The sequence below is a fragment of the Moschus berezovskii genome, chromosome 28 (genome assembly GCF_049115385.1).
Source record: "Moschus berezovskii isolate FMDL1 chromosome 28, NW_MosBer_1.0, whole genome shotgun sequence".
NCBI lineage: Eukaryota > Metazoa > Chordata > Mammalia > Artiodactyla > Moschidae > Moschus > Moschus berezovskii.
The window spans coordinates 22,505,770-22,577,858 of NC_142487.1; the positions used below are offsets into that span (position 1 = coordinate 22,505,770).

A 72,089-nucleotide genomic window follows, 5' to 3' on the forward strand; every position below is an offset into this window, starting at 1 on the left:
CGGGAGTTGGTGATGGACAGGGAGGCCTGGCGTGCTGTGATTCATGAGGTCACGGAGAGTCGGACACGACTGAGCGACTGAACTGAACTGAACTGAACTGAACCTCTAGACTGCCAGGGAAGTTCCTATTAATTACTTTCTAGCATCAAGCATTCACTGAATACTTTTCATGTCTTGCCTCATTTGATACTTGAAAACTATGACACAGATATTGTTACTGCCTATTCACTAAAGCTGAAGCTCCAATACTTTGGCCATTTAATGTGAAGAGCTGACTCATTGGAAAAGACCCTGATGCTGAGAAAGATTGAAGGCAGGAGGAGAAGGGAATGACAGAGGATGAGATGGTTGGATGGCATCACTGACTCAATGGACTTGAATTTGAGCGAACTCTGGGAGACAGTGGAGGGCAGAGGAGCCTGGTGAGCTACTGTCAATGGTGTTGCAAAGAGTTGGTCATGACTTAGCGACTGAACAACGACAAATTTTACTGATAAATCCAGAGCTTTAGGACACCCAGAAGTGTGTAGACCAGGACAAAACCATACCTACACACATTACAGTGAAACTATCAAAATTCAAAGGTGAGGTGAGAATCTTAAAAGCAGTCAGAGGGGAAAATATGGCAAAACAACGACACTGAAGAGAGACTAAAACTAAGAGAATTGATCCCTCACAGAACCTCATAAAAGCAAACTCTGAAGGATGTACTTCAGGCAGAAGGAAAGTGATTCCACAGGGAAAGTTTGAGGTACAGAAGGAATAGGAAACAAAGAAAGTGGTAAACAGAGACGCAAATGTCAATAAATATTAATTGTGTAAAAGCAGTGACAGTGATATACAGTGAGATTAAGAAACACCTCAACAGAAGAGCATTAAAATACTGGGAAACCGTAGAACACATGCCAAAAGGAGGTGAAATGGAATTAATGGGTTCAGCATTCTTGCCTTTTCTTGCTGCTGCTGCTGCTAAGTCGCTTCAGTCATGTCCGACTCTGTGTGACCCCATAGACGGCAGCCGACTAGGCTCTGCCGTCCCTGGGATTCTCCAGGCAAGAACACTGGAGTGGGTTGCCATTTCCTTCTCCAATGTGTGAAAGTGAAAAGTGAAAGTGAAGTCGCTCAGTCGTGTCCGACCCTTAGCGACCCCATGGACTGCAGCCTACCAGGCTCCTCCATCCATGGGATTTTCTAGGCAAGAGTACTGGAGTGACTTGCCATTGCCTTCTCCGACAAAGAAGAGCAGGGAAATGGTTACTATAAAAATGAGAATACGGAACCATCACCCTGATACTAAAACCAGACAAAGATATCACAAAAAAGAGAATTACAGGTCAATATCACTGATGATACTGTCAATCATCAGTCAATCCTAAAAGTCAATCATAAAGGAGATCAGTCCTGAATATTGATTGGAAGAACTGATGCTGAAGCTGAAACTCCAATCCTTTGGCCACCTGATGTGAAGAACTGATTCACTGGAAAAGACCCTGATGCTGGGAAAGTTGGAAGGCAGGAGGAGAAGGGGGCAACAGAGGATGAGGTGGTTGGATGGCATCACCACCTTGATGGGCATGAGTTTGAGTAAGCTCCAGGAGTTGGTGATGGACAGGGAAGCCTAGCGTGCTGCAGTCCATGGGGTTGCAAAGAGTCAGATGTGACTGAGTGACTGAACTAAACTGAACTGATCACTGAGGAGCATAGATGCAAGAATATGTAGCAAACAAAATCCAACAATACATTAAAAGGATTATACACTAGTATCAAGTGGGATTATTCCCAGGGATGCAAAAATTATTCAATATTCACAAATTGATTAGTGTATGGTGTGTACTCAGTTGCATCTGGCTCTTTGTGACCCCATGAAATATAGCCTGCCAGGTTCCCCTGTTCATGGGATTTTACAGGCCAGAATACTGGAATGGGTTGCCATTTCCTTCTGCAGGGAATCTTCCCAACCCAGGGCTCAAGTCTGCGTCTTCTGCATCTCCTGCATTGACAGGCAGATTCTATATCACTGAGCCACCTGGGAAGTCCCAACAGTGTATACACCTCACCACTGGAGCAGTGAGTGGCGAGTGGCCAAGAGGAGGTACCCTACGTCCAACGTAAGAGAAATGCCAGTAAGATGGTAGGCACTGAGAGAGGGCATCAGAGGGCAGACAGACTGAAACCACAATCACAGAAGGCTAACCAATCTTATCACATGGACAACAACCTTGTCTAACTCGATGAAACTAAGCCATGCTGTGGAGGGCAACCCAAGATGGATGGGTAATGATGGAGAGTTCTGACAAAATGTGGTCCGCTGGAGAAGGGAATGGCAAACCACTCCAGTATTCTTGCCTTGAGAACCCCATGAACAGTACGAAAAGGCAAAAAGATAGGACACTGAAAGATGAACTTCCCAGGTCATTAGGTGCCCGATATGCTACTGGAGATCAGTGGAGAAATAACTCCAGAAACAATGAAGAGACAGAGCCAAAGCAAAAACAACACCCAGTTATGGATGTGACTGGTGATAGAAGCAAGGTCCAATGCTGTAAAGAGCAATATTGCGTAGGAACCAGGAATGTTAGGTCCATGAATCAAGGCAAATTGGAGGTGGTCAAACAGGAGATGGCAAGAGTGAACGTTGACATTTAAGGAATCAGCGAGCTAAAATGGACTGAAATAGGTGAATTTAACTCAGATGACCATCATATATACTACTGTGGGCAAGAATCCCTTAGAAGAAATGGAGAAGCCATCATGGTCAACAAAAGAGTCTGAAATGCAGTACTTGGAAGCAATCTTGAAAATGACAGAATGATCTCTGTTCGTTTCCAAGGGAAACCATTCAATATCATGGTAATCCAAATCTATGCCCCAACCAGTAATGCTGAAGAAGCCAAAGTTGAAAGGTTCTATGAAGACCTACAAGACCTTCTAGAACTAACACCCCAAAAAGATGTCCTTTTCATTCTAGGCAACTGGAATGCAAAAGTAGGAAGTCAAGAAACGCCTGGAGTAATAGGTAAATTTGGCCTTGGAGTACAGAATGAATCAGGGCAAAGGCTAATAGAGTTTTGCCAAGAGAACGCACTGGTCATAGCAAACACCCTCTTCCAACAACACAAGAGAAGACTCTACACATGACATCACCAGATGGTCAATACCAAAATCAGATTGATTATATTCTTTGCAGCCAAAGATGGAAAAGCTCTATACAGTCAGCAAAAATAAGACCAGGAGCTAACTGTGGCTCAGATCATGATCTCCTTATTGCCAAATTCAGACTTAAATGAAAGAAAGTAGGGAAAACCACAAGACCATTCAGGTATGACTTAAATCAAATCCCTTATGATTATACAGTAGAAGTGAGAGAGATTTAAGGGACTAGATCTGATAGACAGACTGCCTGATGAACTATGGATGGAGGTTCATGACATTGTACAGGAGACACAGATCAAGACCATCCCCAAGAAAAAGCAATGCAAAAAAGCAAAATGGCTGTCTGAGGAGGCCTTACAAATAGCTGTGAAAAGAAGAGAAGTGAAAAGCAAAGGAGGAAAGGAAAGATATACCCATTTGAATGCAGAGTTCCAAAGAATAGCAAGGACAGATAAGAAAGCCTTCCTCAGTGATCAATACAAAGAAATAGAGGAAAGCAACGGAATGGGAAAACTAGAGATATCTTCAAGAAAATAAGAGATACCAAGGGAATATTTCATGCAAAGATGGGCTCAATAAAGGACAGAAATGGTATGGACCTTACAGAAGCAGAAGATATTAAGAAGAGAGTGGAAGAATACACAGAAGATCTATACAAAAAAGATCTTCACAATCCAGATAATCACAATAGTGTGATCATTCACCTATAGCCAGACATCCTGGAATGTAAAGGAAGCATCACTACAAACAAAGCTATTGGAGGTGATGGAATTCCAGTTGAGCTATTTCAAATCCTGAAAGATGATGCTGTGAAAGTGCTGCACTCAATATGCCAGCAAATTTGGAAAACTCAGCAGTGGCCACAGGACTGAAAAAGGTCAGTCTTCATTCCAATCCCAAAGAAAGGCAATGTTAAAGAATGCTCAAACTACTGCACAATTGCACTCATCTCACACACTAGTAAAATAATGCTTAAAATTCTCCAAGCCAGGCTTTAGCAATACGTGAGCCATGAACTCCCAGATGTTCAAGCTGGATTTAGAAAAAGCAGAGGAACCAGAGATCAAATTGCCAACATCTGCTGGATCATGGAAAAAGCAAGAGAGTTCCAGAAAAACATCTATTTCTGCTTTATTGACTGTGCCAAAACCTTTGACTGTGTGGATCACAACAAACTGTGGAAAATTCTGAAAGAGATGGGAATACCAGACCACCTGACCTGCCTCTTGAGAAACCTCTATGCAGGTCAGGAAGCAACAGAACTGTACATGGAACAACAGACTGGTTCCAAATAGGAAAAGGAGTGCGTCAAGGTTGTATATTGTCACCCTGTTTATTTAACTTATATGCAGAGTACATCATGAGGAACGCTGGGCTGGAAGAAGCACAAGGTGGAATCAAGATTGCTGCGAGAAATATCAATAACCTCAGATATGCAGATGACACCACCCTTATGGCAGAAAGCAAAGAGAAACTAAAGAGCCTCTTGATGAAAGTGAAAGAGGAGAGTGAAAAAGTTGGCTTAAAGCTCAGCATTCAGAAAACTAAGATCATGGCATCCGATCCCATCACTTCATGACAAATAAATGGGGAAACAGTGGAAACCATGGCTGACTTTATTTTTTGGGGCTCCAAAATCACTGCAGATGGTGATTGCAGCCATGAGATTAAAAGATGCTTACTCCTTGGAAGGAAAGTTATGACCAACCTAGACACCATGTTAAAAAGCAGAGACATTACTTTGCCAACAAAGGTCCATCTAGTTAAGGCTATGGTATTTCCATTAGTCATGTATGGATGTGAGAGTTGGACTGTAAAGAAAGTTGAGCGCTGAAGTATGATCCTTTTGAACTGTGGTGTTGGAGAAGACTCTTGAGAGTCCCTTGGACTGCAAAGAGTTCTAACCAGTCCATTCTAAGGGAGATCAATCCTGGGTATTCATTGGAAGGACTGATTTTGAAGCTGAAATTCCAATACTTTGGCCACCTGATGCAAAGAGCTGACTCATTTGAAAAGACCCTGATGCTGGGAAAGATTGAAGGTGGGAGAAGGGGATGACAAAGGATGAGATGGTTGGATGGCATCACCGACTCAATGGACATGAGTTTGGGTGGACTCCAGGAGTTGGTGATGGACAGGGAGGTCTGGCATGCTGCTGTTCATGGGTCGCAAAGAGTTGGACATGACTGAGTGACTGAACTGAACTGAACTGAACAAACTGGAGAATAAAAATCATAGGATCATCTCAATAGATGTGGAAAAAGCTTTTGACAAAATTCAACATGCATTTATGATAAAAGCTCTCCACAGAGTGGGAATAGAGAAATTTCTTCAACATAATAAAGGCCATATATAACGAATACACAGGCTTCCGTAGTAGCTCAGTTGGTGAAGAATCTGCCTGCAGTGTAGGAGACCCGGGTTTGATCAGAGGAATCAGGGTCCCCGACTTCAAACTATACCAGAAGGGTGCAGTAATAAAAATGGTATTACACTGGCAAAAAATCCAGAAATATAGATCAGTGGAACAGGATAGAAAGTCATGCGCCTATGGACAACTAAACTATGACAAAGGAGGCAAGAATATACAATAGAGAAAAGACAGTTTCTTCAGCATGTGTTGCTGGGAAAACTGGACATCTGCATGTAAAAAATGAAACTAGAACATCTTTAACATCATACACAAGATTAAACTCAAAATGGATCAAAGACTTAAGTGTAAATTCGGACATATAAAACTCTTAGAGAAAAACAAAGGAACAGCACACTTTGACATTAATCACAGCAGTATCATTTCGATCTACCTCCTACAGTAATGAAAATGAAAATAAAAATAAACAAATGGGACCTAATTAAACTTAAAAGCTTCTGCACAAAAAAGGAAGTCATGAACAAAATGAAAAGACAACCCACGGAACGGGAGAAACTATTTGCAAACAAAGCAACCAACAAGGGATTAATCTTCAAAATATACAAACAGATCATGCAGCTCTATGTAAAAAAAAAAAAATGGACAGAAGGTATAAATAGACATCTCTCCAGAGAAGATATGCAGATGGCCAAAAAGCACATGAAAAGATGCCAAACATCAGTAATTTTTGGAGAAATGCAAATCAGAACTACAATGGGGTATCACTTCATACCAGTCAGAATGACCATTATCAAAGTCTACAAACAATAAGTAAATGCTACACTGTTGGTGAGAATGTAAACTGGTATAATCGCTGTAGAGAACGGTTTGGAGGTTCCTTGAAAAATTAAAAATAAAACTTCCATATGATCCAGCAATCCCACTCCTGGGCATATATCTGGAGAAACCATAATCTGAAGGGATACATGCACCCTAGTGTTTGTTGCAGCACTGTTTACCGTAGCTGAGACAGGGAAGCAACCTAAATGTCCATCAGCTGAGGAATGGGTGTAGAAAATGTAGTGTAGAGATATACAATGGAAAACTACTTAGCCATAAAAGTGAAATAATGCTATTTGCAGCAACATGGATAGACCTACTAGAGATTATCACAGTAAGTAAAATAAGTCAGTCAAAGAACAATACCATGTGATATTGCTTGTGTGTGAAATCTAAAAAAATGGTATAAATGAACTCATTTAGAAAACAGAAATAGAGTCACAGACGTAAAATATGAACTTCCGGTTTGTTGTTGTTGTTCAGTTGCTGAGTTGTGTCTGACTCTGCCACCTGATGGGCTGCAGCACGCCAGACTTCCCTGTCCTTCACTATCTCCCAGAGTTTGCTCAACTCATGTCCGTTGAGGCAGTGATATCATCCAACCATTTCATCCATTGTCATCCCCTTCTCCTGCTCTGAATTTTCCCCAGCATCAGGATCTTTTCCAGTGAATCGGCTCTTCACATCAGGTGGCCCTTTGGAGCTTCAGCTTCAGGATCAGTCCTTCCAGTGAATATTCAGGGTTGATTTCCTTTAGGATTGACTGGTTTGATCTCCTTGCTATCCAAGGGACTCTCAAGAGTCTTCTCCAGCACTGCAGTTTGAAAGCATCAGTTTTTTGGCACTCAGGCTTCTTTATGGTCCAACTCTCACATCTGTAGATGACTACCAGAAAAACCATGGCTTTGACTACATGAACCTTTATCGACACAGTGATGTCTCTGTTTTATAATGTACTGTCTAGGTTGGTGTGCAGCAGTCCTTGGGGTTGCAAAGAGTCAGAGACACCTGGGCAACTGAACAGCAATGATAGAAACAACAACTAGGTTTGTCATAACTTTTCCCCCAAGAGCAAGCATCTTTTAATGTCATGGCTGCAGTCATCATCCCCAGTAATTTTGGAGCCCAAGAAAATAGAATCTGTCACTGTTTCCACTTTTTCTCCATCCGTTTGCCATGAAGTGATGGGTCTGGATGCTGTGATCTTGGTTTTTTGAATGTCGAGTTTTAAGCCAGCTTTTTCACTCTCCTATTTCACGCTCATCAAGAGACTCTTTAGTTCCTCCTCACTTTCTGCCATTAAAGTGGTATCATTTGCATATTTGAGGTTGTTGATATTTCTCCTGGCAGTCTTGATTCCAGCGTGTGCTTCATCCTGCCCGGCATTTTGTGTGATGTACTCTGCACATAAGTTAAACAAGCAGAGTGACAATATACAGCCTTGATGGACTCCTTTCCCGATTTTGAACAAGTCTGTTGTTCCATGTCCAGTTCTAACTGGTGCTTTTTGTCCTGCATACAGGCTTCTCAGGAGGCTGGTAATGAAGTTAAGAACATGCAAAGAGAGAACGAGGAAGGTGTTCTTAAAATCCACACTTCTCAGTGTTGCTCATATACTGATTCTCTGAGCCACCTCCGGAGATACTTACACAACTGGGGTGGCAGGGAGCACCAGCAGTGGGCATTTTAGAAGCTCTCCAGGTGATTCTGATGTGAAGCCTGACTGAGACCCATGCTGGCTTACAGGACGGGTGCTATTAAAATACATTTTATGCTATCTCTTCAGTTGACAAATTAAGTTCCAGAGACATAGAAAAGTTGGTGTGTAAGTGTCACTCTTGGAGAAGGCGATGGCACCCCACTCCAGTACTCTCGCCTGGAAAATCCCGTGGATGGAGGAGCCTGGTGGGCTGCAGTCCATGGGGTCGCGAAGAGTCGGACACGACTGAGCGACTTCACTTTCACTTTTCACTTTCATGCATTGGAGAAGGAAATGGCAACCCACTCATGTTCTTGCCTGGAGAATCCCAGGGACAGGGGAGCCTGGTGGGCTGCCATCTATGGGGTCGCACAGAGTCAGACACGACGGAAGCGACTTAGCAGCAGCAGCAAGTGTCACTCTGATAGCTTCTTAGGCTAACAGGGTTTCTAGGACCATTTTCAGACCTCTATATCCCAGAGGCATTCATGCTCTTGATGTTTCCACCTGACCTCATATTACATTAAAATATAGTCACACCCCACATTCAGTGTAATTGATACAGAATTACATGAGTCCTGCTGTAGTTTGAATTGTTACTTTAAAAGATGTTAGGGTCATTTGGGGGCCAGGTCTCAGACATCACCTTAGGCCCTTGCGGTTTCTTGGCTTTGAGGGGTTACAGACCCAGAGCCCTTAGTATATTTCCTCCCTAAGAGTTCAGATGAAGAACAAACTGAATCTCGCCTACCTGCACTGCCTCCGTGCTGCACAGTGACTGCATCCTGAGTCTGAGTCTGCGCATGTCCCCAGCCCAGTCTCAGGTGTTGCGTGCATTCAGAGCCCCAAGCTATCCGGCTTAGCTGCTGGCAGCGTGGATGAAGATAATAACTTTGCCAGCTCACTTGAGCTCTTTGCCGCAAAGCTGGCCCAGCAGCTACTCACAGAGCATGACTGGGTGGGGACAGTAACTGTTTTTCATCAACTGCCAGTCAGTGATGACACCAGTCAGAGCTTCTACCATAACTGCTGTGAAGCGCTTCTCCCAGCAGCTGGCCCTGGTCGGTCAGTGAGGGCAGACCGCTGGCCAAGAAAGCCCCATCGGAGGGTACCTCCTGTCCAAGCCTGTACCTGAATATCAGTTAAATCTACTTTGAACCATGCAAATGTGCTGGAGAGCAATTTCCTAAAGAAGAACCTGCAAAGGTTAACAAGTATGTGAAAAGATACTCAAAATCATGTGTAAGCAGAGAGAAAGGTAAATTAAAATAATACAATAGCCCTTTATACTAGAGATTCCCAATCCTGACTACTTTAGAATCACCTGGAAAGATTTAAAACAAAGACAGAGACACCACCCAGGCCCTACCCTAAGAGATTTGAATCCACATGTTCTGGGTGGGGCTTGGACATTTTTGTTTTGTTTTGTTTTTGTATTATTTCAAAGTTTCCTGAGGTGTTTCTTTGGAATTAAAGGCCTATTGCACTGGCAGAAAGTACAAAGCTGGGGAAGTGCTGGCAGGGGTGGCAGAGATTCTAGAGAGAATCTGGCGCTGTTTGTTTGCATTGAGGGCTTGCACATCTGTCTCAGCAGTTCTGCTCCTGAGCGTATGCATACCAAAGAAAATTTTCCTCAGCTCCGTCTAGGGACTTGTACACGGTACTGATTGCGGCTTTCTTTGTAATGACCAGAAGCCGAAGAGGACCCGAGTACCCACCTGCGAGAGTGGCTGTCTCAGTGGGGTGGCTGCACAAACAGCAGGTAAATTGATGGGCCGAGTGCACCATCCCTGGGTCTTAAAAGCATAGCGAAAGCAGGGAGAATCTAAAACAACCATACGCATTTTGCCTAACCATTTACTGTATAAGATGGAGGAGAGTGAGATGGAGATGCAGAGATAGAGGTGAATAAAATGAGAGCCGTGAGAGGACCAGTGATGACGTGATATGAACTGATGAGTAAGACTGACCTGATCCTCCGCAGTTACCTTAGAAGAAGAGAAGGAAAAGAAGCCTGTGGGGACAGCACGAAGGAGTAAGGGGAGCAAAGGGACTGAGAAGGGAGCACACAAGGAGACAGGACCTCTGACAGTCTGTCTCAGGAGGTGTAGATGTATGGAGACAAGAAGTGGAGTGAGCATCCAAGTCAGAGTTCGTTTGTGCATAATTGAAAGCTCTGACCCAGTTCGGAGGAGTAATTTGGCTGCAAGGAAAGTCAAAGAAGCTGTGGCTTACGGGGAAGTTTCCATGGGGTGGTCTCTATCACTGAGAGCTGGGCCTGACTTGGCTAAAAGGTACGTGTAGGAGAGGAGGGTCATGAGGAACTGATGAGAGATGGGACCACTGGGCTTTGAAAGCCAGACAGGAGGAATCAGAGCTCAGTCATTTATGTAAATTAGATAACTAAAAATAATGTGCTGTGTAACACAGGAAACTCTACTCAATACTCTGAATCGGGAAAAGAATCTAAAAAGAGAGTGAATATATGTCCTGGGTCAGCCAAAAGTTTGTTCAGGTTTTTCATTAGATGTTATGGAAAAACCCAAATAAACTTTCGGACAATCCAATATATGTGTAACTTTTCTGTACACCTGCATCCGACACAACATTGTAAATTAGCTATATTCCAATACAATTTTTAAAAAAAGCATAAAAATATTACTCTAAAATATGAGGTAGCATATTGTGGTGATTAAAAGAATCGACTCTAAAATCAGATTGCTTAGGTATATATTTTGGCTTCACGGATTCCTAGTTGTATGGCCTCGACCACCTGTTGTAACCTCTGTGTGCCTCAAAAATGGTGCCTTGTCTGTAAAATCAAGAAAATGTCTGCTAGAATTATTCTAAGAATGAAATGAGCTAATGTTCATAAAGTGCATAGAATATTTGCGTAGGATTCCTGAAGTATTATTTAGGTGTTTGTTAAATAAATACAAATAAATGACTCTCTTTTCCTAGGTTTGGGAGACAGATACCTTTTCTTCCTATTTAAGGAATGGTACCTAAGGGCTTCCTTGATGGTAAGATGTCAGTCTGTAATCATCATGCGATAGGGATGGCTTTGTGGTCTGCATTTTGGATCCAGGTCCCGGAAGGCACTGACAACCTGAGTATCCAAACCTGTGGGGATTCTTAGGTCCTGGATTTTGATCTCTCCACAGCTGCTCCCTTAATCTCCAGAACAAGCCTTTTTTGTGTGGCTTACCTGAATCTTATGGCAAGTGCACTGACCTGGAGAAAGTGTGAAGCTCCAGCCATTGAGACAGAAGGCATCTCTCACCAGTGGGGCCTGGACTGGGAGGCGCTGGATGGCCTGGCCCTTGGGTGGCGTGGACTTGGAGCTAGGCAATACCTGCACAGGGGCTGATGCCCAGCAAAGGGAAGGCCTAACCTGGGGTCATTCAGCACTGAGCCTAGTGGGGAATACTTTCTCTCTAATTTTAACTGTATTAATTTTCACATGTCATTTAAATTGTTATTATCAAAAAGGAAAGAGAGGAAAAAATCCTCCATTATATTTTATGGCCTTGTGGAGGTCAAGTGTTTATACATTTATCTTTGTTTAACTTCCCAGTTTCTTAGCTAAGAGATAATGGTGGGGAAAAAAACATTTCTGCATCAATCTTTTCTTTGAGGAGCTCAAATGTTAGAAAGAGAGATGGGAAAGAAAGTGACGTTGCTCAGTCATGTCCGACTCTTTGCGACCCCATGGACTGTAGCCTACCAGGCTCCTCTGTCCATGGGATTTTCCAGGCAAGGGTACTGGAGTGGGCTGCTATTTCCTTCTCCAAGGAGATGGGAAGAGAGATGGAAGGACAGTTACAAATCTCTTATTTGAGAGTCACTTAGAGGCGAGACTGAGGGGCTGGAGCAAACAGAGGCCATGTGGAGAGGCTGCATCTCAGGGGTGGCAGTCTACCTGGGTTTTGAAAGAAGGATAGTTTTCAGAAAGCTCAGTTACTCACTGGTTGTGTGACTTTGGGCAAGTTATTTGCACTTCAGAAACTGTTTTCTTGTGAGTGAAAAGGGGTCACTAAGTACTGCCTGCTAGTAAATGTAGTCATGAGGATTAAATGGTAGAATGTTTATGAAGTGCTTAACACAGGTCTGGCACAGAATAAAGCTCAGTCAATGCTTACTGGATGCATGAATTAATGAATGGGTCAGCATGCATTGGAACATCGTCCTGAAAGGTCGTGGCGAAGCTGGTAATACAGAATCACTGCCTAATTGTTGTCTAGTTGATTAATTCTTACCCCAAACCCTTAATTTAAAAATACAAATGATGATTTAAGGATATATATATAACTCAAATCATTATGCTGTATACCTTAAACTTATACAGTGTTATATGTCAAATATATCGTAATAAACTGGAAGAAAAAAGAAAAATACAAATTTTATTTTCTTTTAGATTTTTTCCTATTTAAAAATTTATTTTATATTGAACTATAGTTGATCTATAATGTATTAGTTTCAGGTAAACAGCAAAGTGATTCATTTATAAACATATTATGTGTATATCCATCCATATATATATATATTCTCTTTCAAATTCTTTTCCCATTTAGGTTCTTACAGAATTTGAGTAGAGCTCCTTGTGCTATATGGTAGGTCTGTGTTGTAGCACACCCTACTTATATATAGTAGTGTGTGTATGTTAATCCTAAACTCCTAATTTATCCCTCCGCCCACCTGTCCCCATTCAGTTTAGTTCAGTCTCTCAGTCGTGTCTGACTCTTTGAGACCCCATGAATCACAGCAAGCCAGGCCTCCCTGTCCATCACCAACTCCCGGAGTTCACTCAAACCCATGTCCATCGAGTCGGTGATGCCATCCAGCCATCTCATTCTCTGTCGTCCCCGTCTCCTCCTGCCCCCAATCCCTCCCAGCATTAGAGTCTTTTCCAGTGAGTCAACTCTTCGCATGAGGTGGCTTTAGCATCAGTCCTTCCAATGAACACCCAGGATCGATCTCCTTTAGAATGGACTGGTTGGATCTCCTTGCAGTCCAAGGGACTCTCAAGAGTCTTCTCCAACACCACAGTTCAAAAGCATCAATTCTTCGGCAGTCAGCTTTCTTCACAGTCCAACTCTCACATCCATACATGACCACTGGGAAAACCATAGCCTTGTAACCATTAATTTGTCTGTGAGTCCATTTCTGTCTTCTAAGTTCATTTGTACTGTTTTTTTTAAAAGATCCCACTTATAAGTGGTATTATGTATTTATTTTTCTCTGTCTTACTTCACTTAGCATGATAATCTCTAGGTCCATCCATGTTGCTGCAAATAGCATTATTTCATTCTTTTTTGGTTGAGCAATATTCCACTGTGTATACGTACCACAGTTTCTCTATCCATTCCTCTGTCAATGGACATTTAGATTGCTTCCTTGTCTCAGCCATTGTAAACAGTGCTGCAGTGAATACTGGAGTGCATGTATCCATTCAGATTATGGTTTTCTCTGGATATATGGCCGGGAGTGGAATTGCTGGATGGTATGATAGCTCTATTTTTAGCTTTTTAAGTAACCTCTATACTATTCTCCATAGTGGTTGTACCAATTTACATTCCCACCAACAGTGTAGGAAGTTTCCCTTTATTGCAGACCCTCTCCAGCATTTATTATTTGTAGACTTTTTCATAATGGCCTTTCTGACTGGTATGAGGTGATATCTCATGATTTGCAAAGAAATGCAGATTTTAAAAAATGGGCGAAAGACTTGAATGGACGTTTCTCTGAAGAAGACTTACAGATGGTCAAGTTCGTGAAAAGGTGCTCAGCATCCTAATTATCAAGGAAATAAATGAACCACAGTGAAATATCACCTCGTACCTGTTAGAATGAATACTGTCAAAAAGACAAGCAGTAGCAAAGTGCTGGCAAGGATATGGAAGAAAGGGAATGGACTGTTGTAGGAATGTAAATTGGTACAGCCATTATTGAAAACAGTATAGAGGTTCCTCAAAATAAAATTAGAAATAGAACTACCACATGATCCAGCAGTTCCACTTCTAGGTATATGCCCAAAGGAAATAAAATCACTGTCTTGAAGAGATATCTGCAGTTCTATTGCATTGCAGCCTTGCTCACTATAGCTAAGATATGGAAGCAAAGTAAGTTCTCATCAATAAAGAAAATGGTGTATATATATATATGAAAAGTGTGAACGTGAAAGTGTTACTTGCTCAGTTGTGTCTGACTCTTGCTACCGCAAGGACTGTAGCCTGCCAGTCTCCTGTCTGTGGAATTCTCCAGGCAAGAATACTGGAGTGGGTTGCCATTCCCTTCTCTAGAGGATCTTCCTGACCCAGGTATCGAACCTGGGTCTCCTGCATTGCAGGCAAATTCTTTACCAACTGAGCCACCAGGGAAGTATATATATATATGTCTCACTTAATAATATATATGTATGATGAAATATTATTTAGTGATAAAAAGAAGGAAATCCTGCCGTTTGTAACAGCGTGGGCAGACCTTGAGGACATTACGCTAAGTAAAATAAGTCAGAGACAAATACTCTCTGATTTCACTTATATGTAGAATCTAAAAATTTCAGGCTCGTAGAAACAGAAAATAGAATGATGGTTTCAGGGCCTGAGGGTGGAAAAATGGGGACAAGTTGCTCAAAGGGAAAAAACTTTCAGTTATAAAGTGAATACACTTTTGGGATCTAATGTACAGCCTGGTGACTATAGTTAATATTGTACACTTGAAAAGTGGTATGAGAATAAACCTTTAAAATTTTCACCGTAACAGCAGCAGCAATAAAATGGTAATTATATGAGGTGAAGAGTGTGTTAACTAACCTTTTATGGTAACATTTCACAATGTGTGTGTGTGTGTGTGTATATATATTATATGTATTCATAACATTGTATACTTTAAACTTATGCAATATTATATGCAGATTATATCTCAATAAAGCTGAGGGGAAGGGGGCACATACAAAGAAATGAGATAATTTTTTCACTGAACATTTATTAAGTTTTCATCCTGGTCACTGTGCCAGACGCTGGGTTGAAAACTAAACTCACTCTCCATGAATTGTTCGGAAGACTAAAATGTGTCGTTTGTAAAAATAATAGTAATATTCTGATATATTTATCATTCTAACATTATTTTATTTTATGAATAAATATTGAGGGTTTTTTTGCCTTAATTTTGGTGCAAGTTTAGATGCCATAGACAGTGTGTCTCAGTCAATTCTGGGAGATTTTGAATGTGAGGTGCAGAACTCCTAGTTGCTTTAAAGGCATGAGCTGTTGAGGAGTCCATTCTAAGGGAGATCGATCCTGGGTGTTCATTGGAAGGACTGATGCTAAAGCTGAAACTGCAATACTTTGGCCACCTCATGCGACGAGTTGACTCACTGGAAAAGACTCTGATGCTGGGAAGGGTTGGGGGCAGGAGAAGAAGGGGACGACCGAGAATTAGATGGCTGGATGGCATCACCGACTCTGTGGACATGAGTTTGAGTGAACTCCGGGAGTTGGTGATGGACAGGGAGGCCTGGCGTGCTGTGATTCATGGGGTCGCGGAGAGTCGGACACGACTGAGTGACTGAACTGAACTGAACTGAACTGAACTGAAGTTACCCCCAGAGGTTCTGCTCAGAAATGGACCCTGAATGACCCAACTTCAGGGAGACCTGAGACTCAGGATCAGCTCGCTGGTGTTCAAGTTCCAAATCTGCAACTTAGTTGCTGTGTACCTTAAGTAAATTGTTCAACCTCTCTGAACTTCAATTTTCTTTTTTATATCCTTTTCTTTAACCTATAAAATGCATTGCTGCTAAGTCACTTCAGTCGTGTGTGACTCTGTGTGACCTCATAGACGGAAGCCCACCAGGCTCCCCCGTCCCTGGGATTCTCCAGGCAAGAACACTGGAGTGGGTTGCCATTTCCTTCTCCAAAATGCATTGCAAGTATATGGAATTCTACTCTGTGTTTAGTCAATGAATCTTTATTAATCGCTCACGGTAGGCAAAGCACTGTGCTGGGTGCTGGAGATACAACGAACATAAAAACCGCACAGTCTCCATCCATGTGGAAATTGGAGTCCAAAAGAGATGATAAATATTAAAAACAAATACGCACTATATATCTGTCTATCTATCTATCTACCAACTATGATAAGGACTAAGAAAGAGCACAGTGCTGGGAAGATTATAAAGATTATGAAAGTAGAAGAATAAGATTTAAATTGAAACCTGAAGGATGCTGTAAGAAATACCAAAAATTTCATTGTTTAAGAAAGCACAAATTTATTATCGTACATTTCTGAAGGTCAGCAGTTCAATACAGGTCTTCGTGGGTTAAAATCAAGGTGCTAGCAGGGCTGTGTTCCTTCCAGAGGCTCCAGGGGAGAATCTACTTTCTTTCTTTATCCAGCTTCTGGCGTCCACCAACATTCCTTGGCTTGTGGTGCCCACCCCCCGACAAAGCCACCAAAATTTCCTTTTTCTGACCGTTATTTCCGTTGTCACATCCCTTTCTCTGACTCACTTCTGTCTTTTTCTCCTGCTTTTAAAGACCCCGCAGTTACACTGAACCCACTTGGATAATCTCTGTAAGTTTAGCCGACTAGCTATCTCAGTTGCATCTGTGACCTTTTTCCCCTTTGCTTGTGTTATCTAACATGTCCATGGAGATGAGGATGTGGACCTCTCTGGTGGATCATTATTTCATCTGCCACAAATGGGTAGAAATGAGCCTGAGGAAGGGGTTCTGGAGTCGGGGATGCCTTTCCAAGGAGAAGAACACAGGTGGACAGAGACTCTGAGACAGGCTTCTGTTAAATTAGTGGAAAAGAAGAGCATGTTTGAAGGGTGGGGAAAGTAGGAAACAGTGGCGAAGGTGACTTTCTGGAGTACATGGAGCTAGACTTTGCAGGGCCATTTTTGCTTTGGTAAAGATTTGTGATTTATTTCCTGCATGCAATAGAAGTCCTTAAAAGTACTGGGTGGGGTATGTTTGATGTGATTGGCATTCAAGGATCATTCTTTCCTTGGAGGATAGTAGACTGGGGAGCCTAGTGATGAGGCTACTGTAGTTCCCAGAGGAAGAGATTTATGAGCGTCTTTAAAACTGAGCCTAGCAATCAGTAAGGAGTCTCATGTCCCAGGCTGCTGTCTGGCATCTTCCTGACAGCACACATCCCTTTTCCCCACTCTACTTCTCTCTCAGAGGGTCTCTATTCATGGTGCCCACATTCACTTCTTTTGGCCAGCCTCCGGTATCCTTTAAGATCTGGCTCAAGATTCTCCAAGAAGCCTTCAGTGACTGCTTTGTTCTGTATTACTCACCACTTCTGCTTTATGTTGTATTTTGAACTACATTACTCTCTGTGTACTTACTGTTAAGTTTCACCACATTGCTTTTTGTTGCGTCTACTCCAGCGTCTCACAGTAGCTTTTGTCCTGCCCAAATTCCAGTGCCACAAAGACTGAGATGGGCCAAATTGTTAAAGCCCAGTTTTGAACATTCAATTCAGTTCAATCGCTCAGTCGTGTCCAACTCTTTGCGACCCCATGAACCGCAGCACGCCAGGCCTCCCTGTCTATCACCAACTCCTGTAGTCCACCCAAACCCATGTCCATTGAGTCAGTGATGCCATCCAACCATCTCATCCTCTGTTGTCCCCTTCCCCTCCTGCCCTCAATCTTTCCCAGCAGCAGGGTCTTTTCCAGTGAATCAGCTCTTCACATCAGATGGCCAAAGTATTGGAGTTTCAGCTTCAACATCAGTCCTTCCAATGAACACCCAGGACTGAGCTCCTTTAGGATGGATTGGTTGATCTCCTTGGAGTCTCCAAGGGACTCTCATAAGTCTTCTCCAACACCACAGTTCAAAAGCATCAATTCTTCTCCACTCAACTTTCTTTATAGTCCAACTCTCACATCCATACATGACCACTGGAAAAACCATAGCCTTGATTAGACGGACCTTTGGTGGCAAAGTAATGTCTCTGCTTTTTAATATGCTGTCTAGGTTGTTCATAACTTTCCTTCTAAGGAGTAAGCGTCTTTTAATCTCATGGCTGCAATCACCATCTGCAGTGATTTTGGAGCCCAGAAAAATAAAGTCAGCCACTGTTTCCCCATCTCATTAGGGTTCAAATCATCTGCTCTGCCCCGGCAACAGAGGATGAGATGGTTGGATGGCATCACTGACTCAATGGACATGAGTTTGAGCAAGTTCTGGTAGATACCAAAAGACAGGGAAGCCTGGTGTGCTGCAGTTCATGGGGTCTCAAAGAATTGGACACAACTTAGGAACTGAACAACAACCACAGTGCCCTGATACCTAATGTTTAGTTTAGAGATGAGGTGTAACAGCCCATTGCTGACTACTTGGAGCCATGTTTTAGATTAGGTTTTGCTGCAGTAACAAACAACACAGATATTGTAATGGCTTCTGACAACAAAGGTTTATTTATTGGTCACACTACTTGCCTATTACTGATCATCTACGGGCTTTGCTCCAATATCACTTTCTGAAACTCAAACCGATGGAGACTGGCCCTTTGTGGAACATTGCCATTGACTATGGCTTTTGAGTTGTCTCAACATTAAGTGCTCTAGCCTCAGAGTAATACACCTCTCTTCTACTGACAGCGCTGGCCAGAATAAGCCTGACCTCAAGGAGTCTGAGAAGAAATTGAGGAGGGCAGAAAGGACAATTCTATCATGTATTGGAAGGACTTGAATGACTAGTACAACTTCCATTGTGGTTGGGGATCAGTGCCCTTCCAACATCTAATGATGCCCTAAATCTGAGAACTAAGTGTGCTGTTGGAATTTACAAGTCCAAGTCCGATCTCTATGACTCATTCTGTAGGCCTCAGATTCTCCTGGATCTCCTTTCTGAAGTCCTGTTCTAGCAATCAGCTTATTTTCCGGGGGTTCACCAACAGGACTGGAAGCCTCATCTCCACCCCTTAGGACTGGAGTTTCATCTATCTAGGTGATACCTGTAGGCAAACCATGACATAGATGGCAATGAATACGCAAACTCAGGATCATTCTCCAACTGAATTGAACGTGTTGAAAAATCTTGATATTTTTCTTTGATTTCTCTCATGCTGATCATCTTCTTGAACCCCAGACAGAGATCCAGTCTGCAAAACTTGTAAGCCTTACCTTCTGCCCAGGAATTTCTAAGCCTGTACTATAAATGGGGTCTAAATTCCAGCATCCTCTCCCTAGAAGGCAAGTCTGCTCCAAGCATTAATGACACTCCCTTCCTTCTGCTAGTAAACAACCGTGCTGCCTCCATATATCTGAGGCCTGCCACAAGACTCTCTGGTTGTTTTAAATTTTTTTTTTCCTATCCATAAGAGATAAAGCTTATAAATACTTTTCCCTCTCCTCCATCTCCCAGATTTTCTCAGTATCTAAAGTGACACAGTGAGTGCGGCAAGTATTTAATAACTACTTCTTGGGTTGAATGAATGCAGAGCCACAGACCTATCTTGAACCTTATTAAATATCACGAAATGCTTTGGCATTTCATCATGAAAATGGGGTAATGATATTTAATTCAGGAAGGTATTAGGAGGATTAGATGTGATCAGCAAGGTATGTACTGGAAGAGGCACCCCTTCACAAGAAATGTCAATAATATTAATAACAAGATGTGGTTGAGTCAGAAGCCACCCAGGTGTAGAGCAGCACCCATTTAGCGTGCCCTAGTGACATTCCTCCAGAGGAGGCAATGGCAAGCCACTCCAGTACTCTTGCCTAGAAAATCCCATGGATGGAGGAGCCTAGTAGGCTGCAGTCCGTGGAGTCGCTAAGGGTCGGACACGACTGAGCGACTTCACTTTCACTTTTCACTTTCACACATTGGAGAAGGAAATGGCAACCCACTCCAGTGTTCTTGCCTGGAGAATCCCAGGGAGGGGGGAGCCTGGTAGGCTTCCGTCTATGGGGTCGCACAGAGTCGGACACGACTGAAGTGACTTAGCAGCAGCAGTAGCAGTGACATTCCTCAACAAGGGGTGAAATATTTGTTTGCTTATCTCTCATCTACACTTGAACTGCCTTCCTGTAGTTTTCTATTTATGGAAGGAAAAATAACCTCTTAATTTATTTAAGCTTTTGTTTTTTGTTGGTAGCTTCTTGAACAAATGTGCAGATAGTTTTAACTTTTTCACTCTCCCACTTTGATCACTTTTTACGCATGTCATTGTAAGGCGGGAAGGGGAAGCCCTTCCAGGGCCCGAGAGTGGTCTCTTGTCTGAGGCTCAGGAATGAATTGTCCGAGGAGACACACGTACCGACAAAGCAAGAGGCTTTATTGGGAAGAGGCACCCAGGTGGAGAGCAGCAGGGTAAGGGAACCCAGGAGAACTGCTTTGTTGCACTGCTGTTTTTTATGATGATGGGGTTAGTTTCTGGGTTGTTTCTGGTCAATCATTCTGACCTATGGATAATCTTTGTGGCACACGCAGTCCTCAGCAAAGATAGATTCCAGTGAGAAAGATTCTGGGAGGTGGTAGGACACGTGGTTTCTCCTTTTGACCTTTCCCAGATTCTTCCAGTTGCTGGTGGCTTGTTAGTTCCATGTTCCTTACCAGGACCTTCTATCGTAAAATAACTCACGCAAATGCTTACTGTGGTGCCTGGCCAGGTTGGGTGGTTTCGGTCAGCATTTTCCCTAATAATTGCATTGGTTTGATTTTGACTTAATACCTAAAAACTTCTTTTACAACTTTTTTTTTTGCGTTTGAATGATTTCCTTATCAAGTTTAAATTAATAGGAAATACAGATCTAAATAAAATATTCTACTGAAGCATTTGAAATCTGTTCTCTGTTATTATTTAAGTCACTCAACACAACATAATGAACTATACCAATGTCCTGGTCTAAAAAAAAGTTGCTAAAGATAACAGAGTTGGATCTGTCAAATTAGTTCTCATCAGACTGAAAGACCAAAGCAAAAATACAAAGGCGTTTTGATGAGTATCTTGTCATGGTGAAATTTCAGTCATGGAAGTATTTGATGTGAGTGACCTGATCAATAAATTAATTTTGTTGTAATCTTTAAGACTACAGTGTGGTTCATTTTATAACAGATGACATTTTAATAGGCTCTGCATTCTTTGGGCTAAAAAAATTACCAGTTGCTAGAGGACTGTCAACGACTCTCAATTAATATAGACTTTCAAAAAATTTTTTTGGCTTAAAATGCTACAGATATTAGATTTTCTAGGAGATATTTGGCATACCAGTGGGAGTTACCTGTATTGCATGTTGTGGTAATCCAGGTGTGTTCCACTTTAGCTGTTGGTCTGTGATGTGAAAAAAGCACAGAAAGTATTCTTTGGAAAAATAAAGTTCTAATTTTATGCTGAAACTTTAAGTTCATAGCAATTTACTTTGGCTTGTGTAACAGTTCATCAGTTAATGACAATCCGGTGGAATTTTGATATTATTTTGTTGGTGACATACACTCTGGAATTTTACCTTCTCAGACATTCTGGAGAACTTAAATATGTGTGTATGTGTTAGTGGGGGCTTCCCAAGTGGCTCAAATGATAAAGAATCTGCCTGTAGTGTAGGAAACCTGAGTTTGATCTCTGTGTTGGGAAGATCCCTTCCAGGATGAGTGGCCACCCACCCCAGTATTCTTGCCTGGGAAATCCTATGGACAGAGGAGGCTGGTGGGCTACAGTCTGTGGGGTTGCAAAGAGTCAGATAAAACTGAGCACACACGCAGGTATGTGTTAGTCCCACAATGCCATACTAGATTTTTTTTTAAATTCAAGTAAACTGTATATTCTAATCAAATTATTGTTTGTTCACTAGATGTATTAAATCGATTTTTAAATTCATCGACTTATCCAGTGGTAATGATTAGTACTAGTGAATCTCCTAACTTGCATGGATTCCGTATTGCCAAGTGACCATATATTCTGGCTTATAGGGGATAGTACTGTCTTTGTAAAATTAAATTATTAACACTGCTTCCTTTTGCTTTCAGAAGTATTTTGGTTTGGAGTGATAAACTACATGATCACTCTGTTTATACTGTCATAGAAGCCATAGTTTCATTACCTTAATTTCATCGTGGAGGGGTAAAGCATTGTCTTTCTCTCCTCCCTAGAATAAATCTCTTTCATAGTTTTTTCCCACACCTTTTACATTCTCTACATCCAAAGGCCATTTTATTTTGTTTCTGTGGATTCCAATGGAAGCTTGTATCTAAAGAATGCATTTATAAGAGAACTTTATAGAGATGATCAAAAATATTTTAAGACATAATCAGTATATATTTTAATCTATTCCAATGGAGCAGGAATCTTGACTCTTGTTCACTGTTGAGTACTCAGCCTCTTGCACAGTGCTTGCTTATAACAGAGATTCAGTAGTGCTATTGAAGGAATAAGCAATATAAAACTTACCCATTTTATAATTTGAGAAAACTGAAGTTTCTCCATGAACACAATTTTCTTCTGTAAAGATATGAAGACACTCCATGCACCTGCTTGGAATCATTGGTTAGGAAAATTTCTCAAACATTGTTCAAATAAAGATTACTTGACCTTTGGCCAAAAACTCAGGCTCCCAGCCTCTGCCCCTGAAAGTCTGGTTCAGTCAGTCTCAGGTGGCTTCAGGTGTACCGCAGGCATCATATCTAGAATCCTTTCCAAGTCCACGTCTGAAATCTTTGTTTCATTTTGTTGTCAAAGGGACGTTTGCTTGAATTCCTACTAGGCTGTCCATCTTTCTACAAAGTCAATATTAATAAACTAATTATAGGGAGAATATTAAACTGAAAAGAAACTGGATTCCACTGCATAACTGGTCTTATCACTTCCTCTCTTTGGATGCAAATTTTCTCAACCTTAGAGTGACAAAGCTGAATGACAAGATCCCCTAGCCCTTTTTCAGCTCTATTATCAGGTAATTCTTGTCTTTGAAACCTGATAGATATCTGGCCAGGTAAAAAGTGCTCCATGAGACATTTTCAACAAAAAAGTGTAAGTACTTTGTCTTTGTTGCTTCATTTATAAGAAATTAACTATGGACTAATTACAAACTGAAGAGATATTTTTAAACTTTTAGGTTATTTAAGCACCGTTCTTCATAAACAAACTTCTACACCAGTTTATTTGGTATTCCCTAAAAATATTTTTTGGGAACTGATTGATAACTTTTTATTTGAGGTTAAAAATGATTTCTTAACTCTTGATAATTGTATAGAGCCCTCTAAAGATATTTCTACAGATAAGAAAAAAGTCCATTGCATTTGAGTATAATTTGCAGAAGTTAGAAAAGCCTCCCTACCCGAGTGTCCTATTACTAAATTGTAAGCAAAATCAGAATTATCTTTTTGGTAACTATGCCAAACATTGAATAGATTTCACAAAAAGGGGAGAGAAGGAGACTCTGGTGACTATACTCACAGAGATCATCAGATTAGCCATATATGTCACACCAGGTCTCGGAGGAGTATAAGACAAATTATATATTTTTTTCCAGGAGTATAAATCAGATTAGATTAACTTTTTCTAGAATCAGAGAAAGAGAATAGATTGGGAAAGTTTAAAAGCTGGGAAGAAACCCAAGAAGGTCAAGACTTGATGAGCAGAGGGTTTTGAATACCTAAAGGTTATTTTGATTAAGAATTCCTTTTGGCATTAAGAATGCCAGCAAAAGTGGAAAGATGTTCGTGTCTGGTTGATAAAGAAGCAACAGCAACATTCACTTATTTCAGAATTCTATCTTGGGCTGTTCCTGAAGTCAGATGAGAGAGTTCTATGAAATGATGTGATAGGAGAAAGAAGGAAGAATTGTATAATTGCAGTTTCTTTATACCAGATGAGCTGTCTGGTGGCATAGTATTGAAGGTGTCATCAAAGAGGTGGGATCGATTTTCTTGTATCCTCATATAATTGCCTAACACCCTACTTCTTCCTGTAAGGTGGATTCCATGTAAAGAATAATTATTATTGGTTTAATCCACATTAGCACCGATGTCTCATAGTGGATATTAATCAACTCAATTATCTCTCCAGGTCCAGGTATAAAGAGCAATGAACAGGCTGAAAAATGTTTCTGGAGATAAGCTTGTGATTTTGACACTTCAGGAATGGACAGAAAACGTGGGAAATACGTAGTGAATATTGAACACTCTGGAAACCAGCCAGTGAGTATTGGTGGCACCACTGTGGTATGTTCTGATAGTTCACAGTCTTGTTTCCAACAATAATACAACTCTAATTTTTTAATTACAACCTAGTTCTTCTCCAAAAGGAATTCTTAATCAAAATTCTACATGAAAAACAATTTTCATCTATTCTATTACTACTTGTTAATTAGGAAACCTGTATTTTTTCTGTATATCAATATATGAATTATTAAGAAATTTATTTTAATTCTCACTAATCTAAGGTATTAGCAATTTGGGGGGTAACAATTTATTAAACTGTTCAAATAATTCTCTACATTTATTGTAACTCAACTATAAGATGACAAATCTGTGGTTGACTGCATGAACAAATTATGTTTTTAAAATGTGATATAGAGACTTTTGTATTAATTGCCTGGACTCTTAGTGTAATATGAAGATTTGTCAGAGCTCAAAAATTTCATATAGTTTTGAAAGTTAGAACATGATCTTTTAAGTGAAGTCTTGGTACAGGAAGCAAACTATCTAGCAAGTCCTTTAGTTAAAGACTCGCCTGTAATTAACTACTTGTGAATTTCTTTTTTAGTAGAGAATTATATTAAAGGAAAATAGTAGAATTCAATTATATACAATATTATTTGACTATCGCTTATGTTTTTAGAAGAAATAACTTAGGACTGTATGTTTTGGGATTGCCTTTTATGAAACTTTGCCTCTGACTAGAGAGCCCTTGGTACTGGAGACATATGGAAATATGTTGAATGTAATCAGTATAAGTTTGAATGGAAAATTTTATTCTTTGAGGAAAAATATCTTTGTCCCCCTGCACTAGCAAGAAAGTTACAAGGCAGGGAAATTGTTCTCTTGATTCTGGATCAGCACTCTTTTCCCCTAAAGATGTTCTTCATGGCTCTTTGAGCCTTGCAACTATGTTATTAGGTCTTCACAGTGTCAAGATACTCAGATAAAAAGGTCCCTTTACTAAGGAATTAATTATTCTTGAAGATTTCCTAGACAGTAATGAAATTTTTGATTAAAGAGCACACATTTTCATCACTGAGTATCTCATGTTGCATCTAGATATTTGTCCATAATGGTAGGGAAATTTTTTTCAAATGGTAGAGAAATTTTTTTCAATTGAGGTCCATTTTCACCAGTGGATCAAAGGAGCAGCTGACATCTACATAAAAAAAGAGAAATTTAGGAGTTTGTTTTTCCCTCTTAGGGAACATGAAATGGTGACCTCTTTTAAGTTTTGAGCATAGTATTTTAAATTTTATTCCATGAACATAGCTAATGCATTTTAGGAACTGAACTGAATGGAGATTATTGACTTCTACCAGGAGCTAATAAACTGTAATTTATAGCTCCCAACTGCTCAAAATTTTAACTTTACTCTGCTGTCAGTGCACTTAACCCCCAATTTCCTTCTCTTAAATATTTTCAATTCTGATAAACTGGTCTAGCCAATGAATTTTTATTTAATTACAAAAGTTCCGAAAATATTCAAATTCATCAGCCACAAACGGAATATCTGCGGAATAGTGATAGTAATAATATAGAGAAACACAAACTTTTACAAAATATAAATCTTTGTGATTTTCTCAAAGTTGCCTATTTAAAAGCAGATAGGAATTTGTTAATGTGCTTGTGCGTATCATATCTTCTCTTACTCTGTGTCACTGCATAGCTAATCTCTTTATTTCTTTGGCATGATATTGTACCTTTAGAAAAACAGAACTTGACTAATTTTTTTTATGTTCAAGTGTATTCCTTCTTGACTCTAGCTAATTATAATAATACTCCATTTTATTCTTGTAGCTGCTTAATGGCCAGTGTCTGCAAATATACATATCTTGATTGTTTTAATGGAAATTAGAGATTGATTGAACATCAGTAACATTTTAAATAACCATTTAGGATTGGTTAGGTAATCAGTATAATTAGAGAGCACATTTAAATAATACTCTTGTTATCCTGTGAGAAAAGATTAAATAATTCTATAATATTTTTCAGCTATTACAAACTTACACAAACAATTTATACTCCCGGGCTTCCCTGGTGGCTCAGAGGTTAAAGCGTCTGCCTCCAATGCGGGAGACCTGGGTTCAATCCCTGGGTCGGGAAGATCCCCTGGAGAAGGAAATGGTAACCCACTCCAGTCTTCTTGCCTGGAGAATCCCATGGATGGAGAAGCCTGGTAGGCTACAGTCCACAGGGTCGCAAAGAGTCGGACACGACTGAGTGACTTTACTTTACTTGTTTGTAACACAGATTGCTCACTCCTTCTTTTTCTTAAAACTATCTGGAGTTATTTTTCTCTTAAACTCACTTCAAGAAAAACCTAACCACCCAAACCTTTCTCACTTGAACCCATCCTTTTAATTCATTCATTTAAAGGAATTCAACATGTATTTAAAAGACTTAAAGAATAATATAATATGCATGCATGTACCAAACACCAAATTTAAAAAATTAGCCATTACAGATATAGTTGAAGTCTTTTGTTTTTATTGTCTTTGAATGTATTTGACACATAGCATTGAAGTTTAAGCTGAACAGTGTGCTACTTTGATACTATACTGTACATGATCAACTATAGTTATAGTTATCACTAAAGTGATATTTACCACATTACATGATTATAGTACAAGCATATTGTTTGTATGCATTATTGTGTGTTTTAGATCACTACTTGTTGACGGCTTGTGAAATCTTTTGTTTATATCTTCCCAACACCCTTCCCTTCCTCCTTTGTGCTACCTGCCCCATGACGACTTAGGTGAATCTGCTTGTACCTAGCATTTTCCAGCTTCTAATCCTTGTCATATTTATCTGCATATATGTTTCTCAAATTCAAGTCTATTGTGCTTCATCAAAGAAGCATAGGATCTGGTAAGAGTAAAACAATCATATAGAAACTAGAAAATGCATATTGAGAGATTCCTAAATGATTTGTCTTTCATGGACTGCCTAGTTCTGTTCAAAAAAGAGGATGGCATGAGTAATGTTAAGGCTCCAGGACCTGTTCTGGTATGAGGAAGTTTAGTTAGTAGGTTGTGGATAGATGGGTACTGGTCTTATTAGACTTAGAAATTCTGGTGCTAGAAACTACATAATGTAACAATAACACAGTTACATTATTATTAAAATTAAAACCTTATTTTATAAAATAGTTATAGCTTTATAGAAAACTGCACACATAGTACAGTTTTAAAGCAAATGAGTAGAACAGTTTTCTAAGCATAGAAAACAGCAAACAGAGCATTCCCATACACCTTGTATCTGATTTCCTCTATTTTTTCTTCCAGCTTTATTCAGATATAATTGACATACAGCACCACATAAGTTTAAGTTGTATGGCATAATGATTTGACCTACATGCGTGATTAAATGCTTATTACAATCTGTTTAGTGATTATCGATCATCTCATATAGACAAACAATTATTTTTTTTGTGATGAGATCTCTTAGGATTTGCTTTTTAACTTTCATATATAACATAGAGCAGAGTTACTTACATTAATCACATTGTACATCACACCCCCAGTACTTACTTATCTTACAACTAGAAGTTTGTTCCTTTTTATTGCCTTCATCCAACTCTCTCTTCTCTCCATGGACTCCACCACTGATAACATAAATCTGACCTCTTTTTCTTATGAGTTTTTGTTTGTTTTTGAAGTATAATTGACCTACAGCACTATATTATTTCCTGTTATACAACATAATGATTTGGTATTTCTATACATTTCAAAATGACCACCCCTTATGATGTTACTATATAAGGATACTTTGTATTTAATGACTATATTCCCTATACTGCACTTTTCATACCTGTGACTCATTTATTTTACACCTGGAAGTTTGTACCTCTTCATCCCCCTCACCTGTTCCCTTCAACAGTGTCATTAATATCTTACATTAATATGGTACATTGATTTCAATTAATGAACCAATGCTGATACACTGTTATTTTTTAAAGTTCATATTTTATTCAGACTTTTTAGTTTTATTTACTGCCCCCTTTCTGTTCTTCTGCATTATTTATTTGTTCAATCATTTATATCAGTATGGACTCTTGGATGTTTATTTTCTACTTTGGGTTATAATCCAGTACTACTTTTAGGTTTTTTTGCTCCATATAGCTTTGGCCATTGAGAGCTCTTTCAGTTGATTCCTGTGTCACCTTGACATACTGACATACACCTGCCATCATTATTATTACTATTATTTGGTGAAGCATGGGAGGATTTCCTTAATCTCTGGTATTAAAAGATGCTCCAGGCTCATCTTGTAAATTTCCACCCCAGCCCTATCATTAGCCATGTCTCTAGAGATTCCTCATTTCTTTTACTAAGTAAGAGTACGGTATCAGAAAGCAAGATCTGGGTGCTTGTTCCTGCAAGTGTGTTGTTGCTTCTAGGTCCCCTCAGCTGACAAAGGAAGGAAATGTATGATATATAGTAGCCTGTGTATACACACATATCTATAAATACTTCTCTGTGCAATAATCTATATTTGTATTTTATGAACATGAGTTTATACTGATAGCTCCAAAGACTCTGATGCTGGGAAGGGTTGGGGGCGGGAGGAGAAGGGGACGACAGAGAATGAGATGGCTGGATGGCATCACCAACTCGATGGACATGAGTTTGAGTGAACTCCGGGAGTTGGTGATGGAAAGGGAGGCCTGGCGTGCTGTGATTCATGGGGTCGCAAAGAGTCGGACACGACTGAGTGACTGAACTGAGCTGAACTGATCTTGTATTTACTGACCTCATTAATTCACTTATTCTAACATTCTGTCTATAGATTCTTTTGGATTTTCTATAAACACAATCATATCATTATTATTTTTTCAAATTTTATAGCTTTATTTTTGTTTTGCCAACAATGCACTGGCTAAGACCTCCAATGTAACATTGAATGGAAGTGGTGAAAATGAATATCTTGTGTTATTTGCAAATTCAGAGGGAGAGCCTGAAATATTTCACAATTAATTATGATGTTAACTTGGGTTTTATGGAGCTGCCCTTTGTTAATTATGGAAAAATCTTTTCTATTATTAGTTTGCTCAGATATTTTATAATTAATGTCAATGATTATATAAAATAATTGAATGTAATCTTGTTTTGAGAAGTATGATATATTTATTTATTCCTCAGTCAGCTTTCCAGTGATCTTCTTTGACCAAATATGTCATAATATGTCACAACCTAACTTACATTTGTCAGAATTGTATTACTTTAGACATAAGATACAGTAGCATCTTATTTCTCCCCATTCTTTTCTGTATACAGCCATCACCGAACCTTACAAATTATGAAGCTCACAGTTCAGCATGTGGGCTTACAACGTCAATTGATGTAACTGGTGATGCTGGTCCCAATTTAACTGATGTCTGCACCAACACAGGGACCCTTGGATATTCAGAATTTCCAAACAGAGAATCTCAATATTGTCAGGTAATGTTTGGGGTAACACTGTTTCTCTGGGTTATGATATAATCCACATAGAAGTGCTCTTGATTTAATATTAGAGAAAAAAATTCAGTCAACTAACATTGTTCTTTTGCAAATCTACAACGTCCTCTGAACATGTCTTCACTGAGGAGAAATGCAATAGAGGTAGATTTATGGGGCTCTTAATTTAAAGAGCTAATGATATTAATGGAAAGAAGAAACATATATAGAGTTTAGGGAAAATATATGGGGCTTCCCTGGTGACTCTGACAGTAAAGAATCTGCCTGCAGTGCAGGAGACTCAGTTTGGTCCCTGGGTGGGGAAAGACCCTCTGGATCAGGAAATGACTACCTACTCCAGTATTCTTACCTGGAGAATCTCATGGACAGAGGAGCCTGGTAGGCTGTATAGTCCATGGGGTCACAAAGAGTTGGACACTTCTGAGTGACTAACACTTTCACTTCACTTTTAGGGAAAATATATGTGTCAAAAAAAAAGCAAAGTTTTGGGTTCCTTTGTTTGGAGGACTGACCAGGTGATGACAGCAATGCGCTGACAGTGAATGATGTCGCAACCCTTGCTCGGTAGAAAGTGAAGTCATGAGCTAAGGCCCTGGGGCGCTAGTCTGTGGGTGATCTGCCTTACCCTCCTTCCCTTCCTGCTTCCGGGCCTGACTGTGGTCGTTCTGTCAGCCTCCTGTCTCTGACCTCATGTGTCATCAACTTTGACTTAGAAACTATTTAGTACCACCTTGGTTTGGTGCCCAGAGGCAGATTTCCTGTATTCTTCACACTGTTCACTGTTTCTCATGGTTCTATTTTCTTCAGCTAAAATCTGATACCCGAGTCTTCCTTGATTCTACCCCTTACTCCAGGTGAAATCTTGACTTTTGACTGATTGATAACGATGTCCGGCAGTTTGACTCAATTCTTCTGACTCTGGATTATACCCTTCCTCTAATTAACCCCACTTTAGAAACAGTTTAGAAAGACTTTGATAAAATAAGAGGATAAACTCTTGATGACAAGAGACATTGTGAAAGAAGTTTTTTGATAGGAATTGTTTAGAGAATGGGCTTCCCTGATGGCTCAAGGGTAAAGAATCAGCCTGCAATGCAGGCGACGCAGGAGATGGGGGTTCAATCCCTGGGTTGGAAGATACCCTGGAGGAAATGGTAACCCACTCCAGTATCCTTGCCTGGGAAATCCCATGGACAGAGAAGCCTGGCGGCCTACATTCCATGGGACTGCAAAGAGTTGGATACGACTGAATGACTAAACATGCATTTAGAGAATATATCTCTGATGACCTCAAGCAAAGCAGTCCAATCAGGAGCTGAAAGTTATTTTCGATGCCTTTTCTTAACCACAGATGGGAAAACACTGTAGTTTAGGGAGTTGAGATTGTCAGAGTTCACCCAGCTAGACAGTAGCAGTGATAGCACTTGAACACAGGTCTGAGATTGAGTTTCAATTAATCTTTCTCCTCTTTTTAAAAATTTGAGCAAACAATGAGGATAATTTTGCCTCTGAAATATAAACATTGTCCTTCCTCTCCTTCCCCTTTGATTTCCTTCTAAGGCCTAGATGACATGGGGCAGGAGGTTCTTCAGTCATTGGACTCTCTTGGTTGGTTCCCCAGACTTCCTTAGCCTTGGTACCCAGGGTCCTTGAGCTGTTTCTGACTGCCTAGTGGGTGCCACTCTCAACACTCAGATTGTGGTTTGTTGTCTGAGACAGTGTCTCATATTTTGGGACACTGAAGGGCTACCCTACATGCACCAAAGACTTATGCACTCTGTTTCCTTTAGTAATCGTTGTCAGTCAAAAGGAAATGGATCAGAATGAGTTCATTAGTGAAATCAGAAGTATTTAAGTACTTAAGAAAGTGTTAGGAAAATGTTACTCATACTGTTTTTATTTACTATTTACAACAACCCTATTAAACTGAATTGAGGCTTTACATGTAAAGAGAAATTTCCAAATACCACCATCTATCCAGTAAAAGATTTGTTAATATAATTTACAACTAAATCTGTTAGATTCCAATGGCTATGCCCTTAATTACTATAATACACTGCCTTCTGCAAAAATCTTATTTGGAGGATGTTTTTTATTTTAATTTTATCAATAAGATTTGGAGGTAGATATTGTTATCCCCACTTTTGATATAAGGCAAGTTGAAAATTAGGCAAGTTAAGAAATTCACTCAGAATATTAATGGCATGGAATTCAAATTCAAGACCTCCTTATTTCAAGGCTTACATGTTTTATACTATACAGTATTTTCTCTACAATAACAAAGAGAGAGATTGATTACAAAGTATTTTACAGACATTAATCCCAATTCTAGTCTTATTACATAGATTTTTGTGGATGAAAGAATGTCAAAGAGGTAAGCATCTTACCCAATGAAAATAGCTGATGTCAGCACAAGCTAGATTTCAAGAAATGTTTCAACTCTGAATTTCATGTTGCTATTACTAACCTGTATGAAGTTAGCTAGAATATTAGAAAAGCAATTAATTAATGCCTTTAAAATGGAAGGCTGCAAAGCAGACATGTTTCTGACAGCTGATTGGCCAAAGATGGGAGAAAATCTTATCAGGTGCTCTTTTGGGTCCCTCAGAGTACTGAGCAGTCAACCCCACAACTGCAGATGCTTCTTTTGATAGAGGGAGGAATAAAGTGTTTCTAAGATGACATTCATTATTTCTGTTAGTTTTAAGTAGAGATGATGAAAAGAAAGCGGAGAGATCAGTGGATATTCCTTCATCTTTATTACAAAGACCAAGCCTTTCCAAAGGCCAAGCCTTTCCTAAGTGAAACCTTAAGCGTGAGCCAATATTTCTAATATTACAGGCTACGAAGGTATTTTTTTGTTTGTTTATACATTCTTCCACTGAAGTAATCTATATATGAAAAGATTATTAATGGCATAAATTTATCTTGCAACATTTGGTTTCAACTTCAGTAATGTTATTTAAATTCTTTCCAGATGACAAGAAATTTCTTCAGTGACTGGTCTCTGTGGAAAATATTCCTGGCTTCTCTCTTAGCTTCTGTGATAACAACAGCAATTGGAGTATTGATCATTAGTCTGGTATATAATGGGAAAAATAATAATCCCCAAATTGTTATACAACTACCTCAAAACCAGGGAACAGTGTCAATGACAACTGACTCTACCTCATCTACTAGTTCTGAAACTACTGTTGGCACTAGTACAGTAGATTCTGCCACAATATCCACTTCCACTATCATGACAACAACCACAGTTCCCACATCAACAGAAACTACCAGTCTGACAACCACTGATTCAACAGAAGGCACAATAGCGACAGCCACCACTTCCTCTGAACCAATCACAACAGTGACTGCTAGTACTAGCACTGAGGCTACAACCATAACCACCACTGCATCTCCCACATCTACCGAACCAACAACCGTAACAGTTGTTACTACAACAGCTGAACCAACTACCACAACTGGTGCCACCACAACCACTGAGACTACAACCACAACAACCTCCACTGCTTCTCCCACATCTACTGAAAGTACAACCACCACAGTTGCCACCATTTCAGCTGAACCAAATACCACAACAGCTGCCATGACTACCACTGAGGCTACAACCACAACCACCACCACTGCTGCTCCCACATCTGCTGAAAGTACAACCACCACAGTTGCCACCATTTCAGGTGAACCAAATACCACAACAACGACCACCACAACTACTGGTGCTACAACCATAACATCAACCTCTGCTGCTCCCACATCTACTGAAACTGCAACCACTACAGTTTCCACCACTTCAGCTGAACCAACTACCACAACAGCTGCCACGACTACCACTGAGGCTACAACCACAACCACCACCACTGCTGATCCCACATCTACTGAAAGTACAACCACCACAGTAGCCACCACTTCAGACGAACCAACTACCACATCTGCCACCACTACCACTGAGGCTACCACCACAACCAGCACCACTGCTGTTCCCACATCTACGGAAACTACAACCACCACAGTAGCCACCACTTCAGCTGAACCAACTACCACAGCTGATACCACTACCACTGAGGCTACCACCACAACCAGCACCACTGCTGTTCCCACATCTACGGAAACTACAACCACCACAGTTGCCACCACTTCAGATGAACCAACTATCACAACAGCTGCCACAACTACCACTGAGGCTACAAGCACAACCAGCACCACTGCTGCTCCCACGTCTGCTGAAAGTACAACAACCACAGTTGCCACCACTTCAAACGAACCAACTACCACAACAGCTGACACGACTACCACTGAGGCTACAACCACAACCACCACCACTGCTGCTCCTACATCTACTGAAAGTACAACCACTACAGTTGCCACCACTTCAGCTGAACCAACTACCACAGCTGACACCACTACCACTGAGGTTACAACCACAACCAGCACCACTGCTGCTCCCACATCTACTGAAACTACAACCACCACAGTTGCCACCACTTCAGATGAACCAACTACCACAACAGCTGCCGCGACTACCACTGAGGCTACAACCACAACCAGCACCACTGCTGCTCCCACATCTACTGAAACTACAACCACTACATTTGTCACTACTTCAAACGAACCAACTACCACAACAGCTGCCACGACTACCACTGAGGCTACAACAACAACCACCACCACTGCTGCTCCCACATCTACTGAAACTACAACCACCACAGTAGCCACCACTTCAGACGAACCAACTACTACAACAGCTGCCACGACTACCACTGAGGCTACAACCACAACCACCACCACTGCTGCTCCCACATCTACTGAAACTACAACCACCACAGTAGCCACCACTTCAGCTGAACCAACTACCACAGCTGCCTCCACTACCACTGAGGCTACAACCACAACCACCACCACTGCTGCTCCCACATCTACTGAAACTACAACCACCACAGTAGCCACCACTTCAGCTGAACCAACTACCACAGCTGACACCACTACCACTGAGGCTACCACCACAACCACCACCACTGCTGCTCCCACATCTACTGAAACTACAACCACCACAGTAGCCACCACTTCAGCTGAAACAACTACCACAACAGCTGCCACGACTACCACTGAGGCTACAACCACAACCACCACCACTGCTGCTCCCACATCTACTGAAACTACAACCACCACAGTAGCCACCACTTCAGCTGAACCAACTACCACAGCTGCCACCACTACCACTGAGGCTACAACCACAACCAGCACCACTGCTGCTCCCACATCTACGGAAACTACAACCACCACAGTAGCCACCACTTCAGCTGAACCAACTACGACAGCTGACACCACTACCACTGAGGCTACAACCACAACCACCACCACTGCTGCTCCCACATCTGCTGAAACTACAGCCACAACAGTTGCCACCACTTCAGACGAACCAACTACCACAGCTGCCTCCACTACCACTGAGGCTACAACCACAACCAGCACCACTGCTGTTCCCACATCTACTGAAAGTACAACCACCACAGTAGCCACCACTTCAGCTGAACCAACTACCACAGCGGACACCACTACCACTGAGGCTACCACCACAACCAGCACCACTGCTGCTCCCACATCTGCTGAAACTACAACCACCACAGTTGCCACCACTTCAGACGAACCAACTACCACAGCTGCCACCACTACCACTGAGGCTACCACCACAACCAGCACCACTGCTGCTCCCACATCTGCTGAAACTACAACCACCACAGTAGCCACCACTTCAGCTGAAACAACTACCACAACAGCTGCCACGACTACCACTGAGGCTACAACCACAACCACTACGACTGCTGCTCCCACATCTACTGAAAGTACAACCACCACAGTTGCCACCACTTCAGCTGAACCAACTACGACAGCTGACACCACTACCACGGAGGCTACAACCACAACCCCCACCACTGCTGCTCCCACATCTGCTGAAACTACAACCACCACAGTAGCCACCACTTCAGCTGAACCAACTACCACAGCTGCCACCACTACCACTGAGGCTACAACCACCACCACCACCACTGCTGCTCCCACATCTGCTGAAACAACAGCCACCACAGTTGCCACCACTTCAGACAAACCAACTACCACAGCTGCCTCCACTACCACTGAGGCTACAACCACAACCACCACCACTGCTGTTCCCACATCTGCTGAAACTACAACCACCACAGTAGCCACCACTTCAGCTGAACCAACTACCACAGCTGACACCACTACCACTGAGGCTACCACCACAACCAGCACCACTGCTGCTCCCACATCTGCTGAAACTACAGCCACCACAGTAGCCACCACTTCAGCTGAACCAACTACCACAGCTGACACCACTACCACTGAGGCTACAACCACAACCACCACCACTGCTGCTCCCACATCTACGGAAACTACAACCACCACAGTTGCCACCACTTCAGATGAAACAACTACCACAATAGCTGCCACGACTACCACTGAGGCTACAACCACAACCACCACCACTGCTGCTCCCACATCTACGGAAACTACAACCACCACAGTTGCCACCACTTCAGCTGAACCAACTATGACAGCTGACACCACTACCACTGAGGCTACCACCACAACCAGCACCACTGCTGCTCCCACATCTACTGAAACTACAACCACCACAGTAGCCACCACTTCAGCTGAACCAACTACCACAACAGCTGCCACGACTACCACTGAGGCTACAACCACAACCAGCACCACTGCTGCTCCCACGTCTACTGAAAGTACAACCACCACAGTAGCCACCTCTTCAGATGAACCAACTACCACAGCTGACACCACTACCACGGAGGCTACAACCACAACCACCACCACTGCTGCCTCCACATCTACTGAAAGTACAACCACCACAGTAGCCACCACTTCAGATGAACCAACTATCACAACAGCTGCCACGACTACCACTGAGGCTACAACCACAACCAGCACCACTGCTGCTCCCACATCTGCTGACACTACAACCACCACAGTAGCCACCACTTCAGATGAACCAACTACCACAGCTGACACCACTACCACTGAGGCTACAACCACAACCACCACCACTGCTGTTCCCACATCTACTGAAACTACAACCACCACAGTAGCCACCACTTCAGCTGAACCAACTACCACAGCTGACACCACTACCACTGAGGCTACCACCACAACCAGCACCACTGCTGCTCCCACATCTACGGAAACTACAACCACCACAGTTGCCACCACTTCAGCTGAACCAACTACCACAAACAACTGACTCCACTACCACTGAGGCTACAACCACAACAGCCACCACTGCTGCTCTCGCATATACCAAAACCAGAACCACCACTTAGCTGCACCAACTGCCACAGCAACTCTCTCTCCAACCACTGAGACTACAACCTCTATAGCCACCACTGCTTCACACATGTTTACTGAACCCCCAACTACCATATTTGCCACCACTTCTGCTGTACCAGCTGCCACAGCAACTACCACTACTAATGCTGAGACTATCACCCAATAGCCACCACTGCTTCTCCCCTATCTGCTGATCTCCCAACTTCCACTGTTGCCACCACTTCAGCTGAAACAACTTCTGTAACTGTTTCCAGCACCACCAATGAGTTTTCAACCACAATAGACACCACTAGGACCTCCAGTCAATCCACAGTCGTGGTATCATCTGCCGTTTAAACCTAATGTACTACCACGACACCTACCAGTACTACCACCGAGGCTACAACCACAACCACCAACAACCAGTATCCTTCTACAACTTCTGCTGAAAACACAGCCACAGCAACAACCACCTTCTGTTTTGAACCCGCCAGGAAAACTCTTAGCACCATCTTTAACCTTACCCTGTCACCGTATCTCCAAGTATTTCTCTTACTGAGGGCATTACCACAACTGCAATTAGTGTTTTAATTGCACTCTGTGTCCATAAGTACCTGATTCATATTAACTGGATCTGTGACCAGTTAAGATCCAGAGTTCTGGATCTCTTTCTGAAATCTCTTATTATAATACCTTACCAGTTCACCCCTTTCTGTTCACGATAGTATAACCCCCTACTCAGCTGAAGCTACAATGGCACAAATCATTCAAAAATTTCAACTGGAGTCTGAACTATTTTCATTTGAAATGAACCTACAGTATCAGCTTACCAGAATCTCTAGACACTATTCTTTGCTATTCCATGATTTTACACTACCACAATTGCTACCTCTGTCTCAGCAAGTGAATCTAGTCTGTTTTCTGACATAATGTAAGCATTATATGCAATTCTCTTTGCCACCTCCTCAATTAAAGTAAAGTCAACACAGATGTTACCAACTCAGCTGACTTTCTAATCACAGCACCATAATGACCTCAGCTGAAATAATAATCTCCATAACCTTATAATATAAACAATACCTATTAATAGAAAATGCAACCACAGTTAAGTGGTTTACTATTACAGTAGAGTTAGCAATTTCAGTGCCCCTTCAAATGAATTCATAGCCACAATAACATTGTATCAACAATATATGCTGGCTACAATGTTTACTGAACTTTTGCTGTAGGGACCACCACATCAATTAACCCTATATTCGTACTATCATTTCTTCATACAGTCTTCATACTGTCACGTCATCATGTCTACAACACCGCCATTTGTAGTGTATGTATTACTACAACATATGAGCCTCACTAAACCCTCTATTACCCTACTGGCTGAATCTATAAGCATTGTAACTGCTACTGGTATTGTATTCAAAGCAATCCATTACTTATTCATCTGAACCAATGCTGCCTCTATTTATAGTGAATCTAGTAATTCACAAATTACATCCACTTGACATAAATGGAAAACTCATAATGACCCCTTCCATTGGAACTCTAATTAGGATGCTTGGAAATTAAATACTAATGTCTACTGTCATTACTTTCATACCAGAAACTATAGTATTAGTACCATAGATGATTCTAATGTCAATAACTGCTGGCATATAACTACAGTGGCCAAAACAACCACTTCTAAAACAAGATTACTTAATGACCAGTTCAACTGTTATTAAATGATAGTGAATTTTATCCTGCAAACATTTAACAATAGATTTATAGATTTAACAATACTATATATTAGACCTGACCATTTAATGTGGATAGCCTCTACTTTGTGAGGTTTTAGATAACACAATTTTCTTACAAAGTAAATCCAATCCATTTATTTCTGGTTATGATTAAATAAAAATTTGACAAATGTGAATACAGTCTTTTATTATTCCAAAGTTTTAGTCTTTAATACACAAATTCCATATATAATAGGGAAAACATGGTCTGTATTGTAAGGGTGTAATAAATATACATTTACACATTACAACATTTTTTTAGATTGTGCCAACATTGTTTACATTTCATTTTGTCTTTAAATCATTTTGATGTATAAGTAATATTTTAAATGTGTCATCACTATTTTTATTTAATAATTTTGTTATCTACTACTTTTTTGCAGTAATCTTATAAAGGCATTTAAGTAAATACTTAGAATAAATATTTACTTATGCTTGATATCTGCTGAAATACCAGGAAAAGTTTAGAAAAAGAAAATAGAATGTCGAAAGTAACAAACTTGTAAATTTGGATCCTTTACTTAGAATTCCTGGTAATTGACAGGTTTAAACCCATGTTGATGGTATATGCACTCTAGAGCAGTCCTACTAAATCAGAAGCCTCAATGGCCCAGAAATCTATATTTTTCAAGACATAAGCAGACAGGACTGATAACCACTAGTTGAAGCAGTGAATTCAGAAGGGAATCTTTGTGTTTTTGATGTTAGTGAGATTGATATAAATCAGTGAATATTCTTGAAAGCATTAACAAAAGTCAGTTTCATTACTTGGTGCTAGTTTTACCTATAAACAAAGGATGCTGTATGTTGTGTAGACACGTGAGCACATGGTTAGGAAGGGTATGAAAATGCTTTCCTTACCCAAAAGGAAAAATGTGCTTTCAAGTAATTTAAAACAAATATTGTAATAGCCACTATGCTAATTAGAAATAATTTTAAACTATGCTTTCAAGTCGGTCTTACAGAGGTACTTCCCTCTATATTGCTAGCCTGGTTACTATAACTCTATGCAATTAATGTAGTAAAAGTTTATTCAAACTCTTTAATTCTGTTTCCTTCCTTCATTATTTTCGCAATGAGTGATACTGTGTATTATTTATTAAATGTGTCGCTGACTGAGCTCCTCTTTTTTCCTTTTTCATTTACTCTTGGCTGCGCCAGGTCTTCATTTTTGCACTCATGCCTTCTCTAGTTGCAGCAGGTGGGAGCTACTTTCTCATTGCGGTGTGTGAGCCTCTCACTGTGGTGGCTTCAGTAGCTGTGGCGCACAGTCTTAGCAGCGGTGCTACATGGGCTTTGTTGCTGTGTGGAATGTGGACTCTTCCCAGACCAGGGATTGAACCCATGCTCCCTGCACTGGAAGGCAGATTCTTAACCACTGGACCCACCAGGGAAATACATCTTTTTTCTTAAAGAAGACATAACTTTTACCATTTTTCAGCTCTACATTTTTTAATCAAGATGAGAAATGTTCTGCAGTAGATCCATTGTGTAAATAAATATGTTTGCTTTGTAAAGGATGGAAGGACTTTCTCAGTCTGCACATTGTAGATTCAGATCAGTTCAGTCGTTCAGTCGTGTCCGACTCTTTGCGACCCCATGGACTGCAGCATGCCAGGCTCCTCTGTCCATCACCAACTCTTAGAGCTGGCTCAAACTTACGCCCATCTAGTTGGTGATGCCATCCAGCCATCTCATCCTCTATGGTCCCCTTCTTCTCCTGCCTTCAATCTTTCCCAACATCAGGGTCTTCCAATGAGTCAGTTCTTCACATCAGGTAGCCAAAGTGTTGGAGTTTCAGCTTTAGCATCAGTCCTTCCAATGAGTATTCAGGACTGATTTCCTTTAGGATTGACTGTTTTGATCTCCTTGTAGTCCAAGGGACTCTCAAGAGTCTTCTTCAACACCACAGTTCAAAAGCATCAGTTCTTTGGTGCTCAGCTTTCTTTAGAGTCCAACTCTCACATCCATACATGACCACTGGAAAAACCATAGCTTTGACTAGATGGACCTTTGTTGGCAAAGTAATGTCTCTGCTTTTTAATATGCTGTCTAGGTTGGTCATAGCTTTTCTTACAAGGAGCAAGTGTCTTTTCATTTCATGGCTACAGTCACCATCTGCAGTGATTTTGGAGACCAGGAAAATAATGTCTGTCACTGTTTCCATTGTTTCTCCATCTAGCTGCCATGAAGTGTTGGGACCGGATGCCATGATCTTTGTTTTTTACATGTTGAGTTTTAAGCCAACTTTTTCGCTCTCTTCTTTCACTTTCATCAAGAAGCTCTTTAGTTCTTCTTTGCTTTCTGCCATAAGGGTGGTGTCATCTGCATATCTGAGGTTATTGATATTTATCCCAGCACTCTTGATTCCAGCTTGTGCTTCATCCAGCCCTGCATTTTGCATGATGTACTCTGCATATAAGTTAAATAATCAGGGTGACAATATACAACCTTGACGTACTCCTTTCCCAATTTGGGTACTCAATGGGTGCATGATTTCATCACATCACTAGTATATTTGGTCAGCTTGCTGAAGACAGGGACCAATCTCTGTGTTTAACCAGTGTGGGTACCTGAAAACTAGTAGGTAATAAATATTTGCTCAATAAATGAAATTAGTAATAATTTAAGAATTTATTATTAAATGAAGATTTTTAGAATTGGAACTATGTTATTAAATCATCTTTTAATATACTTTTTAATGTTGCTGCTGCTGCTGCTAAGTCACTTTAATGTTAAGCTATTCTAATTAATATTATTTTTCTGAAATGTTAACCTTATAAAATGTTAGAAAACATTTAGTTGAAATACAACACATGTAGAAAATACTTATATCATAATGTACAGCTCAATGAGTTGAACCCAGTGAGTGAACACTCATCCCCAAATCAAGAAACAGAACCTTACCAGCTCTTCAGAAATCTGCCACATGTCCACACCCAAACACTATCCTTTTTTCCTGCCCCTAAAATAAACACTATTCTGATTTCTAAAACCATGGACCAACCTGTCTGATTGGGAAAACAGAAAAAAATGGAATTGATACAGCATATATCCTTTTGTGTCTGACTTCTTTGGCTCAGCTTTTTATTTGTGAAATTCATACATGTTTTTAAAATGATTTCTTACTGAGCATGGGTGATAGAGTACACAAGGGTATTCCATGTAAAATTCTCTATATCTTCTGTATATTTGAAATATTTGCTCATTTCCCCCAAAGCAGCATGGCTAGTACATAGCAAATGTTGTCTTCCTGAATTCACAGTGAAGTCAGAAGGGGCTAAACTACTTAAGATCTTACAGGTTAGGCTAAGTTTTAGTGACTGACTTTTTCCTTTCCCAAGAGGAAATGCCACTGAGTTTTGAGCAGGAAAAGGACATATCTGATTTAATTTTAGGTGGAACTATGTAAATGCTTTGTGGAGAATGGATTGGAGGATTGAAAAAAGTAGAAAAACAAATTAGGAGGTCTTTGCCATGGGTTTGGTAAGAGAAGATGGTGGGTTGAGTGAAAGCACCCAGGACAGAGCATGACGCGCGGTGAGTGATGGATGCTGTGTCGCTTTTATTGTTTTGATGATATCTGAAATGCGGTCATTCCTCCTTCCCTGAGATCAGACCCACCCCAAATATATTTCATTCAAGTCCAACGGCCATGTTATTTTCTTAAAGTCTGATCTCTTCCGAATTTCAGTTTTCAAGCCCATAGCATCTTCTCTCTCAGTTTTTTAATTTAATCTCTCTTCTCACGGCATCTCTGTGTGGTTCTGGACCGGTCTCCCCCATTTACTTTGACCAAAGAAAGTTCTCCCTGCCTTTGTGTGCCCCGCCCTCCCCTTCTGCAGTGCCCTCCTACCTTCCCCTCCCGTCCCACATGCAGCCGAGCTGTCGCGATCTGGTTCAGAACTTACCTGCTGCAAGCGATGACCACCGTCTTCACTCAAAAGTGATTTTCTTTGCTTTCCCTACACTGGAAAACATCACTCCAAATATGTTGACTTTCAGCCCGTTGCTCCCATCCTTCCTGAACCTCTCTCTCATCCTCACAGCTGAGTCCACCAAACCCTCCAACCTGTACCCCCTGTTTACCTCAAGTTCCAGAACTGACCATATCAGAGGAAAAAATTATGAAAATGCTCCAGTGTCAGGTGGGCAGGCATGCTTCCTATCCTCATCTTCTGACACTTTCAACCCAGATGAAGTGAACAAGTATCAGATCCCTAGCTCTGAACGCTGTGACAACAGGGTCCTGCAGTGACCACTTGTTGCAGCCTTGAGCAGGGGTTGGATGCTTGCTTATTAGCCCTCATCTGTAAGCTGGTATTTAGTCTCTGATAAGTTGAAAGTCCCTTTGAGTTGCTGGTTAGCATCTAGATGGTTCCCTCTTCTTTTCCAGGAGGGCTTGCAGTTTTACTTTGTTCTTTTAAGGCCCTGAACCTGATGACTGGGTCTTTCCCAGGAACTTCAGCTCCAGGGGTTTGGGCCCTGTTGGCTCCTGGCAGACCATGACAAAGACTGCAAAACTGCAGAGCTCTTAACAGATTTCTGTACTCGAGGAACCTGCTGGAAAGTTAAAATTCTGTAGTGTGGACACGAGTTCTAATCATGCATCTGCCTAAATCCTGGTCGGGGATTGTAGAGTTTGCATGCACAGAAGGCTGGCAGCCTTGACTGGATTTGTAGGCCCTTTCTATTATTTGGAAATAGACCCTTGCTTCTCCTGCCCCCGCGGTAGTCTGTCTCACCCTCAGTGCCACCTTGTTGACATCCAGGCCTTCCTGACGCACCCTGAGATAAGTCACTAGCATCTTTATTCTTTTCACTATTTTGTTTGAGCTCTTTGATTCATTTCTAAATGATTTTTACTCCTTTCTCTCTACCTCCTTGCTATTAATCATTTTTTCTAAAAGCTTTATTGAGATGTAATTCACATTATAAGATTTACTCATTTAAATGAACAATTTACCTCTCCCCATTATTCTTAATGTAAGTGTACAATAATTGCAGAATGGCCTTAATTAAATGGTGGTTGGATATGTGTCTAGAGCAAACTCAGATTCACACACTAAATTTAGCTTGGGATTTATTACATGTCTTTAAGATTTGATGGTTCGTCAAGGACATGGGGATAAAAACTTAATTTTTTAGAATTGTGAGAGGAGTGCACCCACTTGTAAAGCCACATCTCTTCATACTGTGTCCATAATAATAGTCCTAGAAAGGACTTAGCATGCAGGTGTTAAGACCCATTTAGGAGGCTGCAGTGACATATTGCAACAACAGATGGTGCTCTGGTGCTGTTTTCTTTCTCTCTCACCGCTCCCTCCCTGCCTCCTTTTTCTACCCATTAAAAATACTAATAGGACTCAGGTATAACTCAAGTGAGTAACTTTTGTCTTTTAAGAAGTAGATTTTTAAAAAAATCTTGAATAATGAGAGACATGATTATAGTGCAAAAATAATTAAGACCTGTTGCTTGAGAGTAGAATTTTATTTATTTCATGTATCTTTCTAGAAAACAACCTGGTCAATGGGTTGAAGTTACTGAGATGAAGTTTTGACTCAACATAGGGAAGAATGATCTAGCAAGAGAGTCAACCCAGAAAGGAATACTGAACCCCCAAAAAACAGATGCGCTCCCAGTCCATGGCACAGAGAGGCTGGAGTAAGAGTTCCCTTCATTTGGCATTTGGCTTGAATATCTAGAATCCTTTTAACTCAAACATTAATTACATGCATTTATAAAGTAGAGCTTTTCCCACAAAAACCACAACTACTATTTAAACAAACTTTCACATTTGTAATTGAAGGTAAAATATTACATGCATTGTGAACTGTAATAAGGTTGGAAGTAGATTCTGACAGATCAAGTGCCTGCCTGTTTTATTAACTGCCATAAAAATCCCCGCTGCCCGGAAGAATATTCGATGTGTAGAGAAGGCAATGGCAACCCACTCCAGTACTCTTGCCTGGAAAATCCCATGGACGGAGGAGCCTAGTAGGCTGCAGTCCATGGGGTCGCTGGGAGTCGGACATGACTTCACTTTCACTTTTCACTTTCATGCATTGGAGAAGGAAATGGCAACCCACTCCAGTATTCTTGTCTGGAGAATCCCAGCGATGGGGGAGCCTGGTGGGCTGCCGTCTGTGTGGTCGCACAGAATCAGACACGACTGAAGTGACTTAGCAGCAGCAGCAGCAGCACATTCTCAATAATTCAGTTTATTTGATGACTGAATAAAAAACTTCAATATTCTATCAATAAAAATACATTTGACATTTTCAAGTAGTCTTAGAATGGAATCTAGTGTAATGTGAAGTAAGAAAAAAAATCACTGATATAGATCAAGCAGTTGTTTGTTTCCATTTTGAGTAGTACTCATTGTTTTTGGTCCAAGATGTTACCTAAATAATACTTCATTATTTTAAATTTGTTGAAATAACATTCTATCATAGATTTTGGGAACTGAATTGAGTAAAAAAAATTCATCCTTTTATGAAAATCACATAAGAAAATATGAAATTTTCCTTTTTATAACTTCTGCATTTAATGATTTTATGCAAAGCACTATTTGAATAAATGCCAATTCTGAAAGGGCTTTTGAAAATTTCTTTGCCTGTTTGTGTGTTTTATAATGATTTTTCATGCATTTAATTTAATTGAATAATACAAATTATCACTGACCACTATATTTTTAAACCTCTTGTCTGGCTTTCTAGTTTCCATGTTAAACAACAAAAATGATGAACTAAAATAATACCTTGAGCTAAAAATTGCCTCAAATCAGAGATCAGGAGCAGTCCTACTGGTCTCACTGATCAGTGGGCCGAACATAATTTAATTGTAAGACTATGGTGTAATTTAATCCAAAGGATTATTTGTGTGTGGGTAAAAATATAAAATAATTTGACAGAGCATTAATAGGTGAATTTGAAAGAGACCAATTTAGGTTGTTTCCCTGTCCTGACTATTGTTAATAATGTTTCAGTGAACACTGGGGTGCATATGTCTTTTTGAATTACGGATTTCTCTGGATATATGCCCAGTATTGCTGGATTGCTGAGTCATACGGTAGTTCTATTTTTAGAGTTTTAAGGAACCTCCATACTGTTCTTAGTGGCTGTATCAGTTTACATTCCCACCAACAGTGCAAGAGGGTTAGGAAGAATCCAACTAGAACTTAACCTAAAAATGGTGAATACATTTGAAAGAAGACTTTTGAAAGGGTTAAACTGCGTGTGTGTGTGTATGTTCACACACATGCGCACACACACATTTTTTTCCCTAAATGTTTCAGGGAATTCATCACCTTTTTTTTTTTTTAACAACATTTTCTAAGTTAGTGCTTCTCAGACTTTGGTATGCATTAAAATCATCTCAGAGTACAATTTAGTCAGTCAGGTGTGAGGCCTGGGAGTAAGCATTCCCAAGAAGTCTTCCCATTCCTTTGCAACTCTGGAACTTGGTTTATTTTTTTCTTTTTGTTCTCAAAAGGAGAGATACAGACTCTCCAATGGACTGTCTGCCTTTCTTCATCCTGAGCTGGGACATATGAGTGGCTACTAGCCTGAAAGATAGTAGGAGGTTCTGACCAGGATGATTAAACTGGTTTTGTCAGTTCTCCTCTTGGGCACTAAATTTTTTTTCAATTGAAAATTGGTAGGGTTAGAATAAATGGCCTACATGTTATTGAGATTTATTAAATTAGATGAATCTCTAGCTAGTCAATTAGTATGAGTGATACATTTGTCATCAGTTCAGTTCAGTCACTCAGTTGTATTTGACTCTTTGCGACCCCATGGATTTGCAGCACGCCAGACTTCCCTGTCCATCACCAACCCCCAGAGCCTACTCAAATTGATGTCCATCACGTCGGTGATGCCATCCAACCATGTCATCCTCTGTCGTCCCCTTCTCCTTCTGCCTTCAATCTTTCCCAGCATCAGGGTCTTTTCAAATGAATCAGTTCTTTGCATCAGGTAGCCAAAGGATTGGAGTTTCAGCTTCAGCATCAGTCCTTCCAATGAATATTCAGGACTGATTTCCCTTAGGATGGACTGGTTGGATCTCCTTGCAGTTCAAGAGACTCTCCAGAATCTTCACCAACACCACAGTTCAAAAGCATCAATTATTCAGTGCTCAGCTTTCTTTATAGTCCAAATCTCAGATCCATACATGATTACTGGAGAAACCATAGCTTTGACTAAATGTCATAAAAGAACAAAGTTTTTGAATTATTTTTTGATTACTTACTCTATGAGTCATTAAAAAAAAAAAAAAAAAAACTTGTGTTATTCAAATACCATTCTTCACCAAGAACTTTCTGTGCCACTTTTCTGAAGATCTCTTGGGATGTATGTGTTGGATACTAATTGTTAACTTCTAAATTGAGTTATTTCTAGACTCCAGCCTATTGCCATTTAGATTTTCCTGAGTCACAGTGACATTTCTACCTAGTAAAGCAGAGGCGGCCTCAGCCATTAAACATGAAGATGTTGGAAGATCCTTGTTTAATCAAGTTCCCTTTAACTAAATTTCCTAGTGCCCCTCTGAAAGAAGGAAGAGTTCAGTGAGTACACTAGCAATTATTTATATATCATCTTTGCCAGCTCTCAGGGAAAGACAGGAGAGACACATTTTTCTGGAAGCTGAGGGAGAAGGATTGGAAAGTTTTAGAGCAAGGGAGGAGAGTCTGAAAAGACCAGAGAGTTATGGAGCAGAGAGTTAGGGAGCAGAGAGTTGTGTACCTATAAGACGAGGTGCCCCAAGGGGAGGAAGATGGCTATGCTCAGTTGGAAAGAAAGCAATGGCAAATATCAAATATTTTATCATGGCCCTAAAGTCAGAAGAAAGGGTAAATGAGGGATGTTGCTAAAAGTGAAGGGAATGTAACATGACCTGTAATTTGAGAATTGTTTTTTCGTCTTTGAAGGGTCAGAAGGAAGAAGCTCCCAAAGGTTTCTTGTATTAACTACTACCTTACTTTTTCATCTAAGGTAGATCCTATACTGTAGAAAGTGAAAGTGAAAGTCACTCAGTCGTGTCCAACTCTTTGCGACCCCATGGACTACACAGTCCTTGGAATTCTCCAGGCCAGAATACTGGAGTGGGTAGCCTTTCCCTTCTCCAGGGGATCTTCCTAACCCAGAGATTGAACCCAGGTCTCTCGCATCACAGACAGATTCTTTATCAACTGAGCCACAAGGGAAGCCCCCATACTGGGGAATGATAGTTTATTACTTAATTGAGTTCATAGTTGCATGGATCCATCATAGTTGATAATATGGTTGCATCAGTCAACTTGATTATTTCTCAAAATTCCAGGTATAAATACCACTGTTAAAATTGAAAAATTGTTCCTGGAGTTAAGTGTGTGGTGATCAATATTTGAGAATGGATAAAGAGCATACAAAAATATACCATGACTATTGAACCCCCTGGAAAACAACCAGGGAGTATTTTTCCATTTTGACAGTTTGCTTATGTGAGTCTTCTCCTCAGTCATTACAGAAAATTCTACTAGTTTTTGTAATCTTCAAAAAAAAAAAAAAAAAAGAATAAATACTTCTAGTTCCTGCAGAAAAGTCAATTTATTTACTTTCAACCACTCACTGTCAATCACAAGTCTGGTGTTTTTATTCATACAGTATGTATGAAACAAAATTGTAAAGTATCAACTTGGGAGAGCTGAGGCCATGTGTAAGTAGGGGTGATTTTTAAAGGGAAGAAGCAAGAGGATTTTCTCCTTGCTTACAAAGGTAAAATAAAACATTTCTTTTTTTTTTTTTTTCCTGTTTTTTTTTTCCAATTTTATTTATTTATTTTTTTCAAGTTGAACAGACTAAATTTCTTTAAACAAACTTATTTATACTCCAGAGTCCTTTAAAAACTTAATAGCATTTATACATTGAAGGTATTTGATTTTCTTGTAACTAGCACTTCAAATGCAACAAGCATTTGAAGCAACAAGCATTTGACCCAACAAGTAAAACTTTCTACAGTTCATAACTTTTATAAATAAAATAAATTAAGTGTACAGTGAATAAGTTCTCTGAAATATTTCAATATTTCTGCAGGTTTAGTAACATCGTAAAATACATTTCAACTAAAATTCACAAATCTAAAAACCTGTTAGGCATTTTTAGGCATTTTAAGATGGAAATGAAGACCAATGTTACATCGTAATATGCCAATTACAAATAGTACTTCAAATAGCAAATACTACAGTTTGTCCCAAACTTTAAAAACTATTCATGAACTCAACACTGAACTATTGATGGCTATGAGAATTGTTTCCTAGCCTTTTTGAAAATTTCAACCCATTTACGTTTAAGGTAATTATTGATAAGTACGATCCCGTAGCCATTTTCTTTATTGCTTTGGGTTCAAGTTTATACACTCTTTCTGTGTATCCTGTCTATAGAAGATCCTTTAGCATTTGTTGGAGAGATGGTTTGGTGATGCTGAATTCCCTCAGCTTTTGCTAGTCTGTAAAGCTTTTGATTTCTCCTTCATATTTGAATGAGATCCTTGCTGGGTATAGTAACCTGGGCTGTAGGGTATTTTCTTTCATCACTTTAAGTATGTCTTGCCATTCCCTTCTGGCCTGAAGAGTTTCTTGTTGAAAGATCAGCTGTTATCCTTATGGGAATCCCCTTATGTGTTATTTGCTGCTTTTCCCTTGCTGCTTTTAATATTTGTTCTTTGTGTTTGATCTTTGTTAATTTGATTAATATGTGTCTTGGAGTATTTCGCCTTGGGTTTATCCTGTTGGGGACTCTCTGGGTTTCTTGGACTTGGGTGATTATTTCTTTCCCCATTTTAGGGAAGTTTTCAACTATTATCTCCTCAAGTATTCTCTCATGGTCTTTCTTTTTGTCTTCTTCTTCTGGGACTCCTATGATTCGAATGTTGGAGCGTTTAACATTGTCCCAGAGGTCTCTAATATTGTCCTCATTTCTTTTAATTCGTTTTTCTTTTTTCCTCTCTGTTTCATTTATTTCTACAATTCTATCTTCTAGTTCGCTTATCCTGTCTTCTGCCTCTGTTATTCTACTGTTTGTTCCCTCCAGAGTGTTTCTGATCTCATCTATTGCATTATTCATTGTATATTGACTCTTTTTTATTTCTTCTAAGTCCTTATTAAATCTTTCTTCCATCTTCTCAATCCTTTTCTCCAGGTTATTTATCTGTAACTCCATTTTGCTTTCAAGATTTTGAATCATTTTCACCATCAAAATTTGAAATTCTTTATCAGGTAAATTCCCTATATCTTGTTCTTTTGTTTGTGTTGGTGGGCAATTATCTTGTTCCTTTACTTGCTGGGTATTTCTCTGCCTCTTCATCTTGCTTATATTGCTTTGCTTGGGGTGGCCTTTCCCTCTTCTTGCAGTTTGTGGAGTTCTCTTTATTTCGTAGTTTCTTCGCTGTGTGTGGGGTTGGACGGGTGACTTGTCCGGGTTCCCTGGTTAGGGAAGCATGTGTCGGGGTGGAGCTGGATTTCTTCTCTCTCCTTTAGAAGACAATGGGCTGCTTTTCTGGGAGCCTGATGTCCTCTGCCAGTATTCAGAAGTTGTTTTGTGGACTTTACTGTGCGTTCAAATGTTCTTTTGATGAATTTGTGGGGGAGAAAGTGGTCTTGTCATCTTATCCCTCCGCCATCTTGTTCCTTCCTCCCCAGAACACTGGATTCTTATATTCCACTTGGTCGTGGAGTATCTCTTCCCAGCTGCTCCAGCAAGGCTCAGCCGCTGTACCTTACCTTGGACGAGGGGTATCTCCTCAAGGCCGCGCCTCCTGCTTTGAATGTAGATCAGCTCCTCTCGGCCCTCCGGTGCCCAAGCAGCCACCGCCTCCTGAACGTGGTACAGCTCCTCTCAGCCACCGCCCTAACCCTGAGCGCGGGGTAGCTCATCTCAGCCACGATTCTGCACGTGGTCGGTTGCACCGGAGCTGGGCGTCTTTTTCAGAGATGAAAGTGATTTTAGATACCATTTAATCCTATCCAATCTCTTCATTTATTGACTGAAAAAAGTATTCAGGGAAATTGAAACTTTTGCTGGTTATACAGCTACTAGGGCTTCCCAGGTGGCTTAAGTGGTAAAGAATTTGTCTGCCAGTATAGGAGACACAGGAGACATGGGTTTGATCCCTGGGTTGGGAAGATTCCCTGGAGGAGGAAATGGTAACCCACTCCAGTATTCTTGCTGGGAAATCCCATGGATAGAGGAGCTTGGTGGTCTACAGTCCATGAGATCAGAAAGAGTTGGACATGACTAAGCACAAACACATACAGCTACTAATTGTCTAATATGGGACTCAGTTCAGTTCAGTTCAGTAGCTCAGTCATGTCCGACTCTTTGCAACCCCATGAATCATAGCACGCCAGGCCTCCCTGTCTATCACCAACTCTCAGAGTTCACTCAAACTCATGTCCATCAAGTTGGTGATGCCATCCAGCCAGCTCATTCTCTGTCGTCCCCTTCTCCTCCCGCCCTCAATCACTCCCAGCATCAGAGTCTTTTCAGTGAGTCAACTTGTCACATGAGGTGCCCAAAGTATTGGAGTTTCAGCTTTAGCATCAGTCCTTCCAATGAATACCCAGGATTGATCTCCTTTAGAATGGACTGGTTGGATCTCCTTGCGGTACAAGGGACTCTCAAGAGTCTTCTCCAGCACCACAGTTCAAAAGCATCAATTCTTCAGCGATCAGCTTTCTTCACAGTCCAACTCTCCGTCTAGTCAAGGCTATGTTTTTGCCCATGGTCATGTATGGATGTGAGAGTTGGACTGTGAATATGGGACTAGTACTAGGCAAAGTAAGAAACTTCTACAAAAATAATTGAAAAGAAACTTCTACTAGATCTCATAATTTTGAGACTGATACCCAAGAATGCTTAATACAAAATCCTATTCTTTTCACGCCATCATGTTGCTTGTCTACTAAATAATAACAAAAAAGATTTGTTGCAGCATCATGATAATCATCATTGTAAACATGAACACAAGCATTTTATAGCATTTACTAAGTGCCAGGAGTGAGAGAAGCACTTTACCCATGCTATCTCATTTGGGCTCCACGATAACCCTGTGAGACAAGTATTGTCATTATTCCTATTTTATAGATGAAGACTGTGAGAAGCAGAGTTGAGGTAACTTCTCCAAGACCACATGATAAGGGGCAAAACCAGGTTGGAATCCATGATGCTTCTGGCTTCAGACTGTGCCATCCAACCACCATGTATTCAGCCTCTCACTTGCATAGCACTTTATAGTTTATATAGTTTCACCTCCTTTAATCCTTATGCCAATACTCTAAGTCATGTGTTCCTGTTACTATCATCTTACAGATGAGAATGCAAGCTCGGAGAGGATAAGCGATTTTCCAAGTGAAAACAGCTGGTAGCTTACAGAAGCTGGTCTGTCTGAAAATTTTCATGTTGATGAATTCTATCTGAGCTGAAGATTAGCAGAAGGATGTGCAATAATTAAAATTCACATTGCTGGAAGGTTTCCAGGGACCCTGATTATTGGGGAGAATTTAGGGTATTAATGGGCTTCCCTGGTGGCTCAGAGGTTAAAGAATCTGCCTGCAATGTGGGAGACCTGGGTTCAATCCCTGGGTTGGGAAGATCCCCTGGAGCGGGGAACAGCTACCTACTCCAGTATTCTCGTCTGGAGAATTCCATGGACAGAGGAGCCTGGCGGGCTTTAGTCCACAGGGTCACAAAGATTTGGACATGACTGAACGACTTTCATTTCACTGGGGTATTAACAGGTTCAGAAAGGAGGAAATTCTAACCAGAAGAATTTTAGGGGTACTTACTTGTATTTAATACTATGCAGTCAGCAGCCTACCTGTAAACTCACTTTTATCTGGTGATTTGGGAATAAGTGTTGAGTTTTTAGTAAATTTTTTTTTAACCATTTAAAGATTCAGACCTAAGAATAAAACTGAGTGATAATTGTGTACATATTTCTTTCCTCCAATGACAAGGGAAAGCATAATACCAATCCTTTTCCAGGATGAAAATACAGAATATAACAATGTTTATTATGAAAATATAATAAATTATAATGACTCCTACATGTTTCCTTGATGAAAATGGCGTATAAGTGACAAAGTACAAATATAAATACAGATTGCAAAGTAATTACGTGACAATATTCTTTACTTTTCTTGAAATAGTTGGTTTTATTCTTACTGTTTTTATTTAAATCCTTTTAAATAAAAATATATCCAGTTTCTAGCCTTTGTGGAAAAAATTCCTGATTTGTCTCTTGTGCGTGTCTCTTGTGTGCGCTCAGTCACTTCAGCCTTGTCTGACTCTGTGTGACCCCTTGGACTGTAGCCACCAGGCCTCCTCTGTCCATGGGATTCTCCAGGCAAGAATACTGGAGTGGGGTTGCCATGCCCTCCTCCAGGGGATCTTCCCAACTCAGAGATCAAACCAGTGTCTCCTGCATCTCCTGCACTGCAGGTAGATTCTTTACGGTTGAGACACTGGGGAAGCCTACGGTTGTCTCTTGGCCTGTGTAATATCAGCAGCAACTGGAGTACTTGTAGTATGCCTGGTCAGTAAAGAGGGAAATAATACTGCCCCCATTACTATCCATATGCCTCTGAATGAGGAGGAACCTATAATAATCATCCCTGGAACAACCCCACTGCCTAGTTTTCAGCCTACAGTGACCAGTACAACTACTATGATCACAGCAAAGGTACCAACAACAACCACAGCTTCAACTGAAGCTATTACCATAAAGCCCCCTTCCACCATGTCACCTGAACCTACAACTGACGCAGTTTCAACTGAACCTACAAACACAACTGCCACAACCTCCACTTCAACTGAAGCGGCTACTGGAATGGAAACAACCACCAGCATTTCAACTGAGTCGTCTATCATGATGGATGCTACCACCCATCTGAGAGAACTTACCACTTTGATTGAGCATAATACCACCACAGAAAACTAATCGTGTCAACAGAAGTTACAGCCAGCATTACTCCAACAAACCTTATAACAATAACTACTTCAATAGAACATGCAATTCCTGTGCCTACAACCATCACAACCTCTTCTACACCTATCACAACAGCCATCCTGACTTCTAATAAATCTATAAATATTATCTCTTCAGTTGATCCCCAAACCCATTGACTATAGGTACTTCAACTGAATTTTAGACTACAAAAGAAATTATCACTTCCACAGAATCTGAAAAGATGACAGCTTCTAGTGAACCTACTACTATTACAAATATAACAACCTCTCCATTTGAAATTACAATAAATGCAATTGATACCACCTCATTCATTGAGGCTGCAAGTACTACAATTTCTACTGAACCCATTACACTTAGAGATATAATAACCTCCTCAGCTGAAACTACAAATATAATAACTCAAGTTTCTGCTTCTACTAAACCCTCCACCACAGCACCAACTATTCTTGAACTGAACCTGAACGTCCACCACTGTGCCTCCAACCAAAAAAGTCACTCTCATTTAAATTTAATTTCTGAGTTCCACTAAATGTACAGATAAAAAAGCAAGAACCAAAACTTCATTCATAAACGCTCATAACTTCTTTTCAGAAGCTACAAATAAAAAAACACCTCAACAGAATTTATAACACTTCAAATAAGTCTATAACCCAATGGCTTTAACCACTTCAACCACAATGAGAACCACTACTTCAGCTGAATTTACAGCCACCACTAACCTATTACCAAGACAGCCATCACCCCACATCACCCCACTTCCTATAGAGGAAGTGCCTCTATAGCCAGCACTCAAAACTAAACCTGTAATTCGTACAACTTTGAATTTGCAACCACCTCAGCCATTGCTACTTATTTAGTGAAACTCATCTCTCTCACAATACAGTCACTTCAATATCATATATTCATTCTGCCCCACACTGACCACTAACGTGGTTAGTTGAGATGACAGCAATTAAGTAACAAAGGCTACAGCTACCAAAGCTACCATTGCTTCAAATGAATCAACAAGCACAATAGGCCATCTTCACTGTTTCAGCTGAATAAAAAAGCATGGTATGTTCTACATATTTTAGTACTGCAAAGACACCATAATAATTTCCGTTGACACCATTACTGTCACTAAAAATTACGACCATAAAAAAACCAACACAACAATGGAAATATCAGCCACCCCAAGAAATGATGCTATACATTTGTCTGAACTTGTGGGAGTAATTTGGATTGTTGTGGGATCAAACGATGTGATATTTTTCAGTTGAGCCTAAAACCACAACTACAACCACCATATTGTGTTGATGGACACCATAACTGTTCCCAGCATTACTTGAAAAAGAAAACAGAAAAACATGGCAACAACACAGTGACCTTTTCATAGCGAAAGAATCTTTAGTTATTTTCTCTATCCCATTATTTAGTCCCCCCTACAATCTCTCATATTAAATTTATATCTATAACCATTGTAGGTGATTCTCTAGCCAAGAGCAATACTTCACTGGAAGTTCATCGCCCCTCTCAAGGACAAAAGACAACTATTTAGCCCATTACTATTCCATCGCTGTAATTACGTAAAGCCCACAATGACTTTCAACTTATTAGATCACCATTTTATAATAACTAAACTTTAATTTAAAAAGTTTATCAGTTTTCCTAAAAGATTTAGAGCATATATATTTCATAAAAGTGAAACTAATTTGTTACTGGAAAAGCCTTATCTAAGAAATGTATGATAAAAATCTCATAGTAAAATTACTATTAATATCTGTTGTTATATACCAATGTATCTAAAGGAAGAACATTAAATCTAGATGTAAATAAACCTACATAGGATAATTTTAATTGTTGTACTTGTTTCCTATGTGTGCAATACAAAAATGTGGTTATTTTTCTCCTCAAATGGTTTTGTTTTTAGTATGTTGGCTGCTATTAAAATTGCTTTGTTTTTGCTATTCCCAATGGAAGCACGACCTAAATACTGAGGAAGATTCCAAGGAAGAAAATAACTATGCTAGAGTATTAATACAATTATTAATTTGGACTTTGTTTATAATTTCTAATTGATGAAATTTAAACTGATGCTCACAATGACCAAGCTCCATTGGAAATTACTGAAGCAAAATCAGTGAGGGAGCCAGGAATGTATCTTTTACAAATCAATGGACATTGAAAAATTATTTTAATAGTTAGTTATTAAGACTGTCTTAGTCTGGGCAGGCTTGCAATAAAGTAATACCATAGACCGAGTGGCTTCTAACAACAGAAATTTATTTCTCGTAGTGGGAAGTCTGAGAAGTCCACGATTGAGAGTCTGGCAGATTTAACATCTAATGAGAGTTTCCTGGTTCAGCAACAGCTGCCTTTTCTCTGTGGCTTCACAAAGTGAGAGGGGAAGGCAGTTTTGGGGTCTCATTTTTATAAGGACACTCACCCTATTCATGAGGGCTTCACCATTGTAACCTAATTACTTTACAAAGGCTTTGCCTCCAAATTCCATAATACTGTGGGTTAATATTTAACTTAATTTGGGGGACACAAATATTCAGTCTGTTGTACACACTGTAAAAAGTAGCAGCTTTATTCAAACCCATAAAGAATGGGCTGCTGTTTATTGTATGATTACGTTCTTGCAGGCGTGAGGAGGGAATATTTTGCTTACCAAATAGGAAAGAAAGGATGTATGTTTGAGCAAAAAATTATAAATAAAAATTTCAATATGGCTCATCCTAATTAGAAATAATTTTTAAATTACTGCAATAGAAATATTATTTTTACCATAAATTCTACATACTTGAAGTAATTGCATTTAAATACTTTAATTTGGATTTTACTTACATGAATTGAAATTTCTTTCTCTTCGAGTCATTTCAGTTAAACACACACACACACACACATACACACACACACACTTACTTTTTAAAATGGTAGTAAGATTTTTTTTCCAGTTTGTGGTATAACAGGTGCATGATAAATATCTGTTGCATAAATACTTACCTACATAAATAGATATACAGGGCTTCCCTGGCAGCTCAGATGGTAAAGAATCCACCTGCAATGCAGGAGACCCAGGTTCGATGGCTGGGTTGGGAAGATCCCTTGGAGAAGAATACCCACTTCAGTACCCTTGCCTGGAGAATTCCAAGGCATAGAAGCCTGATGGGCTTCAGTCCATGTATGGATAAATGTTAATTGACTTGTGTGTTAGTTTTCTAGTACTGCCAAATTACCAAAACTTTAAGGACTTAAAAATGCAATTTTACTATTTTTAAATAAAATAGAGATAATAACAATCATTATCTCTGAAGAGAGTCTGTTTTTTTTTGGCTTACTCAGCTTCTAGAGGATGCCAGCATTCCTTGGCCCATGGCTCCTTCTTTTCCATCATTTCAACCCTTGCTTTTGTCATCGTCCCTCTCTTACTGATCTTCTTGCTTTTATAAGTAACACTTAAAAAGTTACTTTTATAAGTAACTTGTGGTTACATTTGGTTCATCTTGATTGTTTAAGATGATTTCCCATCTCAAGATTTTTAATTTAATTCCATCTGCAAAGTCTCTTTTGCCAAGTAAGATAACATGGGGATTAAGATGTATACATTTGGGAGGGTATTATTCAGACTAACAGTGTTCATTTGCTGCCCCCCCAAAGATTCTTATCCATCCAAATATAAAATGCATTCCCTCCCTCCCAAACTTTCAGTCTCAACCTCTTAAAGCATCAGCTCAAGTCCAAAATATCATCTAAGCTTCATGAACCTAAAAATCCCCAATTTCATCATCTAAGTCATCTTAAAATAAGTCACGGATAAATCTCTGACTATAATCCATGCTGAGACAAAATAGCTTTTCATCTGTGGACCTGTTAAACTAGAAGACAAGTTATCTGCTTCCAAAGTACAATGGTGAGCCGGGCATAAGATAGCATTTATAGATAGCCCCATTCCAAAAAAGAGACAATGAAAGAAAAAAGTAGCCACTGATTCCAAGCAATTTGGAGATCCAGACAGGAAAACTCCTTTAGATTTCAAGGCCTGGAAATGCCCCTTTGGCTTGAGGCTCCACCTTATGGATCTGCTGTCTCACCCTTTTACTTGAAAAGCAGTCATTTTCCCTTTTTCTTGAAGAGTAGCGTATGTTTGCAGCTGAATAGTGTTGTCAGCCTGTTTCCTGCCTGAAGAATTTTGAGAGTCCAAGTAACTTCTTTTATTTCATCCTGTCTCTTCCCCTTGCATTCCAAGCTGGCAGTGCTTCTGCTGGTTAGAATTCTTGTGGTCCTCTCTGTATGTCACTTCATTAGGCAGGCGATTCCTCCACAGATCTTTCCTAAAAAAAAAAATCCCATCTCTATTCCTGGCTTCTGCTGAGATGACTGAGAGAATCCGTGCATCGCAAGCTCCTCAGAGAGCTGTCTCTATGATTGAATGCTCTGACTTTCTCTGCTTCCAAGGCACCAGTAGAAGGTGGCCCAGCACACTCCTGGCTCCTTCTAGCATGCCTTCCTGAGAGTTACTCCTCTATTTTTGGCATCTTCTGCAATCTGGACAGGCTGAGAATTTCCCAAATCATCAACCCCTCATTTTTTTTTTTTTAAATGCTTAACAGTTCTTCCCTAAATTTCTGTTTCCTCTTGCATTTTACTATAAATAATAAGAACAAACCAGTTCACACCTTCAGCATTCTGCTTGGAAATCTCTTCAGCTAAATGTCCAAGTTCATTGCTTACAAGTCTGTTTTCCACATAACTAAATTGTGATGGATACCATTCAGCTAAGTTCATGCCACCGTATAACGAGGATCCAATTTCTGTTCCTTTCCAACAGCGTGCTTCTCATTTTCACCTGAGCCCTCACCAGCAGCACTTTTGACATCCATTTTTCTATCAATAGTCTGTTTACGATGATTCAGTTATTCTCTAAGACAAATAGTTCTCCTCTATCATGCTTCTGAAACTGCAATAGCAGAGTTTATATATATATAAACTATATATATCTGAGATCATATATCATATATCATCTGAGATCTGTTCAAGGCGATCTCATCTTCTTGTATCATGCCCCTCAACATTTTTTCTAGCCTCTTTTCATTGCTTAATTCCAAAGCAACTTCCACTCATTTAGGAATTTGTTATCACAGTACTCCACTTCCAGGACTCAATATCTGTATTAGTTTTCTGTTGCTGTTGTAACTACCATAAACTTTGTGGTTTAAAGCAACACAGATTTATTGAAGTACAGTTTTAGAAGTTAGAACTCCTAAATGGGTGAATCAATGCATAGTTTTCTCACTCCACAATAAGTGAATACATGTGTTTCTCAAACTCACAGGGAACACATGCAAAAATTGACCACATATAAAATAATTCTCAATAAACTTCAGAATTCATACTATTCCAGTCATTTTCTCTTATCATAAACAATTAAGGTAGAAGCAAAATTTAAAAGTTGACTGCTGCTGCTGCTAAGTCGCTTCAGTCGTGTCCAACTTTGTGCGACCCCAGAGATGGCAGGCCACCAGGCTCCCCCGTCCCTGGGATTCTCCAGGCAAGAACACCGGAGCGGGCTGCCATTTCCTTCTCCAATGTGTGAAAGTGAAAAGTGAAAGTGAAGTCGCTCAGTTGTGTCCGACCCTTAGCGACCCCATGGACTGCAGCCTACCAGGCTCCTCCATCCATGGGATTTTCTAGGCAAGAGTACTGGAGTGGCTTGCCATTGAAATTCCTTATTCCTAATACCGATGCCCCATTTCCACAGAGGTAATTATCATTTGGAATTCTCTCACCATAGATTAATTTTAACAGTCTTTTATTTACATAAATGTGATTTCATAGTATATATGCTTTTGAACACGGTTTATTTCAATCAACAAAGTTTCTATGTCTTATAGCAGTGTGTAAGCATGTTTAACTTTAGTTATCCAAATATAATTTCACAGTATTTTCCTGTTTGACTTGCCCTTTCTACATAAAATACCAAAAGTCTCATGCTGTCATTTAAATTCTATTTTCCTGGGATAATTCGATAACATTTCTCTCTGCTATTTACTCAGACCTATTTCTATTGATATCAATCGCTATCCTCTTTGAGGCTTTCCCTTTCTACTTGTCTATGAAAACTTCCTTTTTCTCCTCGACTAGCCTTGCCCATTATGATCTTTTAGAGCTGGGCCAGAATGTAAGGAACTTTCCCGGTGGTCCATGGTTAAGATTTCACCTTCCAACACAGGGGGTGTAGGTTGGATTCCTGGTCAGGCGGCTAAAGTCCCACTTGTCTTGTGCCAAAAAACCAAAACATAAAACAGAAGCAATATTGCAACAAATTCAATAAAGATTTAAAAAAATGGTCCACATCAGAAGAAATCCTTAAAATTTTAAAAATATTATTTTTAATCACAATACATGGTTTTGTATGATAACATGATTTTTTTAAAGGTTTAGTTTTATATTTTCTTTGGAACTTAATAATTGGGTCATGTATGTAGGATTTTGAAGGTGGCAATTAAAACTTTCTGCAGAAGTAATAGAATGATGTTAAATAGAATAGATATTAAAAAGCACAGACATTACTTTGCCAACAAAGGTCCATCTAGTCAAGGCTATGGTTTTTCCAGTGGTCATGTATGGATGTGAGAGTTGGACTCTAAAGAAAGCTGAGCACAGAAGAATTGATGCTTTTGAACTGTGGTGTTGGAGAAGACTCTTGAGAGTCCCTTGGACTGCAAGGAGATCCAACCAGTCCATTCTAAAGGAGATCAGCCCTGGGTGTTCCTTGGAAGGACTGATGTTGAAGCTGAAACTCCAATCCTTTGGCCACCTGATGCAAAGAGCTGATTCACTGGAAAAGACCCTGATGCTGGGAAAGACTGAAGGCGGGAGGAGAAGGGGACGAGAGGATGAGATGGCTGGATGGCATCACCAACTCAATGGACATGGGTTTGGGTGAACTCCGGGAGTTGGTGATGGACAGGGAAGCCTGGCATGCTGCAGTTCATGGGGTCGCAAAGAGTCGGACACGACTGAGCGACTGAACTGAACGGAATAGAATGATGTACTACTTTTCAGGCTACTGAATAACACAGAGGTACAATCACATGCTTATTGGATCTTGTTTGCGCTGTTTATGGTTTGTTGTTGTTCAGTCCCTCAGTCGTGTCCGATCCCTTTGCGACCCCATTGACTGTAGCACGTCAGGCTTCCCTGTCCTTCACCATCTCCTGGAACTTGCTCAAACTCATGTCCATTGAATCGGTGATGTTTATGGTACCCCAGTGCCAAATTAAGATGTGGATCTCAATATCATAGAAGGCAGTGCTTTAGGCTGCTCTGGAGGTTTGCTGTATGGAATTGATCCATGGTCTCCTTACTAGCCTCCTGTTGCTCCAGCATTGTTCTTAAAAATAGGACCTGAGATGATGTACCTCCACATCCTCATTCCAGCTGTCAAGAAGTGAAAATATAAGGGGTATGTATGCCCCTCCTTTTTAAATGACTGACTCTGTTACTGCTGACTCTACTCAGCTGATACCTCGTTATGCAGAACTTAGTCATGGTTGCACCTGGCATCAGAGGGGACCTGCCTGGGAAATTCCATGGATGGAGGAGCCTGGAGGGCTACAGTCCATGGGGTGGCAAAGAGTTGGACATGACTGGGCACAGCACAGCAGCGGTACTTTCAAAATGTGTAGCCAGATTTCAAAGGCAATCCAGTTTAATTCCTATTCTATTTAAAGTCCATACATTTGGTTGGCTAATGCTAACCTAGTTGCTTTCAATTGAATTAAATTCAATGGTCACGTTCCTTACCACGGTAACTTTCACATCTATAGACCCTTACAATCCCCTTGCCCAGAGGCCACACATGGCATCATGGGTTAGTTTTACTGCTGAGCAAACATCACGTTTTCATCGCTCCTTGGAACAAATCCTTTCGTTATCTTTTCCATTTTTCCATGCTTTTTCATGCTTCTTATGTGATAGAGCAGTTTCTCAGCCCTGGGACTATTCACATTTTGGGTTGAGCAGTCCTTTGTTGTTCAGTTCAGTTCAGTCGCTCAGTCGTGTCCGACTCTTTGCGACCCCATGAATCACAGCACACCAGGCCTCCCTGTCTATAACCAACTCCCGGAGTTCACTCAAACTCACGTCCATCGAGTCGGTGATGCCATCCAGCCATCTCATTCTCTGCCGTCCCCTTCTCCTCCTGCCCCCAATCCCTCCCAGCATCAGAGTCTTTTCCAGTGAGTCAACTCTTCGCACGAGGTGGCCAAAGTATCAGGGGATGTTTAACAGCATTCCTGGTCTCTACCAGTAGATGCCAATAGCAACCCCTCCTTATGCGAGCATGCTCAGTCGTGTCTGACTCTTGGTGACTCCCTGGATTGCAGCCCACCAGGCTCCTCTGTCCATGGGATTTCCCAGGCAAGAATACTGGAGTGGTTTGCCATTTTCTTCTCCAGGGGATCTTCCCAACCAAGGGATTGAACCTATGTCTCTCTCCCGTGTCTCCTGCATTGCAGACAGATTCTTTACTGCTGAGTCACCAGGGAAGCCTCAACCCCTCCTTATGTGTGATAATTATGTGTCTCCCAACTTTGCCAAATGACTCCTAGAGGTTTTAAGCTATGTTAATTTGCTTCCATTTGTTCCACTACAGTGAATATAATTGGTAAGGGAAAGGCAATTTATTAACTTGTCAGTGATTACTTATAAATCAGAAATCTGATCTACTTTTGTACTATCTCTAAGCATAGCTGAAATTTTTACTTTGTGTGTTATTAATCTAAAATATCAGTATTTTCCTGGGAATATATACCTATAATCATAATAATATGCAGTTGTAACCGTATACAACTTCAGCTACTTTTAAAAATGTTTTTAAAAATTTGATGTCTAGATTTTGGTGTATAATTCATTGTTTTTGAGGCCAATTCTAACACTTTCATAACCTAAATAATTCTAATATCCTTGAAAATCAGAAATTAATCTTAAATATATGCTAAAGGTCCAATATGGAGAAGGCAATGGCACCCCACTCCAGTACTCTTGCCTGGAAAATCCCATGGGCGGAGGAGCCTGGTAGGCTGCAGTCCATGGGGTTGCGAAGAGTCAAAGAATCGGATACGACTGATCAACTTCACTTTCATGCATTGGAGAAGGAAATGGCAACCCACTCCAGTGTTCTTACCTGGAGAATCCCAGGGACGGGGGAGCCTGGTGGGCTGCTGTCTATGGGGTCACACAGAGTCGAACACGACTGAAGTGACTTAGCAGCAGCTGCAGCAGCAGCAAAGGTCCAATAAAGAAATAAGAAAACTTGGTTCATATAGACATCGTTTTGACAGATCTTTTTTTCATACTGAGAGCTAACACTATGTTTCGGTTCAGTTTAGTTACTCAGTCGTGTGTGACTCTGTGATCCCATGGACTGCAGCACACCAGGCTTCCCTGTCCATCACCAACTCCCGGAGCTTGCTCTAACTCATGTTCATTGAATTGGTGATGCCATCCAACCATCTCATCCTCTGTCGTCCCCTTCTCCTCCTGCCTTCAATCTTCCCCAGCATCAGAGTCTTTTCCAGTGAGTCAGTTCTTTGCATCAGGTGGCCAAAGTATTGGAGTTTCAGCTTCAGCATCAGTTCTTTCAATGAATATTCAGGACTGATTTCCTTTACAATTTACTGGTTTGATCTCCTTGTTTTAGGTTTGACATTTGCCCTGGTGATAGAAACAAATATGGAAATGTAGGTTGAACTGGGCGGTTTGAAGGATAATTTATAATTGTGTGGAGAAATATTTTTCTGCACCCAGGAGACAGAATAAGTAAGAAAGTCCTGTTGCTTAATAAATATTTGTTGAATGATGGAGCAGTCATTCAACAAAGAAGAAAGCATTTTAAAAATTTTCATATTTTTAAAAAGTTCATATGACTCTCAAATATGGTCTTCAGATGTTTCTGAATCCTCAGAACTGGATCTTTATAACATTAAAATATTAAGAATAAAAGAGAGAAGTTGCCTTTAATAAGGCATTAGTCAATTAAAGTGATGGCTTTTCTAGAAAATAACAAAATTAGAAATGCTTCAAATCCTATAAAAAAACAAGCAGAGTGAAGTCAAAAAGAGAAAGACAAATATCCTATATTAGCGCATATATGTGAAATCTAGAAAAATGGTTCAGATGAACCTGTATGCAGAGCAGGAGCAGAGTAGAGGGTGCAGAGAACAGACGTGCGGACACAGTGGGGAGGAGGGGATGGGATGAACCGAGAGGCAGCATTGACGTGTATACAACACCGTGTGTAAATCAGAGAGCTGAGCTCATCGCTGTGTGCACAATGAGCTCTGCACAGTGCTCTGCGTTGCCCGGGACAGAGGGTGGGTGGGAAAGCTGCAGTTCAAAGCAGGGTAAGTAGGTTACCTAACTGACATTTGTGCGTGCGCAGTCGTGTCCGACTCTTTTGTGACTCCATGGACTCTAGCCCACCTGTCCATGGGATTTCCCGGGCAAGAACACTCGAGTGGGTTGCCATTTCCTTCTCCAATAAATGCTTTTACTTCTCTTTAAAACAATATATGGAATTTTCCCCTTCTTCTAAGCCTATGTCAAAAAAAGTAACTTTTTCCCCAAAAAACTTTCTAGCTTTTCCTTTACAGATTAAGTATAAAGTATTTCAGGTATTAAAAAGTTATAAAGAGGAACATAACACACTCAACTCAAGAAATTAAATATCACAGAATTCTTTTAGAATCAGTGATGATCGGGGTGTGCTTGACAGGCATCTTGAACCAGATTTCTTAGGAATGAATTTCAAAGGAGGGGCCTGCAGCCCCTGAGGTACCCAGGAGTTTGCTAAGATCCAGCAAGATTAGGCTTCCTCTGGGAAGAGTTGCGGGGTTGGGTGCAGGGAGGGGCAGTGGTGGGGGGGAGGGGGAGCAGTGGGTGGGGCCTGGTTATGCTCATCCCTGACCCTCCCGGATGCTCCAGGCACCCAGTGAGTCATCACCACCCCCCTCAGTCAGGCCCTGCACCCACTCCCCACCCCCACATCCCCCAGGGCCATCGAGGGTACCTGGTGGACTCCCCCTGAGTCCTTTTGCCTTCCTGAGAATCCCTACACTCCCCACCTGGACCAGGCCCCTGACCAGGCTCTGAACCAGACGCACTGGCTTCCCTTCTGATGCTCAAAGAGCTCATTTCCTGATAGAAGGGGTTTGGGGGGAAGGGGCCAGAAAAACAAAACAAAATTTAAAAACATTTCATTTTTAAAAATCAAAATTAAATTTTTAATTTTAGAGAAAGCGGGTTGGAGACAGTGACCTGATAGACTCTGATGATGGATCGGACTTGTTTCAAGATGAGTGGCTGGAAGATTTTTTGACTTGGGTCTGCAGTAGCTTTGCAAGTCATGTAAACTGCTTTGCGGAGGCTTGGGGAGTGGCTGTCTCCTAACCAGTCACATGTTGTGCCGTATGGCTCTCCCAGTTGCAATTGCTGTGACTTGGTTGACATTGAACTATTTCTTTTCTAGCCCTTAATTCAAAAATATCTCAGTACTATCACATATATATATGTGAATATATATGCATACTTCTGCATATAAATGTGGTACTTCTGAATATATATATGTGTATATATATATATAGTATGTGCTTAGTCACTCAGTCATGTCCGACTCTTTGTGACCCTATGAACCGTAGCCCACCAGGCTCCTCTGTCCTTGGGATTCTCCAGGCAAGAATACTGGAGTGGGTTGCCATTTCCTTCTCCAATATATATAGTACTTCTGTGTATATACGTAATACTTCTGTCTATATTTTATTAATTTGAAAGAAAAACATCAACTTTCTATTCTCACACCATCACCGTCTTTCCCTCCTGCCTCTGAGACTGACCGAGTCTCCTCTTTTCCCTCTTTCCTCTGGACTCTCCCCACCCCCTGGTTTTTCCTCTTTACTCGGTGACTTGATTCAGATCTGTGTTCCTGAAGGCGTATTCACCTCACCTGGTGCCCTTCTCCCTGAGTCCTCACCTTCAGGGAGAACTCTGATTTTGACTGATTATTTGGCTGTTTAGTTGGGTGTACCAGATTCCAGCATTCACCCAATACTGTACCCCACCATTGCTTCAGTTCAGTTCAGTTCAGTTCAGTCACTCAGTCATGTCCGACTCTCCGCAACCTTTAAGGAGAGTCTGAACTTAACTTTTGATACAAAAAAAAAAAGTCTTACCTTTTAGATCTGAGAGCAAAGTGAACAATGAAAGACCTGGATCTGGTGGAGTTACTTAAAATGACTTTCTTGCTTGCAAATTCATCTACCGTTGAACAGAAGGAGATTGTAAGTACCATCTGGTCTTAACACATTATTTAACAGATGGGGAAAATATTGTTCTGGGAGGGCCACGTTTTTGCAAGGATTCGCATGGCTAAGTTAGTGGTAGACTGGGCCCGTGTGCTCAGTTCTGTTGCAACATTCCAATCTGCCTGCACTTCATGCTTCTTCTGGGTTTGATTCAGACCCAAGTGAAAAATATGCCTATTCTGAATTGTGAGGGCAGCCATTCATTTTGCTCCGTCTCCAAGCTTTCTTTAGCTGAAGCCTAGACTACACGGTGGTACAAGGTGACCTGGGATGACCGTTGGTGCCTCTTGCTCCATTGTTTTGTTGCTCACTATTTGGTTCTTCTAGGTTTTCAAGGAGCCGCCCCCTGAGACCCCCAAACTAGGATGTCCCCCCCTAGAACAGGGTCCCTATTTTCTGCAGTAAGACATACATCATTCCTTCCAAAGATATCAGATGTGTGCTCACCTCAACTTTTCCCTTGACCTCAGCCGTGAAAGCCTGAGTGGCAACGAGCTTATCAGTCATCACAGATTTTAAAACTGAACAAGTACCAGGAATTGCACACACACCTTATATACATTATTATCTTATTTAGTCCTTACAATTATCCTTTGATATAGGTATACTATTTCTTTGGAAGAAATAGAGGCTAGGGAGTTAAGAAGATTGCCAGATATTAGCCTGTTCATAAGAATCAGAGATAAAAATTCAACCCTTAATCTTTCGACTCCAGAGTTCTTAATCACTATGCTACATTGCTTCTGATAAAGACAAAGCAATTTAAAAAATAAAATCACATCCTCTTTTTATTTCTTTCCCTTAAGACTACTTTTTATTATTACTATTATTATATTATCCATCACTTTAGGGATTATAAAAACTTAAAGACTCAGAGGAGTACATGGACATGTATGGCTGAATCCTTTCCCTGTTCACCTGAAACTATCACAACATTTTTAATCGGCTATACCTCAATGCTAAAATAAATTTTTTTTTCAAGGAACTTGCTTTGGATCTCAGAGGTTTTGGATTTAAACTCAAATTTGACTCCAGAGCGTTCATTCTTTATCTGTCCTCTTGTCTGTCCAATAATACTAATAAACAATATTTATAGCATCACCACCTCTTCATCAATGTTCGAATTATCTCAGACTCTTATATGGCGTTTACTATATGGCAAGCTGTGTTCTAACTACTTTGTAAACATTAGCTTATGTTCGCTTCATAAAAGCGATGTTCTCCCATCATCCTAATTATCCAGCTGAGAATTTGCAGGGTCAGGGCCTTTAATTAAATGGCCCAAGCTCACACAGCAGGCTAGCTCTGGCATCCAGCTTCTCACTTCTGTCCTGCATTTGCACAGTATTTCATAAGTTGCAAAGCCTTTTTATTTGCACCAATCCTTCTCTGAGTCTTGTAAGTCAAATTTCTTTATTTCCAGCATCTCACAAATAAGGAAATAGATACTCAGAAAGGATAAGCAATTCTCCAAATGGAAAGAGCCAACAGGAACTGAACTCCGACAAGGGCAGTCTCAGCCAGACTTTCATGCTGCCAAATAAGAATCTGAATTATCCAGAGAAGGTGTGAGGATCAATACTTAGCCCTGTTACAACACACATTGCTGGAAGGCTCTGGGGGAACCTATTAATGGGACTTTCAAGTACCGTCAGAATCAGAAAGGAGGGGATTTAAATCAGTCTTTTAGTATTTCTCAGATATAAACAGCCCCCTACATGTGTCTTGATTTCACTTTCAGTTCAGTTGGGTAGAGGTAAATGTTTAACAAATTTCTATTAACATCTTAAAAAATTGTTTTTCAACTGGAGAGGTCCAGGTATAAGAGTATCTGAGAAGTTGGTGGACATTTCTTTCTTTTACTGTTAGGCAAAGTTTAACCAGTCGATCCTAAAGGAAATCAATCCTGAATATTCATTGGAAGGACTGATGCTGAAAGTCAAAACCAACCAATATAATATTGTAAAATAATTCAGTTCAGTTCAGTTCAGTCGCTCAGTTGTGTCCGACTCTCCGCGACCCCATGAATCACAGCACGCCAGGCCTCCCTGTCCATCACCAACTCCCGGAGCACACTCAAACTCATGTCCACAGAGTCAGTGATGCCATCCAGCCATCTCATTCTCCATCGTCCCCTTCTCCTCCTGCCCCCAACCTTTCCCAGCATCAGAGTCTTTTCCAGTGAGTCAACTCGTCGCATGAAGTGGCCAAAGTATTGCAGTTTCAGCTTTAGCATCAGTCCCTCCAATGAACATCCAGGATTGATCTCCTCTAGAATGGACTGGTTGGATCTCCTTGCAGTATAAGGGACTCTCAAGAGTCTTCTCCAACACCACAGTTCAAAAGCATCGATTCTTCGGCGATCAGCCTTCTTCACAGTCCAACTCTAGCCTCCAATAAAAATTAAAATTAAAAAAAAAAAAAGAAAGAAACTCTAATACTTTGGCCATCTGATGCAAAGAGCCCAATCATTAGAAAAGACCCTGAAGTTGGGAAATACTGAAGGCAGGAGGAGAAGGGAACGACAGAGGATGAGGTAGTTGGATGGCATCACCGACTCAATGGGCATGAATTTGAGCAATCCAGGAGATGGTGGAGGACAGGAAATCCTGGCGTGCTACAGTCTGTGGGGTCGCAGAGGGTCGGACATGACTGAGCGACTAAACAACAACAACAAAAAGTTTAAGAGTAATCCTTTCCTAGAGTGGAGACTTAGAAATTAAACCCAAATTTATTATTAAAGACTCTCTTCTAATATTAATGTGATATTGGTGTGATATAATATTAAGGTGATATTGATATATATTTCTCTGATAAATTATACTTTCAGTAAAATAAAACAAAGGATTGAAGATCTTTATTTTCTTCTAAATGTTTGTTTTCAGCTTGGTATTTCTATTTATATTTCTGACAGATTAAACACAGTTTCTTTTTTTTTTAAAGGGAAGCATAGTTGATTTACAATGTTGTGTTAGTTTTAGGAATACAGCAAAGTGATTCAGTTATAGATACACACATATATATGTACATATATATTCTTCTTCAGATTGTTTTCCATTATATGTTATTCAGTTCAGTTCAGTCACTCAGTCGTGTCCGACTCTTTGTGACCCCATGGACTGCAGCACGCCAGACTTGTTTGTCCATCACCGACTCCTGGAGCTTATTGAAACTCGTGTCCATAAGTCGGTGACGCCAACCAGCCATCTCATCCTCTGTCGTCCCCTTCTCCCACCTTCAGTCTTTCCCAGCATCAGGGTCTTTTCCATACAAGGTATCGAATATGGTTCCCTCTGCTCTGCAATAGGTCCTTGTTGTTTTTCTATTTTACATATAGCAGCTCAGTTCAGTTCAGCTCAGTTCAGTTCAGTCACTCAGTCGTGTCCGACTCTCCGCGACTCCATGAATCACAGCACACCAGGCCTCCCTGTCCATCACCAACTCCCAGAGTTCACTCAAACTCACGTCCATTGAGTCAGTGATGCCATCCAGCCATCTCATTCTCTGTCGTCCCCTTCTGCTCCCACCCCCAATCCCTCCCAGCATCAGAGTCTTTTCCAGTGAGTCAACTCTTCGCATGAGGTGGCCAAAGTATTGGAGTTTCAGCTTCAGCATCAGTCCTTCCAGTGAACAGCCAGGACTGTAGAATGGACTGGTTGGATCTCCTTGCAGTCCAAGGGACTCTCAAGAGCCTTCTCCAACACCACAGTTCCAAAGCATCAATTCTTCGGCGATCAGCTTTCTTCACAGTCCAACTCTCACATCCATACATGACCACTGGAAAAACCATAGCCTTGACTAGACGGACCTTGGTTGGCAAAGTAATGTCTCTGCTTTTTAATATGCTATCTAGGTTGGTCATAACTTTCCTTCCAAGGAGTAAGCGTCTTTTAATTTCATGGCTGCAAACAGCATCCGCAGTGATTTTGGAGCCCAAAAAAATAAAGTCTGACACTGATTCCACTGTTTCCCCATCTATTTCCCATGAAGTGATGGGACCAGATGCCATGATCTTACTTTTCTGAATGTTGAGCTTCAAGCCAACCTTTTCACTCTCCTCTTTCACTTTCATCAAGAGCCTTTTTTAGTTCCTCTTCACTTTCTGCCATAAGGGTGGTATCATCTGCATATCTGAGGTTATTGATATGTCATCTGCATATCTGATATTTCTCCCGGCAATCTTGATTCCAGCTTGTGCTTCTTCCAGCCCAGCGTTCCTCATGATGTACTCTGCATATAAGTTAAATAAGCAGGGTGACAATATACAACCTTGACGTACTCCTTTTCCTATTTGGAACCAGTCTGTTATTCCATGTCCAGTTCTAACTGTTGCTTCCTGACTTGCATAGAGGTTTCTCAAGAGGCAGTATCTGTTAATATAGTATATATTTAATATATACTATATATAGTTAATATAGTAGTAAGTATCTATTAATCCCAAATTCCTAATTTATCCCTTCTCTTCCTTTTCCGCTTTGGTAAAACCATAGATTTGTTTTCTATGTGGGTCTATTTCTGTTTTGTAAGAGTCCACATATAAGTAACATTGTATCTGTCTTTCTCTGTGTGACTTATTTCACTTAGGTCTGCCTGTGTTGCTACAAATGGCATTATTTCATTCTTTATTTCCTGGCTGCGTTGTGAAATATGAAATGGAGAAGACCATGTGTGGAAGTGGGAGACCAGTTATGTGTTGTCTTTCTCCTGCAAGCTGATGGGATCATTACTTATATTTCAGGTCCAACACATAGCAGGAGACACAAAAGGCAGACAGCAATATGAATAACAGTGTTGCAACTGGAATTAATTCAGGATAGAGAAAATCTTTCCTTTTTCACTCATGCTACTGGCTACAAAATTAGTTTTTCCAAACCATTTTCATTTATTTTCTTAAGCAAAATACTACTATTTGGTTCACTCTCAATTCATGTTTTAAAGTTCACATCCTGACATTTGCCTATTCCCTTTGTCTAGTTGATCTAATATCTATCTTTCCATTGTGGCCTCATAAGTCATCTAGATTGCTCTTCAAAATTTCCCCCAGTTCCTTGCCTCTTTCTGCTTCTCCACGTGTCTCAGCTGCTATCTTCCATGATTTATCCTTCCTCCTCTCTCTATGCATCCAGGTATTTGAGGACCTGTAAGATATGGATCAGAATTTGTCTCTTGCAAACCAGTTTCATCCCTTAAAGACCACCACCTTGGCTTTCCTGGTATTGCAAACATCACACCCGTTGGATTTATCCTCTGCTTCTCCTCACTACCCTGCCTGGCTGCCCTCTCCCCAGCTGCTCCTCAAAGCTAAAGTCACTGCATCCTCCCTTGGTCCTGCCTTAGTTGCCATCACTGTTTCAGGTCCAAACCTGACTCAGATAGATGTTCTATGAACTGCTTCAGCCCATAGAGCTCTCATGTGTTACACCCGACCTCCCGCCCCAAGCGAGGCTGATGAAATAAACAAAGACTCATCTTTGAATTCCGGGACTTCTGAGTCCTGAACCGTCCACTGTACCCTGGGTCCACTCTCCCACCAGTGAGACCTTGGATGTTAATTTAATCCTAGGTTTAGGGTTGACCTCAGTCCCCCATGGGTCCTCATTCCTGGTAACCTAATTATGGTTCTGAACCTTGCAAACCCCAGTTTCTCTCGTTGCCTCACCTTGTAGACTTGAGTTTTTCTTTAATTTCGATTCTGAGTTCTCATTTTAATAACCAGTTTGTCTGCTGTGGTTGATTCATGAGGTCTGCCATGTGCTTTTGTGTAGTCTTTTCTTTTTTCCCGCTGTCCGCAGAGGATTCTGATCTGCATGGCTGGCAGCTGACATCTCGCTTTGTGAGCCTCCTAGGTGCTCAAGTCCTGCCATTTGTCTGACGTTTGCACAGAATGTGCAGTCAGCATAGACCGTGAACCGCATCTCCGCCCTGGGAGGTGCCAGG

At 40.6% G+C, this 72,089-nt stretch overlaps 1 protein-coding gene and 1 pseudogene across 1 annotated transcript; both read left to right on the top strand.

Annotated features, from left to right (window-relative positions):
* Positions 1 to 24,148: 24,148 nt before the first annotated feature.
* LOC148773582 (uncharacterized) lies at positions 24,149 to 42,722 on the top strand. The gene is given in 5 exon segments (XM_088833423.1): positions 24,149 to 24,205; positions 29,491 to 29,655; positions 32,651 to 36,938; positions 37,265 to 37,550; positions 42,641 to 42,722. Coding segments are annotated over 5 exon segments (4,878 nt in total).
* Positions 42,719 to 54,375, top strand: LOC148773583 (uncharacterized; annotated as a pseudogene).
* The last annotated feature ends 17,714 nt before the right edge of the window (positions 54,376 to 72,089 follow it).